Source organism: Papaver somniferum, unplaced genomic scaffold (genome assembly GCF_003573695.1).
Source record: "Papaver somniferum cultivar HN1 unplaced genomic scaffold, ASM357369v1 unplaced-scaffold_21, whole genome shotgun sequence".
Lineage (NCBI taxonomy): Eukaryota > Viridiplantae > Streptophyta > Magnoliopsida > Ranunculales > Papaveraceae > Papaver > Papaver somniferum.
The window spans coordinates 11280077-11351875 of NW_020631041.1; the positions used below are offsets into that span (position 1 = coordinate 11280077).

Sequence of the window (71799 nt, forward strand, 5' to 3'; positions counted from 1 at the left end):
ATGGGTGATCTGTCCTTTTTCTTGGGTGTAGAAGTTATACGGAAAGACAAGGAATTGATACTGTCACATCGAAAGTATATTGTTGATCTGCTGAAGCAAACAAAACTAGATGGTGCAAAGACGGTTTGCATCCCCTTGCTACCTAATCTGAAACTTCGAAAGCAAGGCGCAGAGAAGTTTAAGGATTCAACTCTATATCGGAGTGCAGTAGGTGCACTTCAATATCTTCATCTGACGCGGCCTGATATTTCTGTGGCAGTAAACAAGGTTTGCCAATATATGCATGAACCTTATATAGAACATTGGGAAGTTATTAAACGCATCATTCGTTAACTGAAGAACACTATGGATTTTGGTCTTCATCTTCGAACAAGTAGATATTTCTCTTTTCATGCTTACTCTGACGCGGATTGGGCCGGCAATCTCGATGTTCGAAGATCAACCAGTGGATTTTGTGTATATTTTGGAGGTAATTTGATATCATGGAATGCTAGGAAACAAAAGACGGTCTTTAAATCATCTACGGAAGCTGAATACATGGGCGTAGGTATTGCCACCTCAGAGTTAATTTGGATCCAATCACTGCTAAAAGAGCTTGGTATAACAGTTTCACCTCTTATTTTATGGTGTGATAACTTAGGTGCTACTTATCACACATCCAATCCAGTCTTCCATGCTCGTACCAAGCATATAGAGATCAACTACCACTTTGTCAGGGAAAGGATTGCTGACAAGCAGTTATATGTGCGCTTCATTAGTTCTAGAGATCAACTTGCGGATATTTTCACTAAAGGTTTGTCAGCTCCAAGATTTCAGTTTATCAGGACAAGTTGCACATCCGTAAACTCCAGTACAAATTGAGGGGTGGTGTTAGTCATACAACAACTAGCTGAACTTAGTCAAGTCAGTCATCTGGTATTGTTAGCTGTTCTAGTCTATTGCCAAGTAACTCGGTCTCAAGAGTCAACTATTTACTTGTTCTTATAGTTAGACTGTTGAACTGTTTTCCATTAATCTCTGTAACTACTTGTATGAATCTTCAATATAAATAACATTCAAGCCTCCACAGATTTCCTGTGGAAGAAATCACCCAAAACACTTTATCTAACTAGAATAAAATATAAGTTTAGGTTCGTCTATAACTCTGTATCAAAAATGTTTTAAACGATTGGCTAGATAAAATGCTTCCAGATGCTGCTAAGAATTCAGCAGCCGGTCGGCAGACACAACCTGCACCCAAAACTCCCTGTTTATATTCTGGGATAAACAAAGCCCAGTATAGCTATAAAAAAACCCAGTAGGGTTCCTGGTCATTTAAATTCGCTTTCGCGGTTCTACCTATTCTAGGGTTTGATTTTTATGGCATTCAACTGTTCTCTCTTTCTCAGTTTCTAGGTTTTGCCGTTTTGAGTGAATAAACTGCTTAAAGACAGTTGCAAGGTATTCTTCCATCCATTACCCTAATCCCGCCTCCGATATCTTCATTATCTTTATTCTTCGGCGGTAAATTAATGGTGAAACTAACTTCTTGGTTTTACCGCCGAAAGAAAAAAGATAGGAAGATATCTGAGGGAGATTTGGGGAATGCCGGTGGTTAAAGCATAGCTAGAAGCCTGATCCAAGCCTGCTTGTTCTTTCCTTTAGGTATACCTCTTCGTTGAATGTTATAACTTGAGCAAGGTTAGTGTTTGGTTGCTTTCACCTCCAAGATTGAGATCTTCTATTTGATATTTTTTGTTTGCAGAGTTTATAAAGATCATCGATCATCATCTACCTAGATTCAGTGACTCCGTGGAGAAGAAAAGGAGGAAGAAAATTTGTTATATCATGAATTTGTCCGTTTACATTGATAATCAGTTTGGTGTACATTGTCTCATGGCTTACTAGCCTACTTATAGTCTCACAAACTTGAGAATCACTCAAAGTAGTTTCCTAATAAAAACAAACTCTAAATAAAGCATACTTCTAGAAACACAAAGAAACTCTAAATATAGTAAAACTCTAAAACAAGGAACCGACACAAATTGCTCTTCTAGTTAACTCGAACTTCCAAATACCGCATAGTGTGTCAACTGTTCCTGTTGATCCAACTTGACTGCGTCAACTGCAGCAGTTGATCCACGAACCAAAACACCATATCTTGCTTTAACTTCCAACAAAAAAGCATCCTCTATGTTACTCAGTGTCGCTTTAATAGATTTGGGCTTGCAGGTGCTTCTACAATGGGTTCACATTGATTGGTTATTGTAGAAGCACATGTGATTCCACATTGATTGGTTATTGTATAAGCACATGTGATTCCAGTATCCGAACTTATTGATGCAACACTAAGTAATATTATTAAGGTGCTTTCCTAAACAGCTGCAATCCTGATGAAATCCTACATCTGATCTCGACGAAATCGCTTCAATTCATATCAACATGGAGGAACTGACCATGAGTGTGCAGAATTATATGCAAGAGAATCACATGCTCGTCCAACTGCTTTAGTAGCCTCCAACAACCCTTTAATATCTGCACCAAAGCTAAAGAGTATGTTCCGGCTAGGAACAAAGCACCAAGTGTAATGTTGCCCATATAGCAGTATCAAGTTATTGAAGTTCTTTTGAATGCTACCAAAGCAATGAATCAGATGAAATTAGAAGACATAATTAACTAAAGAACAAAAAAACTCATATATATCCTTGCATTTAACAGTCGTTTTTTTTTGTTTGTTATTATTAGTTGCAGATATGAGCTTCCTCTTAATTTGTTCTACTAGTATTTACATTTTCTTTCATTTTCTGCAAATGTTTCAAAGTCCTTGGCCTGGATTCATAACTTTAACTTGGAACCTAATTCCTGTAAACTGGAAAACTGATGCCGATGTCTGTTTATGCTAGCAATGGTGCTCATAAAACTGAAAATGAATTCTTCTTCTCTGTCTGATACTAATAATTTTTGGGCTAAACAAGGCCCAGTAGGGTTAACAGTGAGCGAGTCTGGAATATTTACTTTTAGCACTCACACCGAATATTTTAGGGGCGCCGCTAAATGATCAGATAAGTTGATTCCTAGGGTTTCATTTTTGTGGCATTCACTTGTTCTCTTCTCTCTTTGTCAGTTTTTTTTTCTTTCTAGGGTTTGATTCGGAGACGAGGGTTTTTTTCGATTCGATTTACACTAGGATTTCTTATCAGTTTTTCGATTTCATCATCATCATCGAAAGAGGGGTTTATAGAGGTTAGATCTAGGTAGCTAGATAGATTCAGCGACCACATCCATGAAGAAAAAGAAGAAGATAAGAGAGGTTGTGATTTCGAAAATTGAAATCGGTATGAGCGGAATCGGAAATTGAAGCCAAACAAATGAGTCTGCAACGGGATTACACAGCAGGACATTCTTGATTTTCCCTCCTTAACCTAGAGATATCCTTTTTGCAAGCTCCCAAGGGATACTTATGTGATACCTTCCTTGGAGCCCGCCGGTGGAGAAAAAATAAAAAGGGGCATTTGAGGGGGGCATTGTATGTGTACTAGACTCATTTCCACCAGTAGAGTAACAAGTAAATAAAGGGCCTTCAGCAAATAAGAATTTAGTGGCTGAATGAGAGATTGTCTGTTATTATGATTTTTCCTCTCAATTAGCTGCAGCAACAATTTTCCTCGTGAGTGAAATCTTTGGATTTATTAGCTTAGTTTTTGTAGAATGAATTATTTTTGTGTATAAAACATTTTTTTTCCCCAAAGAATTATGAAATGAATTGAATGTTTGAGTGGATTCCACTTTGTTATGCACTTTACCGTCTTTTTTAATTTCGTATGAATGTTTCTTCCTTGTTCTGCATCATCTCTCAATTTTATAATGTCAATTTTTACCTGCTTAGCTCTGTCTCTCCGGGAACCTGTGGTGTATGAGGCACTTACTTTGCCGGGAATGCTGTGTAAGGGGTTGGCTTTAGTTGTGGTCTGCAGCCAGTAACGCAAGGCTGCTTGCTGTTGCTTTTTTCGGGCTAAATTTTTGAATTGGAAAACTTCACCTTAACATGTATACCTTTTTATTGTGTGTAGGTAATAACTTCAGCATTGTTTATAATTAGGTATGACATTTATTGGTCCTGTCACTCCAACAACAACTACTAACTCTGTGTGTAGTTGATGTGTATCAGTGTATGCGCCACAAATTCTTGGAGGTTGTTGTTATAGGAGCAGCAAAGAAACAAGTATATGATGGCAAGTACTTAATTTTGAAAACAGACATGGCAAATCCAAGACGAATTCCAACAAGGTAAACCTCATTGCAATTGCATTGTCAAATTCAATTGACGAATGTTCGTTTTGGGTAGGTATTGGTAAATGTCCTGGGAGTCAAGTAGTTTGCTTACTTGTTCAGTTAGTTTACTTATTTTTTCAGTTAGTATTAAAGGGAAGAACATCATGGAATTTGAGGGCAATCTCTCATTTTTGTAGCTGAAGTTTAATAAGGGAAGGAAATGCGTTTGGGTGCGTGATCTAAGTGTGCAAAGTGTCGTTTAGTTTGAGTTTGAGTCAAGGATATCCCAATGTTTTCTTCTCTAACAGTGTAGCTTGGTTTAGCTTAGTCTATCAAATGAATAAGGTTGTTTGTTTTAATCTTTAGCTGCAACTTTTTTGGTTCTTTGATTTGAGTTTGTTTGTTTATTGATTTTACTTTCCGATTGGTGTTTGTTCGTGCTTCTTTTGGTGTGTTGGTTTTCCTTTACTTTTCGCTTCTGCTTGCATCAGTAGAACATAAGTGATTCTAGAAATAGATGAGTTTTTGTATAATGAGGCAAGACAGTAAACTTGTTTTTAGCCGGCCTCTCAGACCAGTCAAAAACAACCACAGGGATGGTGATTTTACTGATAATCGACTGCAGTAGCATAAACGTCTCTGCTGGATTTACTGGTATTAGCTTCTCTTCAGAAATTTTGCAGGTTACTCTGTGATGGATCCCCGCTAGACAATTTTTTGTTCTATGTTTCTTACTCCCTGCTGGGCAAAAGTTCCTTCAGATATAGGCAACTATTTTTTTATACATCCCAAAAACCGCACTACTCAAAAACTAAAAACTTTTTATTCTTCGCTCCCATTGTTTTGTGATATCGATTTCCCTGAATTGAATTATGACCACTCAAAATGTTCTTGATGTTCTGAAATTTAGATAGATTTATATGGAACAGAAGCTGTAGTTTTACATTATTTTGACACTTTATACAGATTATATACAGAACATGGTTGTTTATTGTTATCTATTGTGTACAATCCTTGGAGTCGAGCGCCTGAGAGAGACTTTTGTTACTGCAGAATTATGCTTAGTTTATTCCATCTTCTCTGACAATTTAAAACCGTAAGCCTCTAAGATGTCCAGCGCTGCAAACGCAAACAATATTGTTACTCGTTAGGTTTCAGAACCAGTAGGGTGAGGATATTAGAATGTTTTGATGTAGTGAGTGACAGATTGCTTGTATTACCTGGCATGTAGACTTCAGGTTCGAGAGGTCGTAGGACACCTTTTGTCTTGATCTTGTTCTGTAGTAATAGCTGCAACACCAGAACGTACGCGTAAGTATCTATGATTAGCGCAGGTCAAAAAGAAAAGAGACTAGAAAATGGAAAAACTGCATCTATTTGGTAGTACCAGGGCTCCAATGGCTGCGGGAATTCCAACAGTGACAGCCATGGCTGTTGTAGTCTTCCCATTCTTAATCCTTCCAAATTCCAGCAGAGAGGCTTGATGCTTTTCTGTTGGTCGGCCATCTGGAAATTCTATTTCCACTTCATGATGCAAAAGCACCATGTCCTGGTATATCAAAGCACACCAATAAGTCAGCAAATTTTGAGAGTGTGCATAGCATAATTAAACATTGACATGAACACCTTTGTTACCTGCTCTGCATCAACATAGGCTAATCTCTCCTCCATACGCAGGCAGGTTATGTCAAATGCACTCTGGCAGGAAACAGGGATTTCAGTTTGTTCATGGAGTCCCAAAAACCTGACCAGTCATAATTAGTATGTTAGCGGCAACATCTAGGAGCTACTTAAGTTGGCAGTGATACCGAGTTTCGAAAAATAACTATAAAGAAGGGAAATGATAAGAAAAATAACTATAAAGAAGGGAAATGATACGAAAAATAACATAATGAGATTTAACGACTCGCTTACCTGATGGTCTTTACAGTTTTTACTGCACAAGCTCTTTCCTTGCAAGCCCCAAGTGCAATAAGCCTTTCAATTTCGTCTCGCACCTTTTCCACTGTATTTTCACTGTTAACTTTTAGGAGTTCATCTAGGAAGGTACTAAATGTAACTTTTTTTCTTTCTTTCAGCGCAGGATGAGGTTCAGTGTTGAAAAAACCAATTTTTGCTAGACACGCCATTATTTCTCCAAATCCTGCACAACGTAAAAGTTGAAAAATGAGATGCAAGTGCTAGATTGAACTATGTTTCCTACTTAGCATTAGCTATGCAAAAATTGAGCTCGTGCCTTCATAGCGCAAGGTTCCCCTGAAGATGGTTGTAGCTTCTTCGCCTATTCCGTAAAAATCCCCATAGACCAAGGAGTTACGGTTTGGAAGACACTCCAAAGCGAAAGCTGGAAGATCAGGTATCCTGAACCTGGTTGCTGATTCATACAGTTTATCCCCTGCAAGTTCTCATGGTTATTCGAAATAGAAGCAGGTAGAGACAACATCTGTGCACTAATGTGTATTGCTTGTAAACTGCGTACCATCAACGTGCACAATTTCTCCACAATACTTGTACGTGGCTGGATTCCTCCCGGCTTTAATAGCTCCTGCAGGATTCCAACTGAAATACCCAAATTTGTAAATCTTACTGTACAAGGTCTCTGTTTTTGCTCTCTTTGGTGTATGAAAAAAAGTTTGGCTGAATACCTGAATTTATATCCCAATGGATTGTTTGCGGCCTCTGGAGATGGAAGTCCTCCGCAGTAGGATGTAAACGACTTTATTATCCCCTTTCTTGCATGTGCTTGGTTGATCATTTTCATTGCCATCATATGGTCTGAAGAGTTAAAATGGAAAAGTCAATCACACTGATGGATGCAGCTGCCAAATGGCTCTGCAACCGAACTGCTTTGTGCACAGAAAGTAGAAACTGTATCACATAGCTGGAAAGAAAATTACCAATGCCTGGATCCAATCCCATTTCTCCAAGAATTGTAATACCAGAATTCCTAGCCTCTTCATTTAACTTGGACATGGAATCGTCGACGTAGCTAGCAGTTACAAGGTTCTTTTTGAGCTGCAACATGTGATACAGTAATGGATGTAAGGTTACCAACAGAAAATGCCGTTGCCTGTGAACTAACTATACTGAACTGGAGTAATTACCTTGATACATGCATTGGCGATGGTGATGTGGCAACTAGGTGGTAGTAAGCTAATAACAACGTCGACCTGCAACATGGATTCTTATAATCATCAATGGGAGCAACTAAATAGCCCTCAGAACTTAAACCTGATGATGCTCCAGACGAATCATATGACTGATACAAAACAAGGTGCAGGAGAATTTACCTGTGAGATATACTTGCAGAGGCTTTCCTGGTTCGTTATATCAAGCTGAACCGCTGTTGCATTCTTAATGCCTTCAATTGTCTACATTAGAAACCACTATCTCAGATCATTTGGACTTATAAAATGCACAGTACCGGAATCAGTTTAGTGAGGATAGTTAAATAAAAGAAAACAAAAATTTCTTCTCAGAATTTACCTCTTGTGCATCTTTTAGGTAGAGGGATGCCAGAATAACTTGAACATCTTTCGGTTCGTCTGTATCATCATTCCCCAGAATAACCTGAACATCTTTCGATTGGCTAGATAAAATGCTTCCAGCTGCAGCTAAGAACTCGGCAGCTGGTCGGCAGACACGTCCTGCACCCAAAATTAAAACTGCAGGTCTATCTGCCAGGTCTTCTCCCTTTTCTGCAACACTCTCACTGACCTTACCAAACTTCATAGAGAACTTATTCTCATTTTTATCGAAATCTCCTGAATCCTCATTTGCACTAGCAAGAGAATTTAAGGAATCCATAATTTGGTCTAGAACTGTTCTATCATCTGCACCAACCTGTCATCAATCCAAACAAAAGACACAACTCACACAAATTAGCACTGTAACTTGGAACAAATTCAGTGTTAAGATGATAAAAGCAGAACTTACTTCAAGTTCAGAGAATGACATGGCGAATGAACTCTGACCTACGTCACACTTAGCTAGGTGAAAAGAACCACCTGCAGCTTCAATTATATAGAGCGCCTCGTTTATCAAGAATTTATCAAACAAATGACCACTTAATGATACCTGTTGAGTTTAAATGCAATTCACAATAAGATAAAATGGAACAGTAGTACATGAAACAAAATTCACAGAAACAGTTGCGAATTTTTGCAAGTCTTACCCGTATGTTGTGTTTCTTCTTTATCAGGTTGCCATTTGCTATATTTTCTGAAGAATCACTGGAAATTTTATACAATTTCCAACAGTTAAAGTCAGAAATCAAATAGACACATCATAAATATTATTCGTAGTTCTAAAAGAAATCAATAGCAGATCAGACATAATTCAGGACAAAGAAGAAGATAGAAGCTTACTCTAGATCAGATTTCCGCATACGAGGGATATATTCATATAAAGAAGTAAGAGCTCCTCCATAAGCTATGCAAGCTCTTTTCAATGGAGAAGGCAGTTCTGAAAGGTTTTTAGTGGATGCCAAGTTGCCAACAAATTGTGATAAAATATCTCCAAAATGCTTAGATGCCTTCACAGAAAAAAAGAAAAAGCAAGATGTGACACAATATCTCCTAAATGCTTTATGGAAAGTAAAAAGAAACAAAAGCATGGTGTGACAGCATGATATTGTACCTAGAATCAGAAAGAAAAAAAATGTTGAAATTGAAGAAAGTTACAAAGGGATGAAAATATGTCACCTCTTTTGCAAACTCTGTTGGAAGAATGTCGACGGCTAGACATATGACACCTTTTCCTTCCATGTCGTCGTGATATGAATCAGAAAGCGGATCGTACCTGAAACATCCCGATAAACACATATTTTTAACAGATGCAACACAAACAAAGAAGACATTTTAAGAGCACGAAATTTCTGAACTGTAAAATTTGCTTATAATGGTACCTGAAGAAAGGTGTCTCTATTTGTGTGGTTTGGTTGACAAATTCTATGGAGCCTCCAATGTCACAAGTTATGTCAGCCACTCCAACTAACGGGCATCCATTTTTCGTGAGATCTTGAAGCTGCTTAATACTTAGCAATCGCGGGAATCTTTTCTCCCAATACATACAATTAACTGTTATGAAGATCAAAGTTACAGATAATAAGATAAAAACACAAGATCTGAAATTTAAATGAAGCATGGATAGAGAGTTCTGCAATTAGTGTTATACTTGAGCCAAAAGGGTCTATTACTTACCAATCACAGAAGCATATGGAGCTATCTTTTCATGGAAAATGGGGTTGTAATGTTCGGCATGTGCGTAATAGTCCGCCTGAAAGAGATTGAATTGTGCTTGTGAATTAAAACTAATTAATCAAACAAAAGCTAAGAAATGGGTAACAAACAGCAATTGACATTGACAATCATACTTTATCAAAATTTCTGGTGGGATCCTTGGGTTCAACCATGTCTTGACAAGTCACCACACATCCATATACTTGATAGACTCTCTTTGATGTACTATTTTTTGCAAGATCACCACCCTGAAATTTTACGATGTTCCAATTGTTAAATGCAGAAACTTGGCAAAGGTTCCCTCAAAAACAAGATCAAATTAGTTCCTAAGTACCACTGGAGAGAGCTCGGAAAGTCTGCTAGGATCCACAAATGTATGAGGAAGTAACTTGAATATCTCTTGTGCGCCCTGAGACACTATAACATAAAAATTGAAATACTGAAACCGGGAAAACATTTGCCACCACATATGTGCATATAAGCCTCAGCAAAATGAAATGAAATGAAAAGAACACCAGAAGAATGGTAGAAACATACCATTGCCATCTCCAGTGAATACGAAAACTAGTGGGCATATCCCGGACGGCAACCCTTGCGTGGCTATCTCTTCGCTCAGAGAAATCACTGCTGCCTTAGCAGCAGCCAGAGAAGGATACATATAAGATGCTCCAAGTGAGAGGAAAGGTGTTGAATATCCCAAACTTAGATAACCTGCAATCAAGCCGAATTACAAACTTACATAATTTGGGCGATTGATTCTCATAGAAATTTATACCAAGAATCATCCAAATCTATTACAGAGAAGTAGAACATCCTAAAATTGAGTGGACTTACGCTTTCCTAAACCGTGTAAAAAATCGATTAGACCAGCTCTACCCGCAAATTTCCCAAATGCAAGCAATCTCTTGCCATGATCCCCAACAATAAGCTCATAATCGAACAACGACGCCTTCTCAGCCAAAATCTAACAAGACAATCAAATAAGAACCAGCACTATCAACACCAATTTGTCACTACAAATCCAAAATTTAGCTAATAACAATCGATAAAACACGGAAGAACCAGAGGAATCAAGAACAACATACTTTATCTAACAAAGGCATGTTCTCCTTCTGCGCCTTATGAGTATGCGAGAAGAACGCATACGCCTTATTCGGAAGAATCATCTCCAGCTACATAAGAACATCAAAACACAAATTTTACAATTGAAAACAAGATACTCAGTCATTTCAGTGAATAATTCATATGCATGAGGGTTTATACCTTTGGTTGTTTGATTCCCAAAATAAGACCACATTCAGAGAGATTCTCTGAAATCTCACAACCAACATCTTCATACAGAGCGTTATGATGAATACGTTTGGTGGAGGGTTGAAGGATTATACGCGTGACACCGGAATTCTCAGTTCCCCCGGCATGCAAAAGACGAGCACAGTGAGATGGAGTTAAGGGAGCTCTTCGTTCCCATTTGTTTGTTGTCTCTGATAGAATTCCCACAACACCATTTCCAATCATGGTGCTAGCTATCAATTGGGACAAATTCAGTTAACGGGGGAGCTTGAATTTCTGTAAAATTGGAGGGTTCCAACAATTCAATTAGAAATATTTTTGAAACACTAGCTTAACCAATTGAAATCAATTGGAGAAAATTTTGTGATCAGAAGAAATTAGAAAATAACTGAGACAGGGGAATGACGAAATCAGTGAGAAAAGGGTGAAATTGAATGAAACTTGATGGGAATCACGGATTTCATACTTACAAGAGGGGAATTAGGTGGAGGTGGTGAAATGAGAAGTGTATTGTCGTTGCTGATTGTTGTCTGAAAGAGCAGAGTACGTGCCACTCGAGTTATGGTTCTTCTCCGTTTTCCTCTCTATTTTATTTTATAGTTTTGGAAAGGGAGAAGCAGAGTTTTAGTTGGATTTTTTAATCTTGACTTGACTTGACCGGCTCCTACTTGTTACTTTGAAACATGGATACACCAGTATCAATGCCGTATCCATGTCAAACGCGCGATGGACACTGAGGCTTATGTGGAAATTTATACTCCATTTTACTAGTCGGATAATTTAGTATGTTACATAAATTGGAAGGGAGAAGTAGAGTTTTGGTTGGTTTTTTTTTATTGTTGACTTGACTTGACTTGAGCCTACTCCTACTTATTACTTTGAAACACCGATACACCAGTATCAATGCCTTGTCGATGTCTGTGGAAATTTATATTCTATTTTACTAGGTGGATAATCTAGTATGTCACAGAAATTGGAAAGAGAGAAGTAGAGTTTTAGTTGGTTTTTTTTTATTGTTGACTTGACTTGACCCGACTCCTACTTGTTACTTTGAAACACCGATACACCAGTATCAATGTCGTGTCCATGTCAAACGTGCTTTGGACATCGACACGACGCGTATATGGAAATTTATAGGTGGATAATGTTGTATTACTACAACAAATTAACAAACAGAAGGATAGAATTGGTGATAAACACCTCCTAAATCAACTGATTCATGCCAAATCTGTGCAAATATGCGCAGCCAACAATGGTTTCATTTCATAAACTGGATAAGATTTTCATTACACAGACACTTGAGTATATAAAGCTAGGTCTCTCTCTCAATATCTGACGGTCACTCACAATCCACGTGGGCTAATCTAAACCAACCATTACCCCTAACTGAATATATTAAAGACAAACACTAATATTATATGGGCACTCCTAACCAACTACTAATAGCACACATCCTGGTAGCCCCTACATTCTATACTACGACATTCCACTCCCCTTGAAAACATCCTTGTCCTCAAGGATGAAGAATGCAATAGAAAGGTTGTCTTGTAGCTGGGAAGGTGCAGGTTCAGTTGGGATTGCAGTAGCGCAGTATCCTTCGAACATAGTAAGAAATGTGTCCTGGCACTAACTTCAAAAATAGCTCCTGAGCAAGGTTTGAGCTGCCCTTCTTGTATGCAGTTCCCCAGGGTTAACAGATGCTTTATCATCATTACTACCAGCTGGATAGATGAGGAACAATAGGAAAACGAATCCAGCAATCATGGGCCTTGGTGTCGAACCACTGAACATTGCAATTTGGTTGTGACTATCCACGAATAACTCCTAGAGCTGGGAAGCCGGTTGCTCAATGGGTGATGCAAGTATTGTTGCAAATATAACAACTCATATCTAAAATTCTTCAGTAGACCCCAGATTAGTATGCTTGCACACTTTGTTGTGATGCACAATTACCCCTCTGACAACAAAGTTGGCTGCTTGTAATTATCTGTTAGTTGCAACTTCTCCTTCTTTGCCATTATCGCCGAAGTCAAACTTAGGATGCTCAAACATTGCAGTGTTAACTTGATTAGCCATTACCCCTTTATCAAACTCCAATTAGATATAATCCCTCACTGGTGGAAACTCCAGATACCACAGTTGGTAGCAGTAGAAACACTCGTGTTCAGCATGACACAAATAGAGATAAACAATCACAACATAGTTTGGATATACTCTGTGAACTGTTGTGAGGATTTGGAGAGCTCTATAGATAACACATGCACGAAATAGATAGTGCAGAAAGAAACCCATGTTGAAGAACTTGAAACAACTCTTAAGGAACGATAAAAGCATCATAAGTTGGTATGAAATCTGAATTTAAATCGTAAGTACGCTACCCTTACCAACTCGTGGAGAACCTTAATTGCCATTAGCAAGGACTGAATGCCAAGTATTTGTTCCATATTCGACCCATGTGAAATCACAGTGATCCAGAATGGGATTTCCATCATCTTTATAGGAGATTCTATCGTGTCATGAATCTTCCATGGTGAGTACACAAAAGCATTCACCTGGCTATAACCTGGTTGTCGAATAAGAGCTTGAATAGTGTTGTAGGACTCTTGTTAAGTACTACGTAAACCCAGTTTAAGCTGCAAGAGAGAATCACCATTACCATAATTCCATCTCCACACTATACGCCCAACCAAGTCAGCAAACAGTTTATGTGGCAGAAACTGACCAGTATTAACACACTTGGTTGTAATCCCAAATTGAATGTTAACATATATAGCAAGTGCCTTAGCATCCTTGCAGAACACATGGCGATCAGGTCCAGTTGCAATAGCAAAGTGCCAACTTGTTAATCTCGTGAGAATGGTTTCAAGTTCATGATGGATCTTAGCCTTGCAGGACAAAGTGCTCTTATAAGTCCAGTTTTTTCCAATGCGAAAAACTGATAAATGTACAACCGTATAAATACTTTTCTCACTCCAAAAACCAGTTGAACATCGCTTGAATTTCCATTTCAAGTACTTTATCCACACCAATATATTTACAATATGAAGTACCATGAGCAAGACCTGAGTGCTCAACCTTCTTACATAATTGGCGATACCTGTAGAATCTTCCCCTACATGATATACTAAACCCCACTCATAATCGTAGCAGAGAAGGAAATATTGACGGGAACCAAATCTGTTTAAAACAATCATCTGGTTGCGACAATAAGTAGGTGGTTGAGGATTTTCATCAGTTGGTAAACCTTGTGCAACTTCCAGTAAAAGAAGTCGTGGTTCGGCTTTATATTCATTTACACCACCACTAGCTTGACTGCCTGCACATGTGGTACCATCCTTAAGAAACACCAAACTTTGGTTTCTTATGCGAGTCTCTGCAAGTTGCTGATAATAACAATTTGTATCCCAACACAGAAACGAAATACAACCCATAATAATCCAGTTGACATCTCTCGCACTCCAAGAACTCTTAGAAAAAATCATGCATTCCCATCTCGAGAAGATAATCAGTATGCACAGTCGTTGAACATGAAGCACAATGAGCAGTAGGAGATTTTTAAACTCCTCCGAAGGTATTCGCAACACATCACTTTGTCTATCAATTATTACCACGAGTGATTCCAGCAATACAGGCTCGACAAGAACACTCACACAAGAAGTAGCTGGAACAAAATAGTCTCCAGAAGCACCAATAAAAGATGATAACCCTTGAATAAGATGAACTTCTTTTCCGCAATCAAATACCTTTATAAGTGACTTGCCACTGCTCCATGTACAAGATACACTCTCAGGCATATGAACAAACAATTCATGTGCATCCCCATGTGTAAATATCCATCTAAAAACAAGTGTAAAAATGCTATTTCTAGCTGGCATTTTAACAAACAGTTGCCTCCCATCACAAACTTCAGCATCATTAACACATAAAAGATAAATTGATTGCATAGATGAAAAATTTGACGTATACCCAAAGCTAGAAAGCAATCGAAGGGCCAATTTATCAGCACATTTACCACGATCAAATAACAAACGAGAATCATGAAGTTTGAAGTGAAAATAAGCCATACCAAGGATTTTGTTGTGAAGAAAGAACAATTCGTTCAAACATTCGACATTGCCCTGGTTTTCTGAAATTTTTTTGACGCAATTTCCTTTGTTAAAATCATCTTCCTCGCCAATTTCAAATCATCTTCTTCAACAACCAAAAATGAAAGAATCAAATCAACTGCATCGACATCAGAATCAACTACTTCATTAATAGCAAGAGAGCTTGACTTGGTTACTCCTGATTTTGTAGAAATTTCTTGAGCACCAACAGTCGAAACAAATTCAGTGCAAACCCCTTGATTCACACTCGATTCCTGAGTTGCTCTTGAACTTTCCCGGTGATTTCCTACATCATCTATGATTTGACTAAGCTCGAGAAATTGTTCACTCAACTGATTATGAGGATCCAGCACAAGTGAATCCAACTTAGATGAGAAAGATGTTGAGAACGCAATGATTTCTGATCTGAGTAGAGTGATTTCAGATGTGGTTTGGGCAACACCCTCTTGAATGTTTTTGAGACGCATTGGAAAAAAAATTTGAACGACTCTGATGACACTTGTTGTATTACTACAACAAATTAACAAACAGAAAGATAGAATTGGTGATAAACACCTCCTAAATCAATTGATTCAGGCCAAATCTGTGCAAATATGCGCAGCCAACAATGGTTTCATTTCATAAACTGGATAAGATTTTCATTACACAGACACTTGAGTATATAAAGCTAGGTCTCTCCCTCAATATCTGAAGGTCACTCACAATCCACGTGGACTAATCTAAACCAACCATTATCCCTAATTGAATATTATTAAAGACAGACACTAATATTATATGGATTCCTAAACAACTGCTAATAACACACATCCTGATAGCCCCTACATTCTATATTACGACAGATAATCTAGTATGTCACACAAATTGGAAAGGGAGAAGTAGAGTTTTAGTTGGTTTATTTTTATTGTTGACTTGACTTGACCCGACTCCTACTACTGCCTACTAATTTAGTGAGACCACATGTGACATGGTAATTTCTAAAATATGCATGTGAGTGTGCTGCAGTGTCCAATGCCGTGTCGAATGCAGAGATGCATATACGTGTTGTCGGTCGACGAATTTCGAGCTCAGGTAACGAAAGACTTTACCTGCAAACTACAAAATACATGCCGACTGAGAGTAATTGCTGAATAAAAATTGAACAAACTGGTAATGCATGCACTATTAGCATCATCATTTGAGATTTGAGAAGCACACATCATGAAATGAAAATGAAGCCAAGAAAGAGCCAGGAAATGAAAAAGGTGTAGGACCTTAGAATACGATGTTAGACAAATCAAATTTGGAGAGTTACTGCGTACGTGGATCCTGTTGCATTAATTTATATATGAAACTGATCATCATCATCATCGAAGTAGTCCATAGCATTGCGTATTAGTACGTTAAAGCGATAGACATCACTCTTTATCCATCCGATCCAAAGTCCAACGTATACTTATCTATCAATCACATGTTTGCGAACCACATCCTCTTAACATAAATCTAAATCCTCCTCATTTTTAATTGCTCTCCCTTTTTCCTTGTCGAATTGCTGCCTTGTTGGTGTAATTTTTTAATACTAGTACACATCACAGGGGGATCTACGTAGAGATAGAGATAGGAAAAAAGGAGTTGCTTGCGTGCATGTAAACCATCAAGCAATTTATTTATTTATTTTTAGTGTTTTGGAATTAATAATTTCATTGACGAGCATGCTTATTGGTTTATTTTACTATTAGCAACTTGACTGTTATTCTTGAAATGAATGAATCACGTCTTCGCCCTAGAGTTTGAGGGATCTCATAATAAATTATAAGACTCAACAGTATCATAACTAACGAGAGCAATAATTGGAGTACACCATTGTCGAAGTAACACTCACCAAACATCTAAATGTGCATGCACACGGCAAATGAGTCATCTGGTGTCACAATGGAGTGTACAGGAGAAATCAATCCTCATCCTTTATCTTCCATGTGTTTTTTAAGTCGATCCACATCACATTCTATACTCGTGGCAATCACCTACTCTCACCAAACTCCTATGAAAATAGATAACCATATATATCACTCTAAAAGTCTATCCGCTTTGTCGTCCTTGTAGTTAAATACATTGGTTGTATATAACACAAATTTCCCAGCTGACATCATCAACTTCAAATTCATTGTTTGGTGCATGTCACAAGTCTGTCGCGGCTCACCAAGGTTCATTCACATAATGCATGATGGGGTGGTGCTGAGGAATAACAAAACGACTCCAAAAGTGCAAGTGATAGAACAAAGAAACAAAAAGACAGAACCACTTATTATGGTGGGGGGTTGGATGCGGTAATGAGCCGTAATAAACATGTACACAGAAAAAAGGTCAATGCGGTGTTCTTCATCAGCTCACTTTTAATGATATAACTTCTTGGATAGCTTCAGATCTATCTTGACGTATTACTGTTCCAAAAAACCACAAAAATCAGGCTTTACTATCACACATTTTCGGGTGAACTAATTCCTATGGAAATTGGCAAATCCAATTGTTGTTCATATCTAATAGACTTTATATTATTCTCTTACCTTATTTATCTTTGGGAGATTATCTTCATTTACTTTGGTTATAAACACAAGAGATATTATTATGATTTTAATATATATTCTATCCTAGGAGAACTCTTCTCCTCAAGGAAATTATCATCAATCCAAGATGGTATCAGCCTCCCTATGATCCTATTTTCTCTAAACCATTAAAATCAATGGCGACGGAACTACTGCAGCTCACAGACATTGCTGAGGCATATAGTTCTATGCATCTTCATCAACCCGATGATGCTTTCTACATGGATACTGGCACTACCTCGCATCTCACTGCTGATTCAGGTACTTTACATAACGTTTCCAATTCTAGTACTGTACGGTCTATCTTAGTTGGCAATGGCAATAGCATTCCAGTTACTGCTAGTGGTACCAAGTTCATAAATCTCCCTTCTCGCACCCTTGAACTCAAAAATACTATTGTTGTTCCCGATATTATCAAAAACTTAGTTTCCGTTCGTAAGTTCACCATTGATAATCGTGTGTCTGTTGAGTTTGATCCGTCTGGTTTTTCTGTGAAAGATCTGAGTTCGAGGAGGATTATCCTTCGGTGCAATAGTTCCGGGGAGCTCTACCCTATCACCAACTCTGCCGTGCCACCACAAGTATCGTCCCAGCCTTCCCACATCTCTCTTGCTGTCTGTTCGCCAGATATTTGGCATAGCCGCCTTGGTCACCCCGGCAAGGCCGTTCTAGATGTTCTTCGTACCAATAATTCTATTCATTGTAATAAGAATCAACATTCTAAACTTTGTCATTCATGTCAAGTTAGTAAACATGTTTGATTACTAATTATATAAAATTAATTAATAATGTAATAATGGTAAAGTTTTTCATGAAGTATGTTTGATTTGACTAAAACAAGAATAAATTAGCGTCACACTTAGTTTATTTTGACTTTATAATCAAAAATAAATCATTTATGATGTGTCCGAAAGTGTCCAATTGTTGTCTGCAATGTGTCCAACATCAATTTTTACGCGACACGTGATGTGGCGTGTCCATCGAGTGTCAGGAAGTGTCGTAACTGTGTCGTGTGTCCGACACGATTACGACATCTTTCTTGAAGTGTCCGTGCAACATAGACTGTAATGAAGTTGTTTGAGGCTCGCCTCTTTTTCAAAAAAAAAAAAAAAACATAAAATGAAACATAAGGTTGGTGTAAGTGCCTGCAATTCGGAATATGTAGGCATTTAATATTTTGGAGTAGCTCGGTGCATAAATGCATTTAATGGAATATCTACTTAAAAAAGAAACTTATCTTCGGTTTCTGTCTTTTTTTTTCCTTTTCCCTAATTATAAAGTTTTTCCACTTTTATATAATTATTTAGTGAAAATTTTAAATTTTTAGAGATTTGTGTTTCCTTTCTTTTCCATTTCCTATTATATCAATCAATCAAATAATTAAAATATAATAAAGAAAATTATATTTCCTATTAAAATTAGATTCACGCAATTTCAGGTAATTGTTAGTGATAATATTTTTAAAGAAAAGGAAATTACTAATAAGGATGCACACGGTATGGTTCGGCTCGGTTCTTGTCGAGACCTAGTACCTGTACCTCCCTAGGCTCGGTTCCAAAATTTTGGACCGATACCTGTATCTCGGTTCCGGTACTATTCGGGACCAGTTCGGTACTAGGTACGGTTCCGGTATTAGACTCGGTTCCAAACAAAAAATTTCCTGTTAATAAGAAACATTCTTTGAGTTTAACAACAACAACAACACTCTACCTTCTCGCTGGAAATTTCAAGTTCAAAACGCACCATACTGGCACAAAGATAATTATTTTCGCTGTAACTTCATTCTAGCACAAACCCGTATCTCCATATGATCCCCACAATTACGTCATAGCCAATGGAAGAAAACTTGGTCGTGAAACAGACCTGCCTGAGGACATGACCTGTCGTTCAGGCATTTTCTCAAGCATTCAATGTGCGTATTGCGAGCTGATAAAGGTTATGCACTAGTTGTATTTTGAGGACCGCAAATCAACTCCTTCCCTGCAAACCAATTCGATTCCAACAACAATAACATTCACAAATTCTCGAAAGCACCCATTATTCTCAATGATTCATTCTGAAACCACGGCAACACACTTCCATTCAAATCAACGGCAGCTCATCCTCGTTCTTCTTCACTGACCTTTCTAGCTTCCAGACTCGAGCTTCTCTGACTATAAGATTGAATCAGACACAAACCCACTCTTCCTCTTCATTCTTCTCGGATAATATCTTGTTCAAACCAATCGGCCTGCCCTGTACTCTCCGTTCATCTTCAATTTGAACACCAACATCTACAGCTTCTTCACTATTTTCCGGCGTAAAACAAAACCCAATACCATCACAGACTCGTACATAACTACTACTCCTAAATCCAATGGTTAGAATTACTCGTACATAACTACTACTCCTCGGTTCGGTACAAAAGCAGGTACGGTTCCACCGGTTTCGGGACGGTCCGGCTCAGTTCCCGTGCACCCTTAATTACTAACGTGCAATTGAGGAACATACATCTTTAAAATTTTGACTTTGTCAAAACCAGTATATATTACGTCACACAACTGTAGCCGGGTCTTTTGCCTGGAGTGAGACTCCGACTCTCTCTCATATTTCTACTTCTTTCCTTTAGTACTTTTATCAAACACTTCGTCTACGTTGTTATTCTCATGCTCTCAAGTTCCAAACTCCAAAGTATAATCCCTCGCCAATCAAAAGAGTGATCTTCAGATCAGGAAGAAAAAAAATGATAAATCTAGCAGATGCACTGAGACGAAGAAGATTAGAAGAGCAGAGGGGCAGCATCAGCAGAAGTAATATCAATACGACGGAGCAATGCTTCTTTTATGAGGGTAATAATGATTTGATGTTTAACGTTTTAATTAGATTACCTGTAGAGTTGCTAATTAAACTGAAGTTAGTATGTAAACACTGGAGGTATTTGATCAAACATGACAATCGCTTTATCGATTTGCACTTTACATGGTCGAAAACACGTTTACTTCATGAACATACCTTTCTCATTTATCCTACACGCCAAGTTAATGAACTTATACCAATTAAGAGGTTTTCGTTCAATCGGAAAGGTTTAACGTTTGAGGGTAGTCTAGATCATGAATCATCATACACTGCTGCTGCTGCTGTTGTAACTAGTAATAATGTGAATCTTAATGAGAAACCAATGTTAATGCTTGAACCTGTGAATGGTTTGGTTTGTTTTGTCAAGGGTGGTGGTGGTGGTGGTGCTATTCAGCATTCTTCTCTTCTTATTTATAATCATAGCACCCGAGAGAAAACAGAATGGATCGACACAGTAACAAGTGCAGCATTCAGAAAGCTTTTTGGACTAAAACTGAAAGGCTGTCGTGGAAAGAGTGTGCAAAGCTCTTACAAATATATGTTTGGATTTGGAATAGATCCGGCTACCAATCAACACAAAGTATTGTGCATAATTGAGATTATTGTACGTGAATCTATTCTTCGCCGTGAATTGGTTTGCGGGGTCTTTACAGTAGGCAAGAACACATGGAAAAAGACTGGCCAAGTTCCACCTAACACTGCAATTAAGAAAAATTCTGTTCATGTGTGTGGTTCGATTTATTGGATGCCTAGCAAGAAACTGCGAAGTCAATGTGGTGTAATGGTGTTTGATTTTGGAACTGAGACATTTAGATCGATAAAAATCCCAAAGTTTATCCTTGATCTCTGGAGCTTTATGGTCGTGGATCCATGGAGCTTAAATGGAAAAAAAAAAAATTGGTTCATGAATTGGTAGAGGTTGACGGACACTTGGCTATATTGGTGAGAGAAGAAGATGACATTCTAAATATATGGATTTACATTGTCGATGAAGTCAGTAGTGCTACAGACGGTTGGATTAAAGAAACAATGCAACTGCCTTTTGGCTGGGATAAAATACATAAATTAACTTTTAAAGCCATTACTGGTACAAGCCTAGTAGTCATGAAGATCTTAAGGGGATATCGTCACGGTGACCAATATCGTTCTGAATTTCTCCATTATTATGATCGAAGAGAGAAGAAATTTTATGAAAAATCGTTTGAGATTTTGTTGGAACCAACTGGTACTTCTGGTGGTAAGTCTGGTAACTATTCTATTACACCTTTCTTCGACACTTTATTGCCTGTCCAGACTATTCAACATGGTTAAGTTAAAAAAACAAGGACGACCTCGTCAGGATCCATCATCTGGAAGGTAGCTGAACTGCCTTCGACCAAATTCATAAATTCATTTGTTGGATGTTTTTACTGTTGTGCAGCAATCGACATAATGCGCAAGTCCATACATTGGATCAACTCAGAGTGCAAGCTTCGCAGCGGCTCCCCTGCAACTAGAGCACACTTGTTCCTCTTATATTCTGTGGTTAGAGCAGGTCCTTGTGCTTCTTTTTATTTCAGGTCTAGTATAAATCCTTAGTTGTTAGTGAAATATTGTTTGATTAAGTAGTATCTTAATGGGAGTAGTTTTAGTTACATCCGGGAATGCTTGAATTAAAAGAAGATATTCAGTTCGATTTTTTATTTATTTTTTGTTTATCAACTTTATACTCCCTCGGTTCCTGGTACTATGACTTTTCCAATTTGGCCTATTTTTAAGTTTATAGTATCTCTTTTCTATAAACTGAAGTAATTTTAGTTAATACTAGATTTTATCCCCGTGCTACGCACCGGGCGGATCCCAAAATCATCCACCATCATTTTTTCTCTTTTAACCATATTCTTGGTTTGGTGTGATATGGCTTAGCCTCGCCCCGTCGTGCACTTTTGATTTGGTGTCGTGGGGTTTCGCCCTGTCCCGCTATGCATTTTTAATTTGGTATATCTCGGCTTCGCCCCGTCGCGGTGCATTTTTAATTTGATATATCTCGGCTTCGCCCCGCCCCGTCGCGGTGCATTTTTAATTTGGTGTGGTTCGGGTCCACCTCGCCCCGTCACTTATCCGATGCATTTTTGATTTACGAAAGGAAAAGGTTAAATTGAATCCATTCTAAACTATCAGTTGGATTATTTGGGTGTTGTCTTACTAAGTATCAATGAAAATTAAATGTATAATATACTATATATTGTATCTTTTGGAATGCATCGGGAATCTTTTTCTTTTAAGTATATTTTTTAATTTGCTATGCATTTTTGATTTGGTTTGATGTGGTTCGATTTCGCCTCCCTCGTCGTTAGTCTCAAAGGCGTCCATACATTTCAATCAACTTCGCGGCAAAACCACTCAAATACACCGTTTATTATTTTCTCTGCAAGTACCTGTTACACGCAATTATTAGTAAATGTTTTCACGTGTGTGAAGCAACATGCCTCCAAGGTCCAAAGACCAATCGTGCAAAAGAATTCCATGGAAAACCAAAACCCCTAGTCAGAAAAATCATACTCCTATAATAGCCAAACATGATAATACAAATTCAGTGTTGTATTTCTGTGACAATAAGCAAGTTATTTTCCTTAGGAATGCAGATAAATAGACCTTCGTAATTATATTGGTATGGAAGGATATACGAAAACAAAATGCATGCAAGGATATGGAAGAAAACAACCCGGCACGGGTCCGATAATGGACATGGGGGTTTTTCCTTTTCTGCACAGTAGGGTAACATAATCCGAATACACTATCATCATTTCTGAACTTCCGGAATGTCAATACAGAAGTATATATAGTCTGGTAGCTTATTTCAATGAAAGGGTGAACTTTCCTGTGGAAAACAACATAGAATTATGTATTAGGCGCCACTATTAATTTCAATCAGAAGAAATTTCATATTGGCTTCGATTTGTTTACGAAATCAGTTTGAACGCTAAGAGTCGGGGAGTGACAAATACTGAGCAAGACCTGAGAGGTTCGGAAAAAGACAGAAAATAAATATGGTTGTGTTTAGCCGTTGCTACATTTTCATCACTTGTGACTTTGTAAGGTTTTATCCTTGTGCCTGCAATTTAGTCCAGCGGGATAACAATATAAATCCATAACAACATACCATCATACAATTGTATCACACCCACACATAAATCCATAAAAACATCGTCGCATCAATTAAATTTCCAAATTGACTTTGGAATTGTATGCAATACGGAATGTATTTTATCTTTTCCACCTTCCGCCCCTGTCGACCTTATACAGGATTTATCTCCAAGAAGCAGAACTACCAACCATTCAATCCTAGAATGCTTATAGTTTCTATTTACAACAGCAACCCATGTACCCAGTTGTTACCCCGTCACATACATCTTAAACACACATGCAACGGGTTTGAGAAATCTGTTGCATAATCTTTTTATTTTTATTTTTCTCTATGAATAAGAAATGAGATGAATGGCCAAAATGGGTATACTTTTTGCTATACAATACCATCTAAAACCTGAAAGTTTTTCAGTCTAACATAGGCACTTCTTACATAGATAATCAGGTTTTCTAGATTTCGGTAAAGTGGTTACCTGTTGTGTGCACCAAAGTCCTCAATCAAGTTTATCATTCAAGCACACAACAATGTAAGAAAATAGAATAATCACACAACATTTTCAACTTATCTAGCCTGTTTCATCTCTCTAATATGCTATACACCCAAACCTGATTTGGCACTTAACTTTGTATGATTCTTCAAAATCGAAGTTAAGGAAATTATCTGTAGATTCACCTTTAGGTTCAGCGAAATCAAGACAAACACATTTTAGATTTGATAAACAATAAAAAAAGAAAGAATTGGAGTAACAATGATATATACCTCAGTAGCTCGAAACTGTAATCTAAAGACAATTTTAGTCTTGTTCTAATCACTTTTCCATCTTGCTGATTCAAACATTTTTGCTTCACTTCTTCAATTCACAAAAACCACAAACCCAATAAATTCTCATTCATTAATAAATTAATCTACAAAATGTGGGTTCACGTGACATAACTTTTGCAAGTTCCAATGTAACTCTTTCATGCCGACGCAAAAGTAGAATTGTTCTGTGAATTTGCTTTCTTCTGTATAAACCGCAGGGTTTTAAGCAAGTTATCCAACTGTTACATTAAAAGTAATAAAATAGAAATCAAACACCCTCGTAGTGCTTGTAAGCAAAGTGGGCAAAGAAAAATAAATCCTTTAATTTCACTTGAATCCTCCAGCAACTATGGAGTGGTATATGTTTCGTAATGTCAATATTTGTGTCATTACGGCAAGCCCTCATAAGAATGGAACTCAAGTCTAAAAAAAATTCAGCCAACCTGGTAAATATAAGATAAGCCACCTTCCGAGTATCCAAATAAAAAGTATTCTGTCGCAACACCCGCCAGAGTTATACATCAGAACCCGTCCAACATCTGTGAATGAAAAACATTTCCCACTTTAAGATACGAAAAGAACAACGTGTTTGAAGATCTAATATATTGTTAAGCTAATGGTTTAGGTGTTACTCACGACTATAAGGAAAAAAAACAGCAGAGAAGACTCAAAGTGTTGGGATAATGGATAAAAATTGAATTAGTATTCTAGGGTGTCTGTTTATATACCCTTTTCTTCTATTCCTCCTCATCATTTTTCTGATTATGGTTTTCTTCCTAAAACCCTGAAACAAAAACTTCACCGAAAACACAAAAGGCAGAACAAAAATTAATTAGGATTTAGAATCTTAAAAACCCATAATGGAAGCTTAATTGAATCAACAAAAATAAGCATAAAAAAGCCTACTACCGCTGGGAATGGGAATAAATGAGAGCATCCTGCTGGGAATCGATCAACGTTTGAATTTTCTATGGGGAACGGGCACGACAAACAGGTGAGCGACGAATTGGTGAACAACCATTTGAATTAGCAGCAAATTGGTGACCGAGTGGTATATCGTCCATGGTGTTGCTCGATGGTCCCTTATCTGTCATAAACTTTACTGTTTTCCAGTCCATTATCCGGACTCGGTCTACTTCTTCGATGCACTGGACTTCTACTTCTAGATCAACTATATTCCCTTCCTCTTCTAAGAATATCATCCCTACCACCTTGCTTCTACTTCTAGATCAACTATATTCCCTTCCTCTTCTAAGAATATCATCCCTACCACCTTGCTCGCTCTCATACTGAGGTCACATTCAACAAAGACACCCTGCCAACATCTTACTATAAACCACAAAGGAACAAATCAGTTCAGATGGATTCGCAATCTCCATAGAAAGAGAACCAAAAGATTCAAACATTCCAAAAGATTTGTCGGTGGCTCACATGTGTTTTTCTAAGTCTCAAAAGTGGTGTTGGTTGTAGTATTCAGCAATTATGAAACACCATATTTAACAGTGCAGAAAGAAAACAATTGACTTACCAGCTGTTCAAGCATTTGCAATATCACCTTGCAATTGAAAAACATAATCCATTAGAGCCATTGGCTGCAAATCAATAGCAACAATGAGAGGGATAATTGAAAAGTAGTTCATAACTGCTAAATAGTTCAATGAAAAATTTAAGCTCAAGACCAATTAGACCTCCTGATGAGAAGGAAGCCATGTATGGTATCGACTTATTGTCTGATACATTTTTATGAGGATGTCTGATATAATTGAAGAACCTGGCTCCATTATCAGCTTTAACAACAGTGTCTACAAGGACGTAAGCATCTATAGGGAACTGTACTCCATTCACTTCCAGTCATAGGAACATAGTCTTGTCACCCTTTTCACTTCTAGTCCTTTGATTAATCCTTCAATTCACATATTCTCGAGCAGAGCTTTTCCTTGTAACTGCAGTGAAGTGAATGGAGCTAAAACAGTTATGGAAGTCTTAGAAAGGTAGCTGCGGCTAAAACATGATGTTTGTGTGCATTGATTTACAAAAAAAAAAAAAAAGAAGGTTGTGTAGGTGTTACATCAGACCATACTGCCAGAATCTTCTATCATTCCGTAGTAATATTGCTAAGCTTCATAAACAAAATTATTTGCTAAGGGCTTAGCACAACAATTACTGCTAGCATGCAAAAATCGACACGATCCCACGCCTATTCAACAAAACGATCACAAATATAGTATGACAACAACATAGTATGACAGCAGCATACCCGGTTGTATAGATTGAGGTGTCCCCTTAGGCAGTTAATCAAAAAGAAATTATTGTAAACACACACAATGAAAAATATATGCTAACGGATTCCACAAAGAAAGAAGCAAGGAAACTGATCAATCTAGGAAAAGTCAATATAAATCATGTGATTCTCATAAAAGAATTTGTGGAACAGGTAGAAGGGATGAAAATACCTAGTTGGCAATTTCTATGAAAGGTGCACTGGTGAAGACAGAGGCTTGCTGGCCATTATAGATTCAAATCCAATTGAATTCAACTCGTAACAGACTTTATCATCTGGAAGCAAACCCAATATTTAGATTTCAACAACAAAAAGAACAATCATGTAAGAAGATTTGAATTTTTATGTAAAGAATACTGTTTAGATTATAGGTTGGATGGCTTCAAAATCGAAACAAACAGGGTTATGAGGGTTATGAGATTAGAGTAGTGTTATCAACTGAATCAGATTCGCCCCCTAAATTATAAAATCAAGCCGCAGCCAAAACAACACAAAAAGCATAGAATCACTTACAAAACCTAATTTATTAATTCCGGTAACAATCTGTGCGTCCCTATTTTGCCAAACCTAATTTCAGCTCAGCCAAATATATATCCTGTAAATCAAACCTACAAAACCCAAAATTCAAAAGTTAGAGGTAGTCAACATCAAATCAATTGAAGCCCAAAATAACTAATAAAAGAGGAATCTTTCTCCGAATCAGAGATAACCAACACCAGTTCCGATAATGATTACAAAATTAAAATCACAGTAAACTAATAATAGAACCATGGAAATTAGAAAAACAAATAAATTTGATTTCGTTTAAGGATCAACAGAACCTTGATTTGGATTTAATCACAGAGGTCTAATGTTTAATCTAGGGTTGAGGAGCAACCTTGATGAGGGTTTGGATGTGGATTCAGAAAGAGAACTTGGAAGATGAGCGGAGCTGGTAGACACCTTGAAGAATGAAACTCAAAAAAGAAAACCCTACAGAGAAACTTAATAACGGATATGAAGAACAGAGAGAAGAAGAAAATATAATTAGGTCGTAATGTTTTTTCTTCCCTGTTGTTTTGTTTTTCTTTGGGTGAAATACAGATGTACCCCTGTTTTTTTGAGCGTATACAGATGTATCCCTGTTTTTTTGAAGATGTATTCCTGTTTTGACGGCTAACGGAAAGTTAACCTCCATGTCAGCAGTTAAATCATCTAACTCACTTGTCAAGTAAGCTGTGTACACTGTCCAACTCGTCTATTCTTCCACGTAAGTTGTATACACGTGGCTGGTCCCACATTTAAACGGTCAAAAAAAATTCTCTTCTATATATATACATCTTCTCTTACTGGACACTAACCATCTTTCTCTCCTATATATCTCTACTTTCTCTATTTTTTGGTGACTGTTTCAGATCTAAAACGGGTGAAATCAGCAGCAAAATCATGTGTTTCATGTGTGACATTGAAGATGATCATGAAACCAAAGGTTGTCCTTGGGTTTATTCAAGGTGCAAACATGTACCTTGTAATGGTGTGAGGGATCTATTGAGATCTAAAACACTGTGAAGCATTTAGATGGGCTTCAGATGCAATAGTTATAGAAACAAAGAAACACTCAAGGGAAAGGTACATGAAATATGTAAGGAATTCAAGAAAAATCTGCAAATGTAACTGCAATAGATTAATAAAGACTAAATTCTCTGCATTGTCTTGTCTTAACATTACATTCCATAAATTGTCTTGTCTTAACATTACATCATAAACACATAAACATAAAAGAGAAAAGACACATCTAAAGCTTCATATACTTCTTTGCTTTCTTCCTTCCTTCTGGGTCTGGAGCTATAAAGGTAACTTTGTTGCTCACAGATCCTGCATGGTTGTTGTGCTGACTGAAAGCTGGTTGAGAACAAGATACATCACCTGCCTTTCTATTGAAACCTGTGGATTTTGCAGAATATGTTGTTGTTGGTTAAGCTCTAGCTTTGTACTTTCTCTTTGGTGGAGCTTCAACTACTGTCTTCTTTGTGCCATCAACACATGTTCTAGGCTTGAATTCCTTAGGATTTCCTCCAACTGGTCCTCCAGCACAAGACTCATATCTGCTCCTTCAATTGAACAAGACTCATATCTGCTCTAGCCAAGCTTTTGAATTCAAACCTCATCACAGTATTGATGACCTTCACCTTTATGTCTCTCTCAGGATACTTGACTTCAACCTTAACTTCATGTCTACACCAAATGGACAGACATAGAATTAGTTCAAACATACTAATAAAAAAACATATACAAATACAGAGGGAATGTAATATGCCATTTCAATAATCAATCAAGTTCACCTTTAGTTCAAACATACTAATAAAGAAACACATACTAATCAAGTTCAACAATCAATCAAGTTCATCTAAACAACTCTGATTATTACACCAGACATATGCATCTGACAGTATCAACTTATGCCAGAAAGCATTTCTGCATTATGAAGTTCAGACATATGCACAACACTCAAGTCAACTTGAAATGAAACAAACCCAAAACATATTGAATAGAAACAAGAAAAGATTTTCAAAACCCCGGCATCTAGCCACTGGGGGTACATACTCTCATGGTGGCAAAAAAACAGGAGTACATGGTGTCTCCATTTCTTTGAAAACTCACATTTTCATGGTGCACATCAAACAACCAATTGCAAAGAAGTAAAAGGAATTTTCAGAATGAATCTGCAGTTTAGTGCAATCCTATTCTCTGCCATCTACTTACCACCATCAAACACCCAACAAATTCCACAATATTCAGCAGAACTGATTAATCTTATTTGGGTGTTTATGGATTCATTCATTCTCAAGCTTATTCTTAATCCTGCAAATTAAGCTTAACCCTAACATGAATTTAACCCCAAACATCAATTTAACCCTACAAATAATTTTAACCCTAACATCAATTTAACCCTGCAATCGAAATCCTATACCCTATCATGGATTACTTCAGAAATAAACAAAATCCTAAGAACATAAAACCCTAGAACCAAAAATACATAAACCTACTTATTTGTTACTGAAATCAAACAAATAAGAAGAAACTCATTATTTATTCGTACACATACATCAAGAATAAACCCATAAAATCAATAAAATCGAAACCCTAAAAAACAGAAAACCAATAATCACTAACCTTTCAATACCTGGTTTCTTCTTCTTCTCCTTCTTCTTTACCCGTCTTAACTTCATCATCTTCTTTTCAGAGAAACGATCTTAGGGTTCCTTTGGATGGGTTTGATTTAGGGTTCTTCTGAGAAACGATTTCAGAGAGAAACAGAGAGGGGAAGAGGGAAGAAAGAGGGAAGAAGAAGATAATGACGAGATTTCTCTTCTTTTCCCGTCTATATCTGTCCACTTTTCCCACACGTGTTGGCGGAGAAAGTAAAGGAACTAAACGATCTGAGCCGTTGATTTTCTACGAGATTTCCATCACACAGATTGTGTCCCGTGTATGTGACACGTCGACTTAATACGTGGCATCATTTTCTCATATCGGAAAAAAATTACGTGGCATCAACTTCTCGTCTCGGTCAATGATAAATTGGAAATCTGACCGAGAAATTGACTTTTCTCACGATTTTGGATGGAAAACATCCAACAGGAGTATATTTGTAAATGGGAAAAAAACGGGGGTACATTATTAAGTCGGGTATAAAAACTGGGGTACATCTGTTTATAACCCTTTTTCTTTTTGTTTCGTGAAGACTTTTTTTTAGTTTTTCTTTTTTTTTTCATAAAAACCGGTATTCACTGTTAAATTCACGTAATTTGAGAAAAAGTGGAACGGAACAATTCTGTGAGAGGGTGACGGTCACCGTTCAACGTGGAGCCTAAGGAGCATAGGATTTTAAAGGAGTTAGATGTGAATAATGGTGCGTGTATTGACTGCTTGCTAATACATTAGTGCAAACTTAAGAAATGCACATAAACTTAAGAAAGTAGTGTTCATGATCCAATGGTTTGGTTGCTCTCCTGATAGTAGATTATGCAGCTGTGTTTCGGTTACTTCCGCTGACATACAACTGCAATTTGCTACTGTGGCAACATTATAACTCGACAGTCCAACCCAGCTTGTCTTCTGTAAGTCCCATTTGTAAATTTGTAAGAGATGAATAGAGTTGTCGAGAAACAGCACCAACTCCTCCGCTTTCCCCACCATATGAAATCTTTTTGCCGAGGTAAGTTATGCTACCCACTGGAGACACTACCACTGCCGTTCCGGTACAGAAGACTTCATCAGCCTCAGGTAATTCATCTACTGAGATAAGTCGCTCCTCAACCTCGTAACCATGTATACGGGCAACCTCAATTATACTTTTACGCGTAATGCCAGGTAGAATTGTCCCATTGATTGCTGGAGTAGATATTGTGTTACCCTTAACAAGAAATATATTAGAAGAAGAGGCCTCCTCCAGATACTTATTGTGAACAGAATCCAAATATAAAACATCGGAGTAACCTTTCGCTTTAGCTGCAGATTGTGCTTTCATGACTGCAGCATAGTTCCCTATAGTTTTTACACCTCCAGTTCCACCAGGAGTTGCACGATGGAAATCGCTCTCGACCACCAAATTTATCGGTGCCAAAAGCCCCTTGAAGTAATTCCCAACCGGTGACACATAAATGAGAAATGTGTACTCGGGAGCTGGTGCAACGCCAAGAACTGCTCCGCTACCAATGACCAGTGGCCGAATGTATAATGAGCCTTTACCTACAGGCGGAATCCAGCGCTTATTGGCCAGCACTGTAAGCTTCACAGCCTCCACAAATTGTTCAACAGTAGGAGAGGGCATGGACATCCTCTCAGCACCTTGAACCATTCTTGATGCATTTTCCATGGGCCGAAATAGAACAATCGAACCATCTTCTTTTCTATATGCCTTCAAACCTTCAAATAATCCCTGCCCATAGTTTAAAACTCCAGATGCTGGACTCAACTCAATGTTCCCGTAGGCTCGTAATCCTCCTTTGGAGAAGTTACCCCCAGCTGAATGCTTAGACATGTACATTTGGTCTGTTGGTACGAGGCTGAATCCAAGATTTTCCCAACATATATCAGCTAGTTGATCAGATTTTCGCATACGAGGGATATATTCATACAAGGAAGTAAGATCTCCTTCACTAGCAATGCATGCTCTTCTTAAGTGGGAAGGCAGTTCTGAAACATCTTTCGCAGAAGCCAAGTTGCCAATAAATTCCGAGAGAATATCTCCGAAATGTTCAGAATACTTCATTGAAACAAGAAAAACAAGAGAGTGATGTCACAACATCCTTAAATTTGCAGAAGTATATACAGAAACGGAACAGCACTGTTCAAGCTGAAGAAACTATACAAGGATTACCTCTTTTGCGAATGCTGTTGGAAGAATGTCGATTGCTAGACATATGACACCTTTTCCTTCCAAGTCCTTATGGTATGAATTAGAAACTGGATCATACCTAAAAAAGCATGTTCAACCATATTATTGGCAGATGCAACAAAAATTGATGCTAATTCATTAAGCTTTGTTTGGTTTTTGCAAGGCGAATGAATTTTTTATGGTACCTGAAGAAAGGCCTCTCTATTTGGTTTTTGCAAGGCGAATGAATTTTTAGTTCTCGAAGTTGCTTAGTACTTAACAATCGTGGAAATCGTTTCTCCCAATACACGCAGTTAACTGTTATGCACATTAAAGTTCCAGATTAAATAGAGCATGATAAAACTACAAGAATGTACATGCAACCAAATGACTTACCAATCACAGAAGCATATGGAGCTATCTTTCCATGGAAAATGGGGTTGTAATCTTCGGGATGTGCATAATAGTCAGCCTGACAGTGGATACAAGGTGAAGATATTGATTATCTAATTACGGAATACTCTCTAAACTTCGTTCCAACGCAAGAAGAAGAAATCTAGAAATGGGAGAAGTTTTTTGTTTGAGAATAGCAAACATACTTTATCGAAAGTTCTGGTCGGGTCCTTGTGTTCGACCATGTCTCGTGAAGTTACAACACATCCATACACTTGATGGACTCTCTTTGATATACTTGTGTTACGTGCAACATCGCCACCCTGAGAGATCTCGGATAGTCTGAGAGGATCCACAAATGTATGAGGAAGTAACTTGAATATCTCCTGTGCACCCTGACAAACTGCAACAGCAAACCGAGTCACTAAAAACTGAAAAACGTGGGCCAAAGAATGCTCATAAGATTTTTCAGAATGAAATTTAATCAAAAGAAGACCAGAAGAACAGTAATGTCATACCATTGCCATCCCCAGTGAATACAAAAACTAGCGGACATATTTCAGATGGCAACCCGTGCGTTGCTATCTCTTCACCCAAAAAACTAACTGCAGCCTTAGCAGCAGCAAGAGATGTATACATGTAAGATGCACCAAGTGAGAGGAAAGGTGTTGAATATCCCATGCTAAGATATCCTGAAATGAAATCGAATAACATGCATAAAGATTCGAGGCGAATAAGACGTATATAACATGTTACAGGAGGTTTGTAATTTACTTACGAATTCCTAAACCATGTAAGAAGTCGATAACTCCAGCTCTACCAGCAAATTTTCCTAACCCATGCAACCTTTTGCCGTGATCTCCAGCTATGAGCTCATAGTCAAACAAAGATGCCTTCTCCGCTAAAATCTAAAGACATATATAATTCAATGAGAAATAGATACGAAATTACTAAGAAATGATTGCTAGTAACATGAAATGATTACAAGTTAACAAGAGAAGGTGACTTGGTAATTATAAGATCACATACTTTATCCAACAAAGGCATGTTTTCTATTTCCGCCTTATGAGTATGCGAGAACAACGCATATGCCTTATTTGGAAGAATCATCTCCAGCTGCATAACAGTACATTAAGACCATAGCTTATAAGTAAAAAAATCTCAGATGAATTGGAAGACTAAGGAGAGAGTAGGTGTTCATGGTTCATGGGTTATACCTCTGTCTGTTCAATCCCCAGAATAAGACCACATTCTGTGAGATTTTCCGAAATCTCACAACCAACATCTTCATACAACGCATCGTGATGAATACGTTTAGTAGACGATTGAACGATAATACGTGTCACACCAGATTCCTCGGTGTGTCCATGTAAAAGACGAGCACATTGTGACGGAGTTAATGGAGCCCTTCTTTCCCACTTGTTTCTAGACTCGGAGAGAATACCAACAACACCATTTCCAATCATGATGCCTCTTTGCCTTTAGCAATTCAGAAAACAACAAGAAAATTTTGTCAGAGATTGAATAACTAACTTGCAGAAGCATGTACAAACAAAGGAAACTAGCATTGAACTCACACAGAGCACTGTAAATTCGTTGTACTTACTCGATCGTCACAATACCAGTATATGTTGTTGCAGTTAGTCTTTGGATATATGTTTTTCTTGTAATTTTGTACATTTCTTCGCTTGTAACAAGACCTATTTATAGACTATTCCATGACTCTATTACACCTACCGGGGGAATCCGGTATAATAACTTAAGTACAGAGTATAGAATGTGTGACGGTGAACTTCACTATCCATAATATAAACAAGAAGAGAAGAGAATAGACTATACCAAAGTCAGTACCTAATCAGTTGAAAAGGCTGGCCCGGTCACTGACTTTAACACAATTGGTTGGTGTAATAAAAATAACATAGATATTAAGTTTCCATGATGGTGCCTAAAATTTTTTGCGTTGTGCCATAATTATAAACGCGTTTTTAGGGGACACTCAAAAGGATTTAGGGGCCAACAATAAAACAAAAAAGGTCACCCAAAGAGAAAATGTAGCCAGCCCTTATCTCGCGTAATTCGTAATGGCGAAATTACCCTTGTATATTCGGAGGATATGATAACATTGTTACCCTCCGAATGCAATCGGAGGCCAAAATATTTGCCAGAATTTCGATTGTAGTCGGTGCAGTATTTCTTGGTTCGTGTTTTGGATTCAGCGTTAATCGGGAGTTAAATATATTACAAAACCTACCGATTATAAGTTGCCGCAAATTCAAATTTTGAAAGCTACCATAACCGGTAGATATGCTAAATACAATACCTACCGATTATTGGTTTCTCCACATTCAACTTTCGTCAAATTAGCCGTTGGAGTTTTTGGAAAAAACAAAAAGAGTCGTTGGACCCTAAACCTATATAAAGAAACTCATATCTATCACCCCAATTGCACCAAACTCTTTCCTCTCTTCAGTTTTAATTTTCATAACAAAAAACATGGATATTGCTTTTGCCGAAGAAGAAGATTGTGCTATTTATAGAGCGTGGGTTGTGGTAACTACTCATGATCGTGTTCACAAGCTCCACAAATCGGAATCCGAAGAGAAGATATGGAACCGTATCTTAATGGTATTTGAGGCCTTAGATGGTAATCGAATTCGAAGATCATCCAATGACATTAAGATGAGAAAGAATGCGCTCGATAAGGAGATTGACAAACTTGAAGATGAGGAACGGTTTGTTAGGAACGCTTTTCCTTGGTGGACGTATGAAAAACGAGTAAGTATCTCTATAACTCCAACTCACATTAACAAAAGTTAGTACTAACTTGTTACTCATTCGTAATTTCAGAGAAATCTTGCGGATCGCCGGTATGTGGACCTCTACGGGAAACGATTTGAACATGAAGAATGCTACAAAATCAAGAGGAAAAATTTCTATGGTCACTGGAAGTTATGATTTGTTTTAATACTTTTATGGTCAATTAAGAGTATGGATTTAGGTGCTTTTGACGAAATTGTAAGGTTAAGGCCGTTTGAACTTTATGTAATGGATGTAATCGGAGTATTATTAATATAAAAACTAGCCGATTATACGAAATCGGTAGATTATTTTGTTAAACAACCTACCGATTATAATATTCGGTTATTTTATGAGTCAACTTACTTTCCGATTATGGTGTTGTTTGGTTCCAGGAAACAGTTTTTTTTTAACTTGTAATATTCGGAGGATAATGTTTTTGTAAAGTTCCGAATGTACGATGGCCCAAAAATCAGAATTTGGAAAACTTATACTTTTCAAATTTTGTCTTTGAAATAATCGGACGTTAAATTAGTTACCAAAACTTCCGAATATGGGATGTCTAACCTTCAATATTGGCCCTTGGAACCACCTGGAGCCATGGCGTGGTTTTTTTTGAACTTGTAATATTCGGAGGATAGGTTTTTTATAAAGTTCCGAATGTATGATGGCCCAAAAATCAGAATTTGGAAAAACTTATACTTTTCAAATTTTGTCTTTGAAATAATCGGACGTTAAATTAGTTACCAACACTTCCGAATATGGGTTGTCTAACCTTTAATATTGGCCCTTGGAACCACCTGGAGCCATGGCGTGGTTTGTTGTGAACTTGTGATATTCGGAGGATAGGTTTTTTGTAAAGTTCTGAATGTACGATGGCCCAAAAATCAGAATTTCAAAAAACTTATACTTTTCAAATTTTGTCTTTGAAATAATCGGACGTTAAATTAGTTACCAACACTTCCGAATATGGGTTGTCTAACCTTCAATATTGGCCCTTGGAACCACCTGGAGCCATGGCGTGGTTTGTTTTGAACTTGTGATATTCGGAGGATAGGTTTTTTGTAAAGTTCCGAATGTACGATGGCCCAAAAATCAGAATTTGGAAAAACTTATACTTTTCAAATTTTGTCTTTGAAATAATCGGAAGTTAAATTAGTTACCAAAACTTCCGAATATGGGCTGTCTAACCTTCGATATTGGCCCTTGGAACCACCTGGATCCATGACGTGGTTTTTTTTGAACTTGTGATATTCGGAGGATAGGTTTTTTGTAAAGTTCCGAATGTACGATGGCCCAAAAATCAGAATTTGGAAAAACTTATACTTTTCAAATTTTGTCTTTGAAATAATCGGACGTTAAATTAGTTACCAACACTTCCGAATATGGGTTGTCTAACCTTCAATATTGGCCCTTGGAACCACCTGGAGCCATGGCGTGGTTTGTTTTGAACTTGTGATATTCGGAGGATAGGTTTTTTGTAAAGTTCCGAATGTACGATGGCCCAAAAATCAGAATTTGGAAAAACTTATACTTTTCAAATTTTGTCTTTGAAATAATCGGAAGTTAAATTAGTTACCAAAACTTCCGAATATGGGCTGTCTAACCTTCAATATTGGCCCTTGGAACCACCTGGAGCCATGGCGTGGTTTGTTTGGAACTTGTGATATTCGGAGGATAGGTTTTTTGTAAAGTTCCGAATGTACGATGGCCCAAAAATCAGAATTTGGAAAAACTTATACTTTTCAAATTTTGTCTTTGAAATAATCGGAAGTTAAATTAGTTACCAAAACTTCTGAATATGGGCTGTCTAACCTTCAATATTGGCCCTTGGAACCACCAGGAGCCATGGCGTGGTTTGTTTTGAACTTGTGATATTCGGAGGATAGGTTTTTTGTAAAGTTCCGAATGTACGATGGCCCAAAAATCAGAATTTGGAAAAACTTATACTTTTCAAATTTTGTCTTTGAAATAATCGGACGTTAAATTAGTTACCAAAACTTCCGAATATGGGATGTCTAACCTTATATATGGGCCCTTGGAACCACCTGGAGCCATGGCGTGGTTTGTTTTGAACTTGTGATATTCGGAGGATAGGTTTTTTGTAAAGTTCCGAATGTACGATGGCCCAAAAATCAGAATTTGGAAAAACTTATACTTTTCAAATTTTGTCTTTGAAATAATCGGACGTTAAATTAGTTACCAACACTTCCGAATATGGGATGTCTAACCTTCAATATTGGCCCTTGGAACCACCTGGAGCCATGGCGTGGTTTGTTTTGAACTTGTGATATTCGGAGGATAGGTTTTTTGTAAAGTTCCGAATGTACGATGGCCCAAAAATCAGAATTTGGAAAAACTTATACTTTTCAAATTTTGTCTTTGAAATAATCGGACGTTAAATTAGTTACCAACACTTCCGAATATACCACACAAATCATTGTCATTTGAACTTGTCTAACTTAGTTACCCAAACAAATTTCCGAATGTACAACAAAAATCATTGTCATTTATCTGCTCTTCTTTACTTTACGACCGTGACTACCTCCCAGTCCTGCACGACCACGGGTTTGAGCACCTTCAGTTGGAGCACTTCAGTTGGAGCAGCTTCAGCGCTCGATGAAGCTCGAGTTCTTTTACCCGTCTTTGATACTGCCACCTTGGGCTGATGCCTCTTCGTGACTTTCTCCCCAAACTGGGCAGCATAATCTTCGTTATCCATATTATCAACTAGATCTCTAGCCTCTTTGATCTTCTCAGCTGGCATGGGATCTCCGCTCTTCAGCATGCAGTTAACATTTTGGAAACACGCTTGAACCTATTCACCTGTTTTTTATACGTAATGACATAACATCAAACGGTAATTACCTAAGATTTATAGGAATAATATAAAATGAACAAAAATATAAGAACACGCACCAGTCTATCATAACCAGCTGGTTTGTCTTTGATGATACAATTATAACTTGAACCCGCCGCAGTAGTGTTGGATTTGATTTCACGGATAACCAAAGGATGTGATACCTTGTTATACCAACTCATATAGTCTGGAGAATTTTCATCACCTCGGTGGTTCGTCTACCAGTGTCGATAATGAAGTCACTCTTATCCCAGTTATCAAGAACAGTAGGTGGGCCTGTGTGAACAATCGTGAGATTGTCACCACTAGAAGAACACAACTCCAACTCCAATTTGTAGTAATCCCCCATTTTCTCCAGAGGTTGATGTTGTATATACCCGTGTTGTCGCATCACCCTAGAGGGGTTATACATCACATATCCTGTGGGGTGCCACAATGGTCCAAAATAAAGGGACAAGTCCGACCGAACATTTATATGCCCACTGACTCGATCTTCCTTGTATGGATCAAAGCATACGTCCGAGGCCTTCAATTGGTCCAAAATCTCCCTCATGCGAATCAACTGCTGCTCCTTTGTCCTAGAACGGTTGTCTTCAAATATATACTTTGTTCCTCTAGGAGTACCTTTGCACCACCCCGGGTTCTCTCCGGCCAACTTCAGGATAGGGAAGTGGTCATAGATCCATGCCTATATACATAAGAAACCAAGTTTTAGTAAATAGATTGTGTATATTCGGTAGTAATTTCCAAACATAATTTCCGATTATATATAATCGGAGATAAAACTGAGTAGCTATCCACCGAATACCCAACAATCGGAAATATATATGGATCATTTCCTACCGAATATGCGTCATTTGGAGTTCAGTAACCTATAGTTTTTCTGGCCTGTATATTCGGTAGTAATATCAAAAACATATTTCCGATTATATATAATCGGGAAAACAATTAAGTACCCAGCCACCGAATAACCAACATTCGGAAAATAAGATGGATCAATTCCTACCGAATATGCGTCATTTGGAGTTCAGTAACCTATAGCTTTTCTGGCTTGTATATTCGGTTCTAATATCAAAAGAATATTTCCGATTGAATATAATCGGAAAACAAAGTAAGTACCTAACCACCGAATAACCAACATTCGGGAAACGAGATGGATAATTTCCTACCGAATATGCGTCATTTGGAGTTATGGATATGCATCATATGTATTGTTTACTGAATAACTATAGAGTGAGTTATAGAGTTAAAGAAAAAACCTGCAATAGAGCCACATTCCCGGCAACTTGGCAGGTTCCTAGCCTCGAAGCCTTTCTCAACTCTTCCATCAAGAATGCTAGGCATGCCGTGCCCCAAGAATAGTCACCGACTTCATGGAGAGGATCCAAAAGTTGTATAAGGTTGGCGTCGATCCGGTTGCCAGAAGTATTGGGGAATATGACACATCCCAATACACAAAGGAGATATGCGGTGGCAGCGTGGTTCACTTGCTCATCAGTTAACGTTCCATTCTTTTCCTTCTCCAAGGTGCCTCGAAACATATTCATCAAAGCTGTAATGTTGATCTATCTTGTTCTGTAACTTGCATGCCTCCTAAACTCTGTTGTTGTTGTCTCTTCATCCCAACCTAAGCACTTGTTAGTTAGAGAATAAAGTTGCGCCCAACTTAACTTCTTTGTGTAGTTAAACTTCACAGTTGTGCCTTGGTCGGGAAGGTTAAGAATCTGCACAACATCATCCGGGGTGATCGTCATCTCCCCAAATGGCATATGGAAAGTATCGGTCTCAGGATACATTCTCTCCACGAACGCCGATATGGCCACACGATCATGTTCCAACAATGAATTCTCGGCGGCATTAGATAACCCCGAGTTGGCAACAATTGTCTTGAACCTTTCACATTCACCGGATAAAGGCCACGCAAGCATTTTTGTTGGTGCGGCGGTAGGTTTGAGTAGACGGAAGGCATCTTGATGATCCTATTAAAGTACATAAAAAAATCCTTAATACAAGTATTACGATATAACACATAGACAATACATTAATAAAAAATAGTAATTTTATTACCTCGGTTTCATATATTTCTCTGGCCCATGAGTCTTTGTATCCAAATAGCAATTTTCCTCCATCCGCTGGTAGTCCAAGGATTGTTCCTGCTGGAATACCCTTCTTCTTCAAGTGCTGAGGGACAAGATGTGATGCTTTGTTAGCAATATCCTTCCTTACAACATCTTTTCCTTTTTTGGCTTTTTGGGTACCACTTGGTTGTCCTTCTTCTTCTACTCTTGCCACTGGATCAACTGGTTCAACACTTGGTCCTGCACTTTGTTGAGCGGCTTGTTCAACACTTGGTCGCACCCCTTGTTCACTGCCTTGTTGTTCAAAAGTTGGTTGCACTCCTTGTTGACTGCTTTGTTCTTGTTCGCTTTGTTGAGCACCTGAATTATCTTTGGCACTTCTTTCCCTCCTAGCACTAGCTGTCACTTTCTTCCTCCCTTCTCGACTTTGTCTAAACAACAAAGAAAGGAACAATATTTACAAACTATACAATCGGAAGACAAAGTATGGAAATATAACCCGAATGTACACATTCGGACGTAAGAAGACACATATTGTTCCCGAATACAAAACAATCGGAAGCTAACTAAACATATTTGCAACCGAATATACATCAATTGGAGTTCAGAAGCTGTAAATTTTTCATCCTACACAATCGGAAGACAAAGTGCACATCTATAACCCGAATGTACAAATTCGGAAGTAAGAAGACACATATGTTTTCCGAATGATAAAAAATCGGAATATAACTAAACACGTTTACAACCGAATATTCATCAACTGGAGTTCAGAAACTCTAAAATTTTATCCTACACAATCGGAGGTATAAAACATTATATTGTCTTCCGAATAAATACTGGCCCCAAAATGGTATTTTTCCTATATCAGAAATTTTGAGATTTTTTCAATATATACATTCGGTAGTGAGTGTTCTTCCGAATACTTTGTGTCTACTTAAATATATTCGGTAGCCAAAAAATTCATTAAACTACCGATTATTAGCAGTTTGTATCCAGGAAGATATGGCCACCAATATTCGGCAGATAATCATCAAATCTTTCTCCCGAATACTGTCGATGTTCTTGAAAAATGAAGAACACGACTACATTCGGAAGTAAATGAGCATGCATATCGTCCGAATCTGGATAAATAACCGAAAACCCTAGAAAAGTTTTTCTCGATTCGACGAATTAAAGCGAAATAAACCCCAAAAATGATAGATTCTTACCTAATTGGGGCCATTTGAAGTTGACGAAGTGTTTGAGTCTCGGAACCACCACCACCGACTACATTGCCGGGTACTTCTTCTTCGCGTTCTTCGCGTTCTTCTTCATTTTCAGCAAGAATTTCTTTATTTCTTGCTAAAATTCCAATGTTTGGATCAATACCCCGAGCAACATTTTTGGTTCTAGGTCTGTGGGTTTCATTTCTTTTTCCATTGTTTTATAATCGAATCGACGATGTTTTGATTTTACGATTCACGGCGATGTTTCGGTTGAACGAGGAAATTTTTTTTTTCTTCCACAATCGGAAGATAATATGAAACTGGAAGAAGAAGAGTTGAAATGAGTAGAATTGTTTTTGATTTGGTTTTTATACAGTTTTACCAGAAGGGCATTTATGTAACTTCAACCCCTTAACTAGAGTTTTTGGCTAGGTATAAATTGATGGCCCCTAAATCCTTTGGGGTGGCCCCTAAAAACGCCATGATAATTATGTTGTCATGCAGCTTGTTTAAGCAGCGCGCAAGCATAAATTTTCCCCTTTACATTTCGAGCAAGACCCGTCACAGTCGGTCATTGACCTGTGATCTGAGCAGGAGGCTCATTTGCACCTAAAAAGTCATTATTTGGGTGGTAAGCTTCCAAGGGATTCCCAAATGAGTAAACTATACCAAGTCTTTGTTCCCATAACCGAAAGTAGAAGCGACATTCCATTGACTTGTTAAAAAACATAAAGTGATAAAACTACAACTTGTGGTGCTGGTGGCTGAGGGATGCATAACACACTACCTGGATATATTAACATAATAAGAACAAACAAAAAAGAACCAAAAACTTATTTCGGGTTGACACGGTTTAATGACCTAAACAGAACTAGTTCAACACACTGAGGAAATGAAAAACCCAAAGAGAAACTATAGGTATATATACGACATCACCAGAAAAAAGTGTTTTCATGTTTTGAAACTTAGATGGCCTAAGTAACAGCTAGAATAACACTTAACACATTGTTTTGTTTTCCATACGTCAACACACAGCTGCAATGGGCTACTTTGGCATGACCATTCCTGCTATTTATTGCCCCCATTTAGCTGTGAGTTCGACAACAACTGAAAACAAACCCCTTCAACTCCCTTTGCTTTTACCCCTCATCACACCTATACAAAAGTTTGCTGGTTTTCCATGTCTAACAAACCAACAGACTACCTTCTATAAAAAAAGATTTTCTTCGCCACAAGATTATCAAGGTTGAAGAAGAGGCAAGGCCATCACAGCTCCAAATATAGAGAAAAGCACAAACAGCAACCAGACGGGGAAGTTCTTGGATCCCTTTTTGTTGTTTTTCACTGCTTCATTTCGAATTTCACCGTTAACTTGACCTTCTTCCAATACTGTTCCATTCCTGCCTGCTGGTACCGCAAGAAGTGGCGACGAATCATCACCCTTTTGGGCTGGTAATGACTGGTTGGTAACTGATTGCTCTGCAAGCTGCTGCTGGTTGTACTTCTCAATGTAGTCAGGGAACATTTTCCGGAATACCGGGCTGTCATTCCATTAGGGAGAATAAAATTCATTAACTACTAGGAATAATATGAATATTGTTTAAGTATAGGGACAGGGCCTACTGTTGAGTTACAGGGACAGTGCCTGTAAGATGATGCTAATAAAGGTACTATTATTGCTCTACAATACCAGGAACAGATTTACACCCATGTCGTTTTTTCAGTCATTCTACCAGGTAATAGTTCAACGTTTTCGGGTTTGAAAGATTTACTTGATTTTAATTAATAGGGATTTTTTCCTTACACAAGATAGCCAAAAGTTTTATGTGGGCAGTTTATGAAATGCATTACATACTCAGTGAAGGATTGACCCGACATGCATAGATTAAAATCTTCTCCATATATCCAAGCCTTTGATTTAGGCCCAATTCCCACCCATGGTATTAGTTCCTTTAAGTGGAGTTGAGCGCTCATGGTATGGACAGAATGTAAAACGGTTTAAAGGTCCATCAAATACTATACAACATGAAGAAAGTGATAGGAAAACCCTGTCTCAGAAACATACCTTTTACAATTAAAAGCAAGAGAAGCCTTTGCAAGTCTCTGCTTCTCAGCTGCAGTAGTTGAGACACTTCCAGTGGTGGGACTGTTATCCATCTGCATTTGAGATAAACAAAATGCTCTTATGACTCTGTTCTTTGACATTGACAGGGAACTTATAGGTTGCTTAATTTAATAGTGCAAGTAATCAGATTTCTGAACTAACAAAAGCTTTTCAAATTCTGTGTATTGCATTAAGTGTTGAAACTTACATGCTTACAATATGAACAACAACAACAACGTCAAAACCACGTGTCAGCATTGTCAATTGTTAAATTTCTCGGTGAAAGTAACATTTATTATCTTGAAAATCAGAAGGTTTGCTCTGTCATGTAGGAATTTCGACAATCCAGTAGACACTGGGTGATCAAGAAGGATAGGCGTTTGCTACACCGAATATTAACTTACGTGATCTCGTATAAGACATGTTTGGGAAATTCAATGTGTATGATCATTAATATTGGCAAGAGAAGAAAGTGCAATTACCTACTACGAAGAAGAAAATATGGTTATTGATCAAATCAAGGTTTTAGGTTCCATTTCTGGTGGATAAAAATGTCATTTTGTTAAGTTATAATTGGCCTTACAATATTCAAACTAGTAGATAGACAAACTACCATATTAAAGTTTCAACGTTGCCCAAACACCAAATCATAACCGAACAAAATAACACTTATATCCACTGGATCGAAAGCCTAAAACTCGACTTCATCAATAATCATATTATTTTCTTATTCATGATAAAAAAATTGCACTTTCTTGTTATTTCCAATCTTCATACTCATACACATAAATTTTTCCAAACATTTCTACTATAAGTTCACGTAAGTTAATATTCAGGTGCAGCAAACGACATTCCTCTTAAAACACCCTAAGTTTTTAGATTAGTCAAAATTCCAGCATATAAAGCAAACCTTCTGATTCCCCAAACCAATAAATGTAGCTTTTATAGTTTTATTGAATGTTTATCAACTTAGTCCTGGCCATCAATTTCAATGATATTGTTGCTGTGGTTCAGATTGTAAGCCAATAAGTTTCCACTCAATCCATACGAAATTCTCTTAAAATCACTAAGATAACCAAGGCGCATTCAAATTTCGGAACGGACAAAAACACATATTTGGGAATTTTTCTTTTCTTCGAAATTTGAAAAAGAGCCCGTATTGTAACCCTGATTAAAATGACCCTTGTGATACAAAAAGCAATAAATTATAAGCAGGTATGAACTCACCATGAATGACAGAAGTCCTGTGAGCATACTGCATCAATGATACTAAACAAATTAGTTCGCGAAGTAGAATGGTGATAGTACTTGCTTCAAACACCAAAGCATGATATAAGACTAGGACATTACAGAAAAGCTCATAGTTGTGAATGCATACCTTGACGGACCACATTGGGTTCCCAACTCTCTGGATGACTGAAAAAGAAGGGAAAGAAGTGCTATGTAGATCAGCACTCAAGTCTAGACCACCAAGCACTATGAGATACAAAAAGAAACACTTCGATTAAAGAATAACTTACAGTCACCTGGACAAGCATATTTCTTTGAGTGATAAAACGTCCGTTCGGTGTTCATCCAGCTGAAGGATTATTAGTTGCAAACAGAACCAAGTCGTCTCCAGATATAGGAAATACCAGTAAAAGTAACATAATAAACAAGACAGGTAGAAGAGTGATGGGGTACCATAATACCTGATGCCTGGTGGTTTGAATGGGTATTCCGGAGGAAACTTAATCTTCCCTGGTAGAATCCCCTATTTTGATGAAATTAAAAAGAAAACTCAGGATGATAGATGTGGATAAAGCTCAAGGGTCATCCATATCAATGAGCTAGTGACCAACGAAGGATCCTGAAGTAGAATTGAAAATTGAAATGTAACACTGATCTTCTTCTTAACAAAATGAAACATTTAATGTACCGCAAATGGTGTGCCTTCACTTCCCTCCAGAACAATCTGAAGAAAGTCAAAGTAGAAGGAACCAATAAGAGAACACCATGAACAGAAAGAAATTGCATCCAGACGGTTGGAACCAGGAGTACATACATGTGTCAAATTACAGTCAAATCATATGATGTGACCCAGGTACACAGACAAGTGACTAGAAACACTCATGTTGAAATCACAGGCAACAGAATGATAACAACAATGAAAACATAAATAAGTATCTTCTTCCATGAGTTTGCTTTCCAGTCTTCTACAGTTTCTATTCGATGTAATAAAAAGGAGGGCAAATATTGAGAAAGCCATTCATAGTAAACAATACAGCTAACAAAATCCTTGGTGAACCAATCTATATAATGTTAAGACAAGAAACTTGGCAAAGACAAAAATAACTCACGCCACTCAAGAATGTCACTTGGTGAAGGACGGGCAACGATGTGGGAAACTGGTTCCTACAAAATCATTAGATAGTTGTATAAGGGTAAGCAACCTCGGACAAGAAACCAACAAAAGAAGAAGAAAAAACAGAAAAAATTAGAGGCTAATTGCTTCTTAGGGACATACTTTACAAAGTGCTCTGTATTCCTTCTGAAGGCGCTTGATGCAGGAACTGTCAGCCATTCAATCGACAGCCAAATGATTCAACTAGAAGATAAATCCTAAACAAAATTTTCTGTTTCTTCGACCAGTGAAACTTCAATGCGGTAAACCTGTGGACCTAAAATAAAGAAAACATGAATAAAATTAGTGAACATAGCACAGAAAAAACAAAGACAAAAAGAAAAAAACAATCTTAAGTAATAATAGTTATACAAGAAACTATCAGAGCTTATCTATCGTTGCGAACATAATCAACAAAACACGAAGGTAGAGTATGAATCCGCTACAGGCCTAGCGGCTTAGTTATACCATGCCTTCCTATCTAAAGAATAGAATAATAGCAGAACATACAGTACCCCACACCCCACATCGGTACCTAGTTTTATTAAGTACTAACAGTTAGCAACCAACTTAAACCGTTAAATGCCAAAAAAGATGACAAAGAATGCTAATATCATCCACTCTGCCTAATGTGACAGTCTCACTTTCACTTCACCGGTTCAAACAACCCCCAATTCCCCATTTAAAAAACAAGTCTCTCTATCATTGATGCCTCTACTAAGAGGCACACCTCACCTGAAAAAACCCCTAAAATTAACCTACCCCAGCAACCAAATTAGTGAAAACCCCACAAATTATAACTCAATAATGTCAGATTATTGACTACTGATAACCTCGTTACTAACCAGAACTAAAATTACTCTAAAACGAAGCAAAAATCCTTAAACTAGAACACAGTTTACCATTTCTTTTCCCCCTTGGAATTTTTACTATCAGGATATAAACACAATAATGTCGATTGTTGAAACCCTAACCAAAACACTTTCCGATCATAAAATCAAACTAAACTTCTTCATACAATCTACTTAATTAACCTTCTAAACACAAGAAACATCAATTAAATTTTCATAAAGATTCAGAATCATCGAACAAAAACTTACAGAATCGAAAGAAGAAAAAAACCCTAAAAAAATCAGAAAAAAATTGAAAAGAACTAGTAAAAATTACCTGAGATCTGGTGTGTATGTGTGGAAAGAGATTGGATGATGCTGATCTGATGAAGAATTTTTAGAGTTACTGATGTTTGAATCGAGTCATCGGATCTTGAAAATCCAATTTTATTTTTCGGTGGAGAGAAAGCAAAAGGTGTTTCTGGGGGAGGGAGTCTTTCTCGACTGGCGGAAGGAAGTGTTTGTGAGTGTGGGGTGGAAATAATGGTACTACTCCTTTCGGAAGGAAATATGGGACAAAAAAGGTGTCCATGTTGTCCACTGGAGGATAATATGACGAAATTACCCTTCCAAAAACGATTGAGAATTTTGATAAAGTACGCCTATTCTCAGATTTAATAAGTTACCCCAGTTTATTTTTTGGACTATACGGCCACTGGTAAGTTTTCCATCTAAGTTAGTCAACGCTAGTTTATTTTTCTAAATCTTCTTTATTTACCCTCTACTCGTTGTCACGTTTACCTTTTACTTCACTTTTCAGGTTTGTCGAGCTCTGTTTAGGATTGTTTCACCATATTCAAGTTCGTTACATCATTTTTCCAAAGGGGCTCATCATTCCAGGTGTCTTGGGGTTTTTAGTTGGTGGAGAATCAACTTTCTACAATAATTTTTAAGTTCATCGAGCCTGGTTCAGTTTCGTTACGTTACTCAAGACCGTGAAATCATTTATCCTCCCAAACAAAGTGATGTGATTCAGGGGTAAATATGAATTTTTAATAGGTGGGATAACTGGTACCTTGCACTTAACTGGATAGAAACCGTTATTTGAAAAAACGGTCAAAAAAATGGTACATTGGAAATTACAAAAAAACGGGGGCATTTTGTTTTCAAAATAGGGATACTTTATAAAAAAATATCGACATATTTCCCACAATCGACATATGGTGTCGACGAATCTTGAAATCTGGTTGATTACTAGCATCATTAGTAAATATAAAAATATTTGGTATCGATGAGTTTCGAAGTCTGGCGATTGATATCATCATTGAACAGTGAAGACACATAACTTCATATAGATTTTAGTGGCTATTTCTTTCTTACTCGCTGAACACGAAAACAAAATATCACTTTTTTAGAACATCATGATAAGTTGTGTACTTATCAAGCTTCATCATCCAACACACGAAAAATGGGTCATTTGCCCAAAATCCATAAAGTGCGGGAGTAATGGACTTGTAAAATATATGCCTGGGTGAAAAAGAAACAAGAAAATTTAGTCATGAATACCCTTTAGTTTAAACCTTATTCTTTATAATATCTTTTTCTCTCTCCAATTTATTTTCTTTCTCCAATTTAAAATTAATCGCGAGAAAGGTCTTAACTTCCGAAATATAAGTCGAATTTTAATAAATTTTACACTTTTGGAAAGGGTTCCAAAATCTCTACAAAACAAGATCCATTGTTGATATGAAATTCGAAAAAAAAAATATTTTGAACCGGACTGATGATACATTATGCACCTAGGTGCAACCTAGCCAAAATTTATTTCCTATAAAAATATGTATTATGTACCCAAGTGCAACTTGGACAAAATTTATTTCATATAGAAATATGCATTATGCACCCAGGTGCAACTTGGCCAAAATTTATTTGTTATATGAATATACATTATGCACCCAGGTGCAACCTGACCAAAATCCATTTCATATAAGAATATGCATTATGCACCCAAGTGCAACCTGGCCAAAACCTATTTCCTAGAAGAATATGCATTATGTACTCGGGTGCATTTTGTATACTTCATGGATAAATTTAGGTTTATCCTAATAATCACCTGCAATATATTATTCCCAACCAAAAACACTAGTTCATATTCTCAGGTAATAAATTCACCACTATTACAATCACATTCACCATCGAAATATCAACAAAACACAAATATTAAACAATAAAAATAAGAGAAACAACAAAAAATTCAAAAAAAATATACGTTATGCACGAACCCACAATTGGGGGATGTTGAAACTAATTGGGGGATAGAGGAAAAGGACAAAACATGGTTCCAAATATCAATTCAGGGTCACCCCTTATCTTAGTAATTTACGTAATACCTAATCTACCCCTCACTAATCAGTATTAGTGTTTAATTATAATTAAGGAAATCATAAGATTATTTGATAAAAGATTAGTGTGTGTTTTTATTTGTATCTGGGTGAATGAGGTGAGAGTAGAAGGAGGGAAAAAATATTTGAGAGGGAACTTTTTTGGGGGAAAATGGAAGATGATTGTGAAGAGAGAATTGCTGCTGCTGAATCTTTAGCTCAACTACAACAAGGAGCATATCTTGAATCTTCAGCTAATGATAACAACTCACAATTGCAACTCTTTGTTGAGCCAACACCCTTGAATGATGATTTTTACGAGCATGGAGAGTTTTTTGAAGAATCTACACAAGAAAGCAAACTTGCACAACATACAAGCATCCCAATACATAGGTAAATCTGCTAAGGGGTTGAAAATTTGATTTTTTTTCTTTGAACTCACCATTTTTCAGCTGAAAAATCTCGGTGCCGGCATATTAGTGGTATGAATACAATGCCGGTATCCCACATACCTGCATAGTATTCATAGTACGGCCATGCCGGCAGCCCGATATCCCCCATTTTGAAATTCAAACTGGCATAGTATTCAACCAAAAATCTATGCCGGCACAAAAGTTACTTTTGACCTACCAAGGAATATTTTACGGAATATACTACCGACATGGTTATATTCAAAGATTACCATGATGGTACTGCATGAAAAACATACAGGAAGCAGTGCCTTCCAAAGCTAAATACTGGCATAGAAAATTAACTAACTACCAAGACGGAAAGCACTACCGGCATGGAACCACATATAACGAGAATGCTGGAACCACCACCGGCATTCTTTAATTAGAACATTACCATGCCGGTACCTACAAAAAAAAACATACAAGAAGTGTTTTCCAGCGTTGATTTCAAATGAAATTTGTATGCCGGAAAAGGTTTCAAATTTGGTCTTCAGTTTTGGCTCAATTCGACCATGCCGGAACATTGGTCGAGCATGCCGGAACTCTTTTCCGGCATAGTGTTTTTAATTTCTTTTGGAACTAATTTATTTTCTTTTCATTTGATCCTTAGGTGGCGACATATATTGATCCAACAAATGCAAAGCCGCTTGGTCGGGATACATCGGACACTATAAAATGCCTCTGTTATGTTACCAAATAATACATTTCACCTAGTATCTTGAACTTTACTAATGGATTGCTTGTAACGAACCTTCTAATCTCCCATTGTTGTCTTTATGTGGGGAATAAAAGATCCAAAGGAAGCAATCGCTTGGGCTAAAGATACGGCTCTTAAGAACATGTGTGTGTTGGTGAGGAATACCCAAGGTTCAAATACCCGTTTTGAGATGGTTTGCGAGAGAAGTGGGCAATACAAGGCGAAGAATATCCACAAGAGAAAGGATTATGTATATCCTGTAACACCCCGAGTTCCGGACCAGGGTCAAACCCATATGGAGATCCGAACTCGAAGAGTTACGGGTCAGAAAGATACTTATGCATATATATTTCTCTTAGTTAATTTTTTTTTACAACAAATATAATTTAACCTTTCTAATATGAATTTAAACATATGAATTTTCTAATCATTTGTAACAACATTTCCAGCAAACTTATTATTTCAAATTACATCTTAATCAATACAATGAAAAGATTCAAATCGCTAAGATACTCAATCCTAGCTTCCGCTGCGCGACTCTAATAAATCTGTAAGGATGTCAATTGGGGGTGAGATAACAACTCAGTAGAATGGATTATCAATTCTCTAAAGATGCGTAAACATAATCATTTTTATCAAGGAAAAACATATGACAAGAACATGGTACAACTTTAATGAATACATGATATATTCAAGAATCACAATACCAACAATATTTTCGATAAATTATCCAATCTAGAATTCAGTTTATGAGTTCATGACATTAATATTATTATCAACAAATCATCAATTTAAGTTTCAATACATCATTCACATATTAACATTGTCACCAACAAGCCATGAGTTCACAACATTTATATTATTATCAACAAACTATTTATCAAATCACCCATTTAGGATTCAACTCATCAATTCACAACAACAATATTGTTTTCAACAATTCATCCATTTGAATTTCACAAATGAGTTCATAACATCGATTATGTTTCTAATAACTCATTTAATTTAGATTTCGAACACATTATTCACATATTTATAAGTCACTCAAACCATGAGTTCACGGTACGAAAACCTTGGTTCTAACACCCGCCTATCGTTTATCGGCACGGATAGCCTCCATCGACGTCAGGAACAAAAGTTCCTATGGGGATCATACCCATTTGCTCTCGGGGATCATTACCCGTTTCATTCACAGTACGAAAACCTTGGTTCGTAAGCCACCTATCATTTACCGGCACGGACAGCCGCCATCGATGGTCGGGAAACACAAGTTCCCATGGGGATCATTACCCATTTAACTCTCGGGGATCATTACCCGCCGTTAGCATGAAACAGTATTCCATCTAACGGAAAAACATGAACTCATTTCCTTTTATAAATCGTTTGTACACACAACACAAGCAACCATGGCATAAGAACATAATTTTCTTTCAAGCATTTCTATAAACAAGCTAACTGCATCCATTTTGCATCATACATATTTGTGCGATTTATTCATCTGATCTTCCTGACATCTTTACAGAACATACATAGCTCCATAAGCAACCACATATCCAAATTTCACGGAAAACCAACGGTTCAAACAAAAGTTATCGAATTTACAAGGACATCCTAAAAACTGGGCAGATTACATGTCATTACCAAACAATTCATGATAAATTCATAGAAATATCAAATTGACTCAATCCAAAGCACACTGATAGATAAATCACAAATTTACAACATTTTCTAGGACTCAAATCGTTTTAACATCATTAAGACTTCCTAAGGATATCAAAAACACAGAAAAGCGGAACTGTCCATAATTTCAGAAATTATCATCCAAATCCAAACACATATTCAACAGTGAATTTGTGGTGTATTGTTCTCAAAATTTAACCATAGTTACCTAATCATGTTATCTAACCATTTCAAAAGTCTGATCATCATTAGGAGATATATATTTGTGTGATTAAATTACTAAATCCTAACGATACAAAATCATACAAAATAAACACCCAAAGAAAAAACCAAAAGAGAAAGGGGTTTCATGATGTGAAAATGAGAAGCACACAAAACACTTGCAAGTATACAAGGTCAAGATTTATAATATAGTGATGAGTGGGGGTTTGTCCACAGGGAGAGGAGCATACAAGAAGTCTTCCTAGCTAAAGTGTGTAGTGATGATGCAAGGCAAAGCAATATGGCATACAGACAAGAACCACAGCAGCAAGGAACCACAACAAGGAAAGAAAAACAGACAAGAACCAAGGCTTGGAAACCAAGGGCAGAGGTGAGGATTGTGCACTGATTTCAGTGCACAGAAGGCTTCAAAGTGCAAGAAAAAAAAGCAAGAAAATAAACTGAATTGAAAGCATACAGGACTGAAAATGTAAGTGACTGAGAAGGAATTGGTGGGTAAGCCAAGGCTTAGGATCCACCTTGTGTCCTAATCAAATGACATGTTTCTAGGTTGTGTTTGATCCTATGCATACATCTAGAAATGGAAGAATACCAAATTGCTCAATAGTTTGCCCCTAGCATTGGCTGTCTTTTGACAGAACAACCAATCACAGGCACTCTGTGCATTGGTATCTCCCATTTGCTCAAGCAAAACAGGGCAACAGGAGAACTATCCTAGCAACCTGTCAATTGACAGTGCACAAGGCTTCAGCTGAGCCTTGGCCTGATGCTGTTTAGCTCATGCTAAACATGATATGGCAACATACATTCATTAAGGAAGATGATTCATACACATTTAACATTCAAGATACAATTCTAAAAACACATGCAAAAATAACTATCAACAGATAAGCAACTGAAATTGAAATTCATTAACTGATGGTTGTCTCAATTCTCTACTGGCTAGTCCAGAGAGATACACAGTGTGTTTCACACACTCCACATAACACCAATTTATACCCCCCCTATCAGAATTAGGGTTCACAACCCCTTTTCCCCAAAATCAGAAAATCAGGTGAAATTGATTTACCTAATGTTGATGAGATACTCGCTCCATCTCGTCGACCCGCTCTCCAATTACTTCTTCTCGTTCATCTCCTGCTCCAATTTCTGCTCTAACATCAACTTATATCTTCAATTTCTCACCTAGGGTTTCAGTGATGAGAGATGAGAAATTGAGGAGATTAGTTGATGAAAAAGAGGTAAAATGTGATAGTGATGATGGGTTTAGGTGTGGTGGTGGTAGAGTGATTTGGGGGAGAAGATAGTGGAGTGATTTGGGGGAAGGTAGTGGTGATGGAGACGGACATGGTGGTACTGTTGCAGAGGGGGGGGGGGGGAAGGTGGTTTCGATGGATTTGGGAGAAGGGTGTGTTTGGCTAATGGGTGTAGGGTTCGGGTACTAGGGTGTTGAGCAGGTGAAGAGGATTTTGATGTTTCGCGAGCTGGACCGATGGATGGAAGATGGTAGGTGGATCTGACGGCGATGCAGAGGCAGGCGATGAGCGACCGTCGGATGAAGAGATACGACGAAACGAACGGTACTTGATGGAGTTAGGTACTGTAGTGTAAGGCGGAGATATCAAACTTCGATGCATAGCAAGGGAGCGACCGTCGGATGCTCCTGAGAACTGATCTGACGGCTGAAGACGCAAGCGGGTATGGATTTGGGTTTTAGGCTTTTGGGTATAGAATATGGGTTTGGGAAATGAGTTTGGGCTTGGAAAACCTTGAGCCCACTTCTTCTTTAAGAACAACTTTCTTCTTCTTGAGCCCATTTCCAGCTTTTTGGACGTGCGCTCCATTCTTTGGGCGTTGCTTCCTTCGTAATTTCTCTCCCGGCTTTTCACCACTTTTCTGCTCTTTTTGCTCCGCAACTCATCCAATCTTATTATTATTACCTAAAAATGCAAAATTAAGTAAGAAAAATTTATTCTTGAAAACAATGAAAATACAGAATATGGGATAAAATGTAGAATTAATGCAAAAGATGAGTTAAATGCCAACAAAAGGGATAAATATATACAATTATTTGGCACTCATCAAATACCCCCAAACCTGAATTTTACTTGTCCTCAAGTAAAACAAAACTAAGGAAATCCTAACTATACCACTGTCGCTGGTCTCTCGAATGCATTTAGCGTATGCACTAAGCCTTTTAAACCACTAAGTGTCCCTAGTGGACGAGTTGAAGTCTCGTGAAGGTTTGCTTAGAACGTACCTACAAAGTTCTAGGTCAAAATATAAGCTCAGATTCCATCAAATGTGACATGTGCAAAACAGTTTTAAGCTCACAGCAAAATGGAGATGTCAATCTAGCTATCGAAGGCACAATCCTAGCACTGATAACAAAAAAAGACATGTGATAAGAGTGTAAAGTGTATCTACACATGTGTAAAGAAAGATCTGAAGTCATGACTACTAATCACCAAGAGATAGTTTCTCAGGCTAAGAACTGAGGTCGAAATCTAGCTAGCTGTCCGGACTTTACGAGAATTGTGAATGAGTTGGAGGTATTTCACAATTACTCGCGTTGTACATCAATGGCATACACCCTCCTTGCTTATTACAAAACAACAAAATGACTATTTACATGACTCTTATTTACATTGACTATTCTCTTTTTATTTTTGGAACAAGAGAGGATGGAATTGATAAATACTTGATTTTTTTTTTTATTTTTCTGATTTTTTTTTTTTTTTTTTTTTTTTTTTTTTTTTTTTTAAGAAAACTTTTGATACATAACAAAAGAAACAAAGATTACATGACACTTTGCAAGAGGTAGCCCTTTTTGATGCACCCAGTTAAATTCGATGGTTGTCTTTCTTAATGTAACCTCCACCTTCTATCCCAACCAACCAAAGAACAAGCTAGTCAAGTTTCGTTCAGTATTCTAAAGTGATTGGCAATCGTAACTTCCTATCAAACACCTTGAAGATCGAGGCCATACATGTATTGGTAGATCGTGCGCGTGCAAATTTCTTATCACAATGTGAATTGTGCTAGAATCAGGGTGCCTAAATATCTAGACTAAGACTCCTAATAAAATACATATTTGCACAAGAGTCAACATTTCAAGGTAAATGAGCTCCATTTTTTATGATTTTTCATTTTTTTTTTTTTTTTTTGAATTTTGATTTTTTTTTTTTTTTTTTTTTTTTTTGGAATTTTTCAATTTTTTCAAAAAGAAGAAGGAGTTTTGTTTTCAATTATGGCAAATTATCATGGTATCTACTCTATACCCCCAAACCTAAACTAAACATTGTCCTCAATGTTTCAAAAATGGAAAGAATTATAAAACAATATATGAAAGGAACATGCTGAGTAGAGTAAAAGGAGAGAGAATACCCGATTGTACGGTGGCAGCTTGATTAAAACTCCGTTATTCAAGGCAAAAATCCATCATATTAGGAGTCACAATGGATGAGCACAAAATATACACAAAAGGAAATTTAACTAACACATTATCTACAAGAAAATTTTGGTTTTTAATGGGATTGGACTTTTTGGAAAAAATTTGGTTTTGTTGGGAAACATTTGGTTTTGATGGGAAAACGAAAATTTTGGTTTTTAGGGAAAATTTGGAAAACTTTTTTGGTTATTTAGGGAAAGAGTGGACCAGTTTAGTCCACATAGACTGGGTCCTCCAGGTTGGTTGTTTCAATGTCGGGTGGAAATGGCTCAAGGAATGGCTTTAATCTCTGCCCGTTGACTTTGAAAACGTTCTTGTTGGAGACATCCTCCAGCTCTACACGCTCCATGAGGAAAAACTGTGCGTACTAGGTACGGACCCTTCCATCTGGAACGCAGTTTTCCTGAAAAAGATGTAACGGGAGTCATACAGCAAGACTTTCTGACCAGGAGTGAAGGATTTGCGTAGAATACGCTTGTCATGAAACATCTTCATCTTCTGCTTGTACAGCTTGGCACTGTCATAAGCCTCATTTCTCAATTCTTCCAACTCGTTGAGTTGAAGTTTCCGTTGAATTCCAGCTTCGTCCAGAGAAAAGTTCAGCTCTTTGATTGCCCAGTAGGCACGATGTTCTAATTCCACAGGTAGATGGCACGGCTTTCCATACACTAGACGATAGGGGGACATGCCAATTGGTGTCTTATAAGCTGTTCTATAGGCCCACAAAGCATCATTCAATCTCAATGACCAATCTTTCCTGGACGGGTTGACCGTCTTTCCAGAATGTGCTTAATTCCCTATTAGACACTTCCACTTGTCCACTAGTCTGAGGGTGGTACGGAGTAGCAACCTTGTGAGTTATGCCATACTTGCGTACTAAAGACTCAAAGTACTTGTTACGAAAATGTGAACCGCCGTCACTGATGATAGCTCTAGGGGTACCAAAACGTGCAAATATGTTTTCCTTTAGAAATGAAAGTACCACCTTGTGGTCATTTGTTCTGGTTGCTATGGCTTCTACCCACCCACTTAGAAACGTAATCAACTGCGACTAGGATGTACAACTTGCTGTCAGACATGGGAAATGGACCCATGAAGTCTATCCCCCAAACATCAAAAATCTCCACAATCAAAATGGGGTTCAATGGCATCATGTTTCTCCTCGAAATGCTTCCTAGCTTTTGACAGCGTTCACAAGCAACACAATAATCATGGCAATCCTTGAACAATGATGGCCAATAGAATCCACACTGCAAGATCTTTGCAGCGGTTTTCTTGGCACTGAAATGGCCTCCACATGCTTGGTCATGACAGAAAGATATCACATCTTTCTGTTCAGTGTTGGGGACGCATCTCCTAATGATTTGGTCTGGACAGTACTTAAACAAATATGGGTCATCCCAAAGGAAATGTTTGACTTCAGCCAGGAATTTAGAGCGGTCTTGTCTCGACCAACGTGAGGGCATCCTACCTGTAGCGTAGGTAGTATAACAATATCAGCAAACCAAGGAAGGTCTGAGATAGACATCAGCTGTTCATCTGGGAATGATTCTCTAATCAGCTCAGATTCATCAATAGACTCTAAGTTAATCTAGACAAATGATCAGCAACCACATTCTCACATCCTTTCTTATCACGGATTTCGAGATCGAATTCCTGTAATAAGAGTATCCATCGAATAAGGCGAGCTTTAGCATCCTTCTTGGAAAGAAGATACTTCAAAGCCGCATGGTCTGTGTATATGATGATCTTAGACCCTATCAGATAAGATCTAAACTTGTCTAATGCGAAAACGACGGCAAGCAATTCCTTCTCGGTAGTTGAATAATTGAGTTGGGCATCATTAAGGGTTTTGCTAGCATAGTATATCACATATGGTAGTCTATCAACTCGCTGTCCTAAAACAGCACCAACAGCATAATCAGAGGCATCACACATAAGTTCGAACGGAAGCTTCCAATCGGGTGGTCGGACTATAGGAGCGGTGGTGAGAAGGGTTTTTAATTCCTCCCATGCCTTCACACAAGCAGCATCGAAATTGAAGGCAACATCTTTGGAGAGAAGACTGCACAGAGGTCTGGAGATTTTGCTGAAATCTTTGATGAATCGCCGGTAAAAACCAGCATGACCTAGAAATGATCTGATCTCCTTCACAGAGCAAGGTTGTGGTAGATGTTGAATGAGGTCAACTTTAGCTTTATCCACTTCAATTCCTTTTCTGAGATGATGTGTCCTAGAACTATTCCTGAATTCACCATAAAATGGCATTTTTCCCAATTTAGAACAAGGTTCTTTTCTTTACATCTGGATATCACGAGGGCAAGATGCTTCAAACATTCGTCAAACGAGGAACCAAAAACAGAGAAATCATCCATAAAGATCTCGAGAAAACTATCTATCATGTCAGAAAAAATGCTCATCATGCAACGCTGAAAAGTAGCAGGTGCATTACACAACCCGAAGGGCATACGTCTATAAGCAAACGTCCCAAATGGACACGTGAATGTAGTTTTTTCCTGATCTGGAGCAATGTGAATTTGGTTATAACCGGAAAAGCCATCTAGAAAACAGTAGTGACTGTGTCCAGACACACGTTCTAGCATTTGGTCAATGAAAGGGAGCGGGAAGTGATCCTTCCTTGTTACTGTGTTCAACTTCCTGTAGTCGATGCATACTCGCCATCCTGTGGTTGTACGAGTAGGGACTAATTCATTCTTGTCGTTCTGAACTACAGTAATGCCTGACTTCTTAGGCACAACTTGAATGGGACTAACCCATTTGCTATCGGGAATTGGGTATATGATACCCGCATCAAGTAGTTTCAGGATCTCTCCTTTGACTACATCTCTCATGTTAGGATTAAGTCTCCTTTGCATTTCCCTCGATGGTTTGGCATTCTCTTCAAGGTTAATGTGGTGCATGCAAATGGTGGGACTAATTCCTTTGAGATCTGAGATGGTCCATCCTAAGGCCTCTTTGTGTTCCTTAAGTACTTCTAAAAGCTTACTTTTGTTCCGTGTCTAAACATGATGAAATAATGACAGGTAAAGTATCAGAAGAACCTAGGAATGCGTACTTCAACGTACTAGGCAACGTTTTCAATTCAAGCTTGGGTGGCTCAACAATGGATGGAATAAGCTTGGAATCAGAGAGTAGGGGTGGTTCCACTTCATATTTCCTTTCAGTGACGTCCATTTGAGGTACAGATTCGAGCAGAGATAGGACGTCACTACAGTATGCATCATCATAGGAATCAGGGTTAAAGTTCTCCATACATGCTTGAAAGGGGTCGACGGATAGAATGTTAGTCAACGAATCTTGCATTAATCCTTCAATCATATTAACTTCATGCACATCATCATCATCAAGATTCACAGGTTGTTGACTAATATCGAACACATTCAATTCTACCGTCATGTTACCAAAAGACAGTTTTAACACTCCATTCCGACAGATGATCGCGTTGGACGTAGCCAAGAAAGGACGTCCTAAGATGACAGGAATGTGACAGTCTGGGTTTTGTACAGGTTGAGTGTCTAAGACAATGAAGTCTACGGGAAAATAGAATTTGTCAACCTTGATCAAAATCTTCGACCACTCCACGAGGAATCTTGACAGATCGGTCTGCCAGTTGTAGAGTGATATGTTGGTTTCAACTCCCCAAGACCTAACTGCTCATAAACAGAATATGGCAGTAGGTTAACACTTGCACCTAGGTCTAATAACGCTTTATTGACCGTGTGTTCTCCTATAGTGCAAGAAATTGTTGGACATCCTGGATCCCTAAACTTGGGTGGAGTTTTGTTCAGAATGATGGAACTCACCTGCTCAGCTAAGAAAGCACGTTTTTGCACATTGAGCTTGCGCTTTTGAGCACAAGTCTTTGAGGAATTTGGCATAAGCAGGGATTTGCTTGATTGCTTCAAGAAAAGGAATGTTGATGTTGACTCTCTTGAACAGATCTAACATCTCATTGTAATGGGTACTTTTCTGTTGATAGATCAATCTTTGAGGAAATGGGGCAACAGGAAGATGAGTTGGCAAAGGGACATTCACAGCAGTAGAATTGTCAGATTTTCCAACTTGCTCAGATTCTTTGGTTTTCTGGGGTTGTGGAGACAGCGTGGAATTTGTATCAGATTCATTAGGTTCGCCCACGTTGTTCTCGATGACTTTACCACTTCGGAGGGTGGTAATGGCATGGATTTGATCAGGTGAGGTTTCAGTGCAGGATGTTGTGCCTGTTTGAAATATCCTCTTTGGATTTTGTTGGGGTTGGCTCGGAAGTTTACCCTTTTCTCTCTCACATATTTGATCCATCTTTTGATCTAGATTTTTCTGACTTTGCATCAAACTCTGGAACATTTCCTCTAGGGTGGATAATCTCTTGTCGGTATTGTGTTGAGGATATGATTGTTGTTGAGAGTTTGATTGTTGTTGAGGGTTTCTCGGGTGTTGATAACCTTGATTGTTCTGATATCCCTGATTGTTTTGATAGCTCTGATTGGGTTGAGATGGTCCTCCTTGAGTGGGTCCTTTTGACCATGAAAAGTTAGGGTGGTTTCTCCATCCTGGATTGTAGGTCTGTGAATAAGGGTTATGCTCTGGTTTTTGAAACATGGCATGTGCCTGTTCAAGCCTAGACTCCTGGACTGCAAGCAAATCTGGACAATTTTGGAATTGATGGTTGGGGTCGTTACAAGCAGCACAAACAGACGAAGCGACATGTTCTCGGAGAGTAGTGGTGGAAGGTTTTGAATTTTTATGTAGTTCTAACTCTTCTAATCTCCTAACTATTGATGCCATGTTTGCTCTACCCTCAAAATCCGCTTCAATCCTAAAAGCCTTTGCTTCGGATGTAGTCTTTCTGGTTTCACGGATGGATTCCCACTGTTGCGTCTTTTCAGCTACTTCAATCAAGAAGTCCCAAGACGCGTCAGCAGTTTTATCTACGAATAGACCATTACACATCGACTCAACCGTTGTTCGGGTGGACACATCTAGACCTTCATACAAAATTTGCACAAGTCTCCATTTTTCAAAACCATGATGGGGACATTGGAGCAATAATTCATTGAATCTCTCCAGGTATCTAGCTAAGGTCTCACCTTCTAATTGCACAAAGCTATTCAGACTTTGACGAATTGTCGCAGTCTTGTGGTTCGGGAAAAACTTTTTGAAAAACTCCTTTATGAGGTCATCCCATGTCATGATGGATTGAGGCTGTAAAGCATAGAGCCAGGCCTTTGCCTTATCTTTCAGGGAGAAAGGAAAAAGCCTTAACTTCAGGGTTTCGTCGGTCATTTGAGTGAAACGCAGAGTTCCACAAATTTCCTCGAATTCTCTCACGTGGTGGTACGGGTTTTCATTCTCAACACCTCTAAAAATAGGAAGCATCTGTATTGTGCTTGATTTCAGCTCATAATGGCCATTAGCCTCGGGCAGCAAATACAAGAAGGTTGACTGGCTCTAGTTGGGTACATATAATCCTTGAGGGTACGGGGTTCTCCCATTGTTTCTGGTTGATCTGGACTGTCTCCCTCAGAACTTAGAATTTCGATAGGTTCGTCTGGGTTAATTCTAACAAGTCTGTTTGTCTGGTCTCTGTAGGTCACAATCATGTCCTAGTAGGTACCTTAACTAACATGTTGGTCAGACAGAGCAATCGGAAACATTTGGCCCACAAGGGTTATGAAGATTTGGTTTTGAATGGGTTTTGGTTTAAGAAGGGTTTTGTTTTTGGTTTAAAAATTTGGGCTTTGGAAAAAAAATTTTGAACTAAACCTAGCATAAATTAGCACAACTCATAAAAGAAAATAAAAACAATAATAATAATTAAACAACCCATAAAAGAAAAAAAAGAAAAATAAAAGAAAAACAAAAAAACAAAAAAAAAAAATAATTACAGTCCCAAATATAAAAAAAAAGAAAAAGAAAAAGAAAATAAATAAAAATTATTACAATCCCAAATAAATAATTAAATTAATTATTACAAGCCCGAATTTGAATTTAAATGAGGCCCAAGTGGGTTAACTCATGGGTTAGGCTTACTTGTTTTTTTTGGAGGGAAGCCCAAAAATAGGCTTTTAGTCCCCTTTTAGTTGCACAGCCCAGTTGGGCTTTATGATCGTCCTAAGCAGCTCACGTCCAAGCCCAGCAGCAGCAGGTGGAGCAGAGCCCAGCAGCAGCAGCAACGAAGCCCAGCTCACAGAAGACCACGAGCCCAGCAACAAAAGGAGGCAGAGCCCAGCAGCACTTGGTGAAGCCCAATTCAGAAAAGTACAAGCCCACTAGAAGAAGGCAGAGCCCAGCAGCTTCACTTCAGTTGGCAGCCCAGCAGCTTCACTTGGCAGCAGCAGTTGCTTTGGTTCACCAGCAGCAACAGCAGCAGCAGACTTTGGCTTGGCAGCAACAGCACAGCACAGCTTGGCAGAGGAGGCACCAGCAGCAGCAGCAACAACAGCAGCAGCAGCAGCAGGCTTTGCAGCAGGCTTGGCAGCAACAACAAATAATGCACAGCTCCAGCAGCAGTTAGCAAGTGAACAAGATAGCAATGAACACACACAACTATGCAAGCACAACAAGGCCACAACAGCTATGAAAACTTCAAAAATATGGCAGCCAGCTCCCCGGCAGCGGCGCCAAAAACTTGATGTGAAAATGAGAAGCACACAAAACACTTGCAAGTATACAAGGTCAAGATTTATAATATAGTGATGAGTGGGGGTTTGTCCACAGGGAGAGGAGCATACAAGAAGTCTTCCTAGCTAAAGTGTGTAGTGATGATGCAAGGCAAAGCAATATGGCATACAGACAAGAACCACAGCAGCAAGGAACCACAGCAAGGAAAGAAAAACAGACAAGAACCAAGGCTTGGAAACCAAGGGCAGAGGTGAGGATTGTGCACTGATTTCAGTGCACAGAAGGCTTCAAAGTGCAAGAAAAAAAAGCAAGAAAATAAACTGAATTGAAAGCATACAGGACTGAAAATGTAAGTGACTGAGAAGGAATTGGTGGGTAAGCCAAGGCTTAGGATCCACCTTGTGTCCTAATCAAATGACATGTTTCTAGGTTGTGTTTGATCCTATGCATACATCTAGAAATGGAAGAATACCAAATTGCTCAATAGTTTGCCCCTAGCATTGGCTGTCTTTTGACAGAACAGCCAATCACAGGCACTCTGTGCATTGGTATCTCCCATTTGCTCAAGCAAAACAGGGCAACAGGAGAACTATCCTAGCAACCTGTCAATTGACAGTGCACAAGGCTTCAGCTGAGCCTTGGCCTGATGCTGTTTAGATCATGCTAAACATGATATGGCAACATACATTCATTAAGGAAGATGATTCATACACATTTAACATTCAAGATACAATTCTAAAAACACATGCAAAAATAACTATCAACAGATAAGCAACTGAAATTGAAATTCATTAACTGATGGTTGTCTCAATTCTCTACTGGCTAGTCCAGAGAGATACACAGTGTGTTTCACACACTCCACATAACACCAATTTATACCCCCCCTATCAGAATTAGGGTTCACAGCCCCTTTTCCCCAAAATCAGAAAATCAGGTGAAATTGATTTACCTAATGTTGATGAGATACTCGCTCCATCTCGTCGACCCGCTCTCCAATTACTTCTTCTCGTTCATCTCCTGCTCCAATTGCTGCTCTAACATCAACTTATATCTTCAATTTCTCACCTAGGGTTTCAGTGATGAGAGATGAGAAATTGAGGAGATTAGTTGATGAAAAAGAGGTAAAATGTGATAGTGATGATGGGTTTAGGTGTGGTGGTGGTAGAGTGATTTGGGGAGAAGATAGTGGAGTGATTTGGGGGAAGGTAGTGGTGATGGAGACGGACATGGTGGTACTGTTGCAGAGAGGGGGGGGGGGGGGGGGGGGGGGAAAGGTGGTTTCGATGGATTTGGGAGAAGGGTGTGTTTGGCTAATGGGTGTAGGGTTCGGGTACTAGGGTGTTGAGCAGGTGTAGAGGATTTTGATGTTTCGCGAAGCTGGACCGATGGATGGGAAGATGTTAGGTGGATCTGACGGCGATGCAGAGGCAGGCGATGAGCGACCGTCGGATGAAGAGATACGACGAAACGAACGGTACTTGATGGAGTTAGGTACTGTAGTGTAAGGCGGAGATATCAAACTTCGATGCATAGCAAGGGAGCGACCGTCGGATGCTCCTGAGAACTGATCTGACGGCTGAAGACGCAAGCGGGTATGGATTTGGGTTTTAGGCTTTTGGGTATAGAATATGGGTTTGGGAAATGAGTTTGGGCTTGGAAAACCTTGAGCCCACTTCTTCTTTAAGAAAAACTTTCTTCTTCTTGAGCCCATTTCCAGCTTTTTGGACGTGCGCTCCATTCTTTGCGGCTTCCTTGCGTAATTTCTCCCGGCTTTTCACCACTTTTCTGCTCTTTTTGCTCCGCAACTCATCCAATCTTTATTTATTACCTAAAAATGCAAAATTAAGTAAGAAAAATATTTATTCTTGAAAACAATGAAAATACAGAATATGGGATAAAATGTAGAATTAATGCACAAAGGATGAGTTAAAATGCCAACGAAAAGGGATAAATATATACATTATTTGGCACTCATCATTTCACATTCTACCTTTGATTAGCTACAATCTCCTTTATATTATCCATAGCCTTCTTCTCTAAAAAAACTCTAGATCCATCTCTTTCTCCTTCTCATTCTAAGTTTTCTAATCTCTAAAATTCTTTTTCCAAATGTTTATTATAAAATCTATATTAATATATTACCAATTAATACACATTTCATTATTATTATTATTTTCTAATTTAAAATATAAATGTCTCTTTATTTTCCTCCTATTTAGGTGTTATATTCACACCTTAATATTCTACCTCAAGCAACCCAATTAGGCAAAGGAATAATAAACAATAATCTAAGCTAACTCATTAAAATCCGGGGAAATACAGGGTATTACATATCCAAAGAAGACTAATATGGTATACAAGACTCGTACGAGGAAGGATAATTGCCCCTTTAAGCTTGTATTCCATCTAAATGACAAGAACAATGAATGGGATTGTGCGGTTTGGTTCGGTCGTCATAACCACCGGGATCTGAAAGATTTTGTTGGTCACTCCCTAGTTGCGAAGCTAAAACCTCATGAATTGGAGGATGTAAAGAGAATGACCAAAGTACTTATCAAACCGAGACAAATCCTCAGAGGCTTCAAGGAAAAGGATAAGACCAACGTGTATTCTCTAAGTACAATTTATAGCGCACAAGCAACTAGTAGAAGGGTGGAATCTCTAAGTACAATTTCACCATGATACCTTTCAACGAAGCAATTGACTGTCACAGAATCAGGCTTCACATAATTTTCAACCAAAGCATATAGACCAGAATCCCTTACTATTTCTTGGACCTCTTCATATTCCTTGGTGGTGTGCCCGGAGGAGTGCATAAAAATGAAGCGAAGTGAAACGCGGGCCTACAGTAATACCGCAAGTGCACGGTCGTCAGTTGTAGCTCGTGCAAGTACGGGTCGATCCACAGAGACTGGGTGTGTTTTGTAGTGTTTAGCTATTTGGGCTCTAAATTTGCTTTGGGCTTAGTTTTGTTTGTAATGATGAAGTGCTTTAGGCCTTGGGCCTTTGAATTGAACTGAGCCTTGGACTCAGTTGGTCTTAAAATGAATTGAACTGGGCCTTAATAATGAATTTGGGCTTGGAGTGTCAATGGGCTTTGAGTACCCTTGACAGAGAACTAGGCCTTTTGGATAGAACTGTGGACTATGGAATTACCAGTGAGTGGGCTTTGAACCTGGGCTTTTAGCCTTTGGTTTCAATGAACTGAACTTGGGCTTTGTAACTTATGAGCTTTGGAGCATCGCAGACAGGAAACAGGCAGCAGCAGTGGAGCAGCACAACACACAGCAACACGCAGCACAAGGCAAAGAAAGCATGCAGCAGTGCAAAAGGCAAGTGCACAGCAGCTGCACAGCAGTGGGAAAACAGAAGCCACAGGGGGGACAAGTAGCAGACAAGGCAAGGGGAAGAAAACAGAGATGGCAGTGAAGCAAAGACAATGGAGAAAATGCAGTGAAGCAAAGACAATGAAGAAATGAAGAAAACAAGCAGGAGAACAATCAAAATGAACCAAGGCCTACGCCAAGGCAGGGGAGGGAGATGGTTGAAACTAACAGTGATAACAATGCAAGTAGTAGCAGGGCTCTAGGCATACAAATGGAATGGAAAAAGAATTAGCTTTTCTTGAGCACAACTTTCTCCCATTGCTCAATCAAAACAATGCATCCTAAGCATACAAATGGAATGGAAAGAGAATTAGCTTGCTATGAGCACTAATTTCTCCCATTGCACAATCAATCAATGCTTCAAAGGTTTCTAGCCTAACATTCCATCACTTCACAAGTATCACATAACAGGTACATTAACATTACATGGAACTAAACATGATTAACAGGAACATGCATATCAACAGAACATCAACAGGAAATTAAAACAGGAATTAAAAACATGCACATTAACAGGAACATAACAAACATGAACATCAAAACGGATATAAGAGTAGAACATATCATGATTAAACAGGAGCAGTGCATGAAACAGCACAAAATTGAAGAGAAAAAAAAAACATTACCAGAACATGAAAGTCCTGGACGCCGGCTTTCCAGCATGAAAATTACAACATCCCAAAGTTCCTATTTATACCCAATTACAAAATTAGGGTTTTAACCCAAAAAATCCCCAAATTGAAACATTAAAATAATTGGGATTTCTCACCTAATCACCTAATTCGGCCATACCCATATCATCTTTGTTCTTCTCTAGGGTTTCCCTATCAAAAATTAGGTTTGCTAGAAAACCCTAAAATTAAGAAATTAGGGTTTGAAATTAAACTCACCTAACATGTGATTTGACGAGTCTTCTTTCGACCCCTTCTTCCCCTTGGTCCTCTGCTCCTCTCCATGCTTTCTAATTGAATTTCCAACTCGTCCTATTTTATTGATTTCTTCCCTAGGTTTTTTAGAGAGAAATAGGGAGAAAACTATAATAGAAGGCTAGAACAAGGGGTTGATGGAGAAAGATAGGGGTGATGGATGAGGAGGTGTGGTGGTGGCAGTGAGTTGGAAGGTGGTGGCGTACATGGTGGTTGCAGAGCTCTCTGCACATGGTCTGTGAAGGAGAAGGTGAAATCGATGTTTTGGAGAAGGGGCGTTGGGTAGCTGGTATAGGGTTTGGTGCTCCAGTGTGTGGCGGCTTCATCAAATTTTGATGTTTTGTGACTCTGAGCTGCGGGATGCGAAGATGGTTGGTAGATCTAACGGTGAGATAAGAGATGAATCGATGCAACCGTTGGATTTGAAACACACAAGTCAACGTGTGATGATTAGGTACTGTAGTGTTAACGGAAGTATCGAGATTTGATGCGCAGGCAAAGGAGCGACCGTGGATCTAAATGTGATCTAATCTGAAGGCTTGGAATTTAGGCACTATGGTGTTTTTGCAGGGACTTCAGATTTTGATGCACGATGAAGAGCGACCATTGGATGATGAGATGGATCCAATCTAACGGCTGAGAATGGAGGCGGGTATGGATATAGAAAATGGGTTTGGGTAAGGGTTTTGGGCCTTGGGTATGCCAAGCCCATATCTTCTTTAAGAACAATTCTTCCTTCTTGAGCCCATTCCTAGCTTTTTGGACGTGCGCTCCATTCTTTGCGGCTTCCTTGCGTAATTTCTTCCGGCTTTTCACCACTCTCAGCTCTTTTCTGCTCCGCAAGTTATCCAGACTTTTTTATTACCTAAAAATGCAAAATTAAGTAAGAAAATATTTATTCTTGAAAACAATGAAAATACGGAATATGGGATAAAATGTAGAATTAATGCACAAAAGATGAGTTAAATGCCAATAAAAAGGGATAAATATATACAATATTTGGCACTCATCAAATACCCCCAAACCTGAATTTTACTTGTCCTCAAGTAAAACAAAACTAAGGAAATCCTACCTATACCACTGTCGCTGGTCTCTCGAATGCATTTAGCGTATGCACTAAGCCTTTTAAACCACTAAGTGTCCCTAGTGGACGAGTTGAAGTCTCGTGAAGGTTTGCTTAGAACGTACCTACAAAGTTCTAGGTCAAAATATAAGCTCAGATTCCATCAAATGTGACATGTGCAAAACAGTTTAAGCTCACAGCAAAATGGAGATGTCAATCTAGCTATCGAAGGCACAATCCTAGCACTGATAACAAAAAAAGACATGTGATAAGAGTGTAAAGTGTATCTACACATGTGTAAAGAAAGATCTGAAGTTATGACTACTAATCACCAAGAGATAGTTTCTCAGGCTAAGAACTGAGGTCGAAATCTAGCTAGCTGTCCGGACTTTACGAGAATTGTGAATGAGTTGGAGGTATTTCACAATTACTCGCGTTGTACATCAATGGCATACACCCTCCTTGCTTATTACAATGAAACAACAAAATGACTATTTACATGACTCTTATTTACATTGACTATTCTCTTTATTTTTGGAACAAGAGATGATGGAATTGATAAGTACTTGATTTTTTTGTATTTTTCTGATATGTTTTTTTTTTTTTTTTTTTTTTTTTTTTTTTTTTTTTGAATAAGGAAAACTTTTGATACATATACAAAAGGAAACAAAAATTACATGACACTTTGCAAGAGGTAGCCCTTTTTGATGCACCCAGTTAAATTCGATGGTTGTCTTTCTTAATGTAACCTCCACCTTCTATCCCAACCAACCAAAGAACAAGCTAGTCAAGTTTCGTTCAGTATTCTAAAGTGATTGGCAATCGTAACTTCCTATCAAACACCTTGAAGATCGAGGCCATACATGTATTGGTAGATCGTGCGCGTGCAAATTTCTTATCACTATGTGAATTGTGCTAGAATCAGGGTGCCTAAATATCTAGACTAAGACTCCTAATAAAATACATATTTGCACAAGAGTCAACATTTCAAGGTAAATGAGCTCCATTTTTATGATTTTTTTCAATTTTTTAATTTTTTTTTCAATTTTGATTTTTCAATTTTTTTTGGAATTTTCATTTTTTTCAAAAAGAAGAAGGAGTTCGTTTTCAATTATGGCAAATTATCATGGTATCTACTCTCTATACCCCCAAACCTAAACTAAACATTGTCCTCAATGTTTCAAAATATGGAAAGAATTAAAATGCAACAGATGGAAAGGGACATGCTGAGTAGAGTAAAAGGAGAGAGAATACCCGATTTCGGCGAAAGCAGAATTAAAACTCCGTTATTCAAGGCAAAAAAATCCAACATATTTCAGCCGAGATCATATTGGATTAGCAAAAAATATACAAAAGGAACAAAAGGGTTTTTAAGAAATTTTATCTACTGGATTATATACAAAAATTTACCATACACTAACAATCTAAAGAGTTGAGGATCAACCCAAAAGAAAAAGTGTAGAGACATAGAAAGTTTCAAAACACTAAAATTGGACTTAAATGGGAGTGAGAGTGAAAAACCGAATGAATCACCCCTAAACCAAAATTTTTCAACAGGTTCACTTTTAAGCACAAAATCTAACAATTTTAGGGGTGCAGGATTCAAAAGGTCTAACTCATAATGGACTGTTTTAGGGACGGGCAAACATGCAATTTCCAACTGTGGCTCTTTAAAAGTGTTATATTTTGAAGCAAAATAGTCCAAGAGGACTTGGGAAGCACACAGTTCCAAACCTAGATTAGGCATTTTCAGAAAAATTGGTTTTACAATATCGGTACAAACCAAATCTAGATTGGGTGGAAGGCCATCAGATTGTGACTTAGGTAGAAGAATAGGCATATCATTATCAATCAAATCAAAATCTCCTAACTCATCTACACATGTCACATCATGCTCACAATCATCAATCAAATTGGCAAGATCACAATCAGAATTATCAACATCATCAACAGATTTATTCTCGTGTATCGGCACATCAGGGGAAACATCACATGGAATACTAGAAGACATATCATGCATTAAGGTCGGGGCAGAGACGCCTAATGTATTTGAACCCAAAGGTTCCATAACATTTTCAGTATAGACATGTTTCTAACAAACATCATAATCCATCATCATCATGATAGGGATTTTGCAATCTAGGATAATTTTCAATCCTAAGGTCGGAGCTATTACAAGAATAAAACTCTAATTCATGGGGGTGACTCATATCATGTGGTGTTGTTCCTGTTTCCCTAACGGATTCCCATTGATGGGTTTTCTCTGCAATCTCGGCAAAAAAATTCCATGCATCATCCACAGATTTATCAATAAACTCACCATTACACATAGACTCAACCATGGTTCGAGATTTAAAGTCTAGTCCCTCATAGAGGATGACGATAAGTCTCCACTTCTCAAATCCATGGTGCGGACATTCACTCAACAAATCATTAAAACGTTCAAAATAGTGAAAAACAGTTTCCTCATCCAATTGGACAAAACAATTGATACTTTGACGAATAGCGATGGTCCTATGATGTGGAAAGAATTTTTGAAAAATAGATCTGTGAGTTGGTCCCAAGTGTTGATTGATTGTGGTCTCAAACCGTAAAACCATGTTTTGGCCCTTTCCTTTAAAGAAAATGTAAACAAACGCAATTTCAGAGAGTCTTCGGACATATGATCAGGTTGCATAGTCCGACAAATTTGTTCAAACTCTCTTACATGAGTATAGGGGTTCTCAGAATCGAACCCTCGAAATATAGGAAGTATTTGTATCATGCTTGCATTTATTTTAAAAGGGTTATTGGTTTGAGGTAATACAATACATGATAATGGAATTTTTATTGACGGATACATGTATTCATGGAGAGCACGAGGTTGGCCCATTTTGAAAAGACACAAAGCCCACTATTTGGTTTTAATGGGTTTTCAAAAATTTGGTTTTTTTATGGGAAAATTTTGGTTTTGATGGGATATATTTGAAAAAGAAAATTTTGTTTAAAATGGGAGCAAAGTAGAATTTGGTTTTAAAATTGGGAGCAAAAGAATTTTTTTTTTTTTTTTTTTTTTTTTTTTTTTGATTAAAGAAAATAAAATTTGGTTTTTGAATGGGAGCAAGCCCACTGTTTGTTTTGCATTTGCTTTGGCTCCGCTTGGTTGAAAACTTTTGGTGGAACTGAGTCCAAAATCTCGGCCTAGAATTTGGGTACTCGGCCCACTAACGAGTTCAACTAGCGTGATCGGTTACAAGCTCAGCTGGGTTTAAAAACCCAGAATACAAAATACAAGTCCAAATTAAACAAGCTCACAAAAATTAAATACAAGCCCACGAATTAAACAAACAAGCCCACAAATAAATTATTACAACCCAACAGAAAATAAGAGAAGCCCAAAAATTGGCTTTAATATTACAAGCCCACAATTAAAAATTGGAAGCCCACAATTCGGGTTCTCTTAAATGGGTTACCTTTTAAGCACAGCCCAGCTGCTCTGATATTGTTGCAAAAACCCAGTTGGGCTTTGGTTCTTTTCCTTGGTGGCGTCCCAGCAGAGGAAAACAGGTTCAGAACAGCAGGTCCAACAGCAAATGAAGTGAAGCAGATGCAGATGCAAACGCTATGCAGTGAAATGCAAAAATAGCTAATAAAACAACAAGAAAAAACACAGCACCAATCCCCGGCAGCGGCGCCAAAAACTTGGTGTGCCCGGAGGAGTGCATAAAAATGAAGCGAAGTGAAACGCGGGCCTACAGTAATACCGCAAGTGCACGGTCGTCAGTTGTAGCTCGTGCAAGTACGGGTCGATCCACAGAGACTGGGTGTGTTTTGTAGTGTTTAGCTATTTGGGCTCTAAATTTGCTTTGGGCTTAGTTTTGTTTGTAATGATGAAGTGCTTTAGGCCTTGGGCCTTTGAATTGAACTGAGCCTTGGACTCAGTTGGTCTTAAAATGAATTGAACTGGGCCTTAATAATGAATTTGGGCTTGGAGTGTCAATGGGCTTTGAGTACCCTTGACAGAGAACTAGGCCTTTTGGATAGAACTGTGGACTATGGAATTACCAGTGAGTGGGCTTTGAACCTGGGCTTTTAGCCTTTGGTTTCAATGAACTGAACTTGGGCTTTGTAACTTATGAGCTTTGGAGCATCAGCAGACAGGGAAAAGGCAGCAGCAGTGGAGCAGCACAACAACAGCAACAGCAGCAGCACAAGGCAAAGAAAGCAATGCAGCAGTGCAAAAGGCAAGTGCACAGCAGCTGCACAAGCAGTGGAAAAAACAGCAACAGGGGGAGACAAGGTAGCAGAACAAGGCAAGGGGAAGAAAACAGAGATGGCAGTGAAGCAAAGACAATGGAGAAAATGCAGTGAAGCAAAGACAATGAAGACAATGAAGAAAACA

General features: G+C 38.1%; 4 protein-coding genes and 3 long non-coding RNA genes across 10 annotated transcripts; 2 read left to right on the forward strand and 5 right to left on the reverse strand.

The window, feature by feature from the left end:
* The first annotated feature begins 3055 nt into the window (after positions 1 to 3055).
* On the forward strand, positions 3056 to 6887 carry LOC113339304. Its single transcript, XR_003355026.1, has 4 exons — positions 3056 to 3646; positions 3866 to 4049; positions 4148 to 4266; positions 6330 to 6887. It is a non-coding gene; the product is annotated as an uncharacterized LOC113339304 (long non-coding RNA).
* On the reverse strand, positions 5053 to 11363 carry LOC113339302 (alpha-aminoadipic semialdehyde synthase-like). Its single transcript, XM_026584600.1, has 25 exons — positions 11252 to 11363; positions 10755 to 11057; positions 10577 to 10663; positions 10326 to 10455; positions 10029 to 10202; positions 9826 to 9908; positions 9626 to 9739; positions 9453 to 9528; positions 9158 to 9329; positions 8955 to 9051; positions 8619 to 8785; positions 8426 to 8483; positions 8188 to 8328; positions 7738 to 8094; positions 7542 to 7622; positions 7356 to 7421; positions 7149 to 7266; positions 6897 to 7026; positions 6731 to 6810; positions 6488 to 6646; positions 6166 to 6394; positions 5887 to 5995; positions 5639 to 5800; positions 5472 to 5541; positions 5053 to 5370 (listed from the first exon to the last, which is right to left on the reverse strand). Exons 2-25 carry the CDS (start codon positions 11004 to 11006, stop codon positions 5318 to 5320), a joined length of 3165 nt encoding a protein of 1054 aa, XP_026440385.1. The 5' UTR covers positions 11007 to 11057; positions 11252 to 11363; the 3' UTR covers positions 5053 to 5317.
* An 8724-nt stretch (positions 11364 to 20087) lies between these two features.
* Positions 20088 to 22005, forward strand: LOC113339247. The gene is made up of 2 exons (XM_026584548.1): positions 20088 to 21538; positions 21722 to 22005. Exons 1-2 carry the CDS (start codon positions 21172 to 21174, stop codon positions 21877 to 21879), a joined length of 525 nt encoding a protein of 174 aa, XP_026440333.1. The 5' UTR covers positions 20088 to 21171; the 3' UTR covers positions 21880 to 22005.
* An 819-nt stretch (positions 22006 to 22824) lies between these two features.
* LOC113339741 lies at positions 22825 to 27550 on the reverse strand. 4 transcript variants are annotated; one of them, XR_003355106.1, is made up of 9 exons: positions 27388 to 27550; positions 27024 to 27118; positions 26683 to 26785; positions 25758 to 26172; positions 25139 to 25558; positions 24958 to 25025; positions 24673 to 24768; positions 24188 to 24468; positions 22825 to 23161 (listed from the first exon to the last, which is right to left on the reverse strand). It is a non-coding gene; the product is annotated as an uncharacterized LOC113339741 (long non-coding RNA). The 4 variants fall into 4 exon arrangements; XR_003355108.1 differs by lacking the exon at positions 22825 to 23161 and having other exon boundaries at positions 24118 to 24468; positions 25758 to 25821; positions 26001 to 26172; XR_003355107.1 differs by lacking the exon at positions 22825 to 23161 and having other exon boundaries at positions 24118 to 24468; positions 25758 to 25821; positions 25918 to 26172.
* A 3026-nt stretch (positions 27551 to 30576) lies between these two features.
* On the reverse strand, positions 30577 to 33786 carry LOC113339287 (alpha-aminoadipic semialdehyde synthase-like). The gene is made up of 9 exons (XM_026584585.1): positions 33480 to 33786; positions 33292 to 33378; positions 33041 to 33170; positions 32781 to 32954; positions 32469 to 32665; positions 32266 to 32341; positions 32076 to 32187; positions 31873 to 31969; positions 30577 to 31758 (listed from the first exon to the last, which is right to left on the reverse strand). Exons 1-9 carry the CDS (start codon positions 33726 to 33728, stop codon positions 30577 to 30579), a joined length of 2304 nt encoding a protein of 767 aa, XP_026440370.1. The 5' UTR covers positions 33729 to 33786.
* An 8228-nt stretch (positions 33787 to 42014) lies between these two features.
* On the reverse strand, positions 42015 to 44843 carry LOC113339590 (ubiquitin-conjugating enzyme E2 34-like). Its single transcript, XM_026584831.1, has 5 exons — positions 44826 to 44843; positions 44684 to 44721; positions 44533 to 44560; positions 43267 to 43358; positions 42015 to 42742 (listed from the first exon to the last, which is right to left on the reverse strand). Exons 1-5 carry the CDS (start codon positions 44841 to 44843, stop codon positions 42442 to 42444), a joined length of 477 nt encoding a protein of 158 aa, XP_026440616.1. The 3' UTR covers positions 42015 to 42441.
* Positions 44844 to 45510: 667 nt separating this feature from the next.
* LOC113340147 lies at positions 45511 to 47056 on the reverse strand. Its single transcript, XR_003355352.1, has 3 exons — positions 46856 to 47056; positions 45812 to 45965; positions 45511 to 45699 (listed from the first exon to the last, which is right to left on the reverse strand). It is a non-coding gene; the product is annotated as an uncharacterized LOC113340147 (long non-coding RNA).
* Between the last annotated feature and the right edge of the window lie 24743 nt (positions 47057 to 71799).

Coding starts and splice junctions, on each gene's coding strand:
- LOC113339302 (XM_026584600.1), bottom strand. CDS start 11,006: ATGATTGGAAATGGTGTTGTGGGAATTCTATCAGAGACAACAAACAAA. Junction 8,786..8,954: donor CAACAGAGTTTGCAAAAGAG/GTGACATATTTT, acceptor TTTTCTGTGAAG/GCATCTAAGCATTTTGGAGA. Junction 5,542..5,638: donor CCGCAGCCATTGGAGCCCTG/GTACTACCAAAT, acceptor CTGGTGTTGCAG/CTATTACTACAGAACAAGAT.
- LOC113339247 (XM_026584548.1), top strand. CDS start 21,172: ATGGAGCTTAAATGGAAAAAAAAAAAATTGGTTCATGAATTGGTAGAG. Junction 21,539..21,721: donor ACCAACTGGTACTTCTGGTG/GTAAGTCTGGTA, acceptor ACTGTTGTGCAG/CAATCGACATAATGCGCAAG.
- LOC113339287 (XM_026584585.1), bottom strand. CDS start 33,728: ATGATTGGAAATGGTGTTGTTGGTATTCTCTCCGAGTCTAGAAACAAG. Junction 32,666..32,780: donor ATTCACTGGGGATGGCAATG/GTATGACATTAC, acceptor TTGCTGTTGCAG/TTTGTCAGGGTGCACAGGAG. Junction 31,759..31,872: donor CAACAGCATTCGCAAAAGAG/GTAATCCTTGTA, acceptor GTTTCAATGAAG/TATTCTGAACATTTCGGAGA.
- LOC113339590 (XM_026584831.1), bottom strand. Junction 44,561..44,683: donor ACCCAATGTGGTCCGTCAAG/GTATGCATTCAC, acceptor TCATTGATGCAG/TATGCTCACAGGACTTCTGT. Junction 43,359..44,532: donor CAGGACTTCTGTCATTCATG/GTGAGTTCATAC, acceptor TCTCAAATGCAG/ATGGATAACAGTCCCACCAC.